This window comes from Apium graveolens, chromosome 9 (genome assembly GCF_009905375.1).
Source record: "Apium graveolens cultivar Ventura chromosome 9, ASM990537v1, whole genome shotgun sequence".
Lineage (NCBI taxonomy): Eukaryota > Viridiplantae > Streptophyta > Magnoliopsida > Apiales > Apiaceae > Apium > Apium graveolens.
In genome coordinates this window covers 50061487-50133575 of record NC_133655.1, presented here as the reverse complement: position 1 = coordinate 50133575, position 72089 = coordinate 50061487, and the positions used below count along the sequence as shown (strand labels likewise).

Sequence of the window (72089 nt, the reverse complement as noted above, 5' to 3'; positions counted from 1 at the left end):
GAAACGACCCGGGTTTGATCCCCTCAACCCTGAAACCATTTCCAGATTTTTGTTTCTGGATTTTCTATTATTTAATTTATATTTTATAAATCAGAAAATCATTTTATTAATTCTAATAATTAATTAAAAATTAGTTTTATATTCTGAAAAATAGTATTTATAATTTTTAAATTATTTTATTAAATTATAAATTCGAATTTATTTATTTAATTAATTATTTAATAATTTATCTAATTATTTATTAATTATCTAATTAATTAATAATTGGGTAATTAATTAATAATTAGGTAATTAATTAATAAATAAGAATTAGAAATAATTAAGTGATATGATTAATAATCTAATAATTAGTTAATAATGCGAATAGTAATTCGATAATTAGAATTAGTATTCGAGCGATAGTTATTCGAATAATATTGCGGTAATTATTTATAGCGTATAATTAAATATCGGTAACTAATTGATTAGCGAATCGTACGAATTTCAATAATAATCTAATAGATCGATAATTATGCGGGAGTGGCGAGTGGCTCGTGCATATACGAGTGATTAATCGTTAAGTGGTCTATAATTCGAGTAATTCTTAGTTATTCGATAAATAGCGTATCGGTTAATTAAGTTGATTGATTATTTGTAAATAATCGATCCAATCGAATAAATATCGATAAGTTATAAATATTATAATAAATTGTGATTAATCCTGATAATTAGAGATTTATTATTTTAGATTATTAAATAAGCAATTATTAATTATTTATTAGTTATTTATTTATTCAATATTTAAAAAGTGATTAATTATTTCGATAATTAATCACATAATTTTCAATAAATCGTAACTTCTTCATTTTAACTCCAAAAATTATAAAAAAATTATTTTTGACTTTGATTTTTATTAAATAATTATGTAAAAAAATTATTTTAGGATTTAAAAGGTTGTAATAATTATTTATAATGAATAATAAATTAAATCATCCGTATTTACTTCATAACAATTCAACCGTTAGTCTGATTTGAGTGAAACGAAGACCTCTAGACTCAGAAAAATGAGACGAATCCAATAAAAATGGTTGTAAGTTATAATTTCTTCTGAAAAAGAGTGGTTTGGTGATAATTGATAGTTCGTAGGTCCTAGTAGGGATATAATTGAGCCGAATAAATCCCGAAAAATTATAATAAAATCAGATACGACTAGTAATGCAGGTATAAGCCCAGAATTGATTCTAAAAATAATTATAAATCTAGAAATTAATTAGGTGCTTTACGTGCTACGTGCTTTATGTGATTATGTGAATAGATGTGCTGTATAAATGTATGTATATATATATATATATATGCGAGTCAGATAGAAACGCATGGGTAGACTGATAAGGTTGCGTGATATCAATTCAAGATACACGTATGTAGTAAATTATCTAAACACCTATCTTTCCATGATTTGTTCAGTGTTAGCAAGGCAGAGCAAGCTAGGGTCAGAAGGCAGTGAGTTAAACCAGGTTAAGTACGCGCAAGGCAAGTTTTTCCCCTATTCTAAATTCAGAATAGTGATTTATATTTCCTTTTTATCGTATCGATTCTCTTTGATAATCATTGTTCATATACACTGTTACCTACTTATTATCACTTGTTCCATTTCATTTCAATTCTTGATTTACCCAATTTATTGAATTCCCTATTCATATTTCAATTCTTTTACCCTACATATATTCTGGTATATCCTGGTGTTGGGATATATCAATAGCATACCGATTGTTCCGGATGCTCAGCCTTGGACTGGATGGTTACTATAAAGGCTGGGTTTTTCCCAGACCATTAATGAATAGGCCATAGTTGCCTGAGTACTCCTTATGTTGGTTGGGTCTATGCAGTTGGGTATAGATCCGCACTATATTCTGACTGATCAGCAGGTTATAGTGCATATGTTGGTTCTTGTTTCCAGTCTTGTTCATTTGGCACTCGCCATCATTGGCAAATTACTATTCGATGCAGATTCAGATGGTTGTTACAACCAGCAGCTTATTATTTCTCTCATTTCTCATTCTCTATACTATATATATATATATTTGCAGGCTTGTTGAGCAATTTTGGCTCATCCCTTTTTATTGTTACTCCTATTGTTTTACAGTTAAAGTAGAGAATGAAACCCATCAGGACCCGCATAGTCAAGAAGCGAGTCAAGCAGCGGGACCCTCTTATACCAAGAGTGTTCCTTCCTATTCCCGAAGAGAGCTTTGAATTGCCAGATCAGGTGTAGCAGGATAAGTAGTAATGTTGGGTTGAATAAAAGTTTTGTGTAGTTTGAATAAAAGATTGCGTAGTGAAACTGTAGATAGAATAAAGTTTTGTAATAAAGAGAGTTCTTGAGACAGGTTTTATTTAGTTGGGTTTGTAATAAAGTGTAGTGCATGATTCTTGTTTCCAAACTCAAACCTTAAAAGATCCTGAGTAGTGATAGTTCGGGGTAATTATTATATTTATATTCCGCTTATGCAGGTATAGTTGGTAATTGTTGTTAATAATGCCCCAAATCTATACCCCGGATTTGGAGGGTGTTATAGTTGGCATCAGAGCTTAGGATTGACCTTGGAAAACAAGAATGTTAGGATTAAGATAAGATAGGATGAAAGTAAGAGTGTTAGGACTGTTTGTCTATGTGATTAGAAGTTATGAGTTTAGGATTGTGATTTGATTGTTTTGTGTTATTATTTTTATGTATATTAGATGGCTTCTTTATCATCATCTACGGAGAGGACCGAGACAGATCCAGTGGATGCACAGGTAGTAGCCCCAGTGTCAGGGCAGATCTTACCTCCATTGCCACCTGAGCCAGCACCAGAGATACCACTTCCCCCGGAGGTACCAGGTTTTGTAGATTATTTTCCATACGTTGAGCCAGAAATACCAGATATTCCACCATTAGAGTTTCCGATGTTTGATATTCCTGATATGGGTGATCTTCCGCAGTGGGAGGATGTAGAGCCTCAGATTCATATGCCACCAGTCGAGATTCCAGAGATGCCACCGATGGAGCCAGAGGCAGAGCCGCCCGTGTATGCGCCTATGGAGCAGCCTGTCTTATTTCCTGCCCTATTAGCTATTTATGCACCTGTTCCAGGAGTTTATCAGTTTCCTCAGCCAGAGTTTATGGATGAGATCGTGGTGGATGGACCATTACCTTCTCGAGGGTCCAGCACTGATCTTCATGAGCATCATACCGTGACTTACCAGCGTTTTCAGGCAGAGAGGGAGGAGAGGATTAGATGGCAGAACCAGTGTAGGGAGATCCTTGGGTTGTATGAGACACAGACGGATGGTCCTGTCAGAGCATTACGACCGGATTATATACTGAGAGAGAGACTACATCATATTCACCGGGTTAGTTCGCAGCAGCTTACCAATTTGAGACAGCAGGATCTTAGTGTGGAGACAGCATATCGCAGAGCATTGGGACTTACCGAGGCAGTGCTAGAGGCAGTACAGGAGGAGTTGAGCCATGTACCACCAGGATTTTGAGATCAGCAGATCGATGAGTGCTGTATTATGTATATTTTGTAGATAGAGGCAGTATAGTATTGTATGAGTGTAGCTACTGACTCTGACTGATAGTAGTAGAAGTACGACTGTTATATCATAGGTTTTTGTATCAAGCACTGACACCTGTAGCTGGTGTTCTACCTATATATATATATATGAGATAATCTTTTGCACGTTTTCTTTATTTTATTTCCAGTCATTTAAGCATTTACATTTATTTCAGTACCATTGCATATTTACAAATGTAGTTTTATTCACGATCATGTTGTAAAAAAAAAAAAAAATTTAAAACATATCATACTGTTTTATCTATTCAGTTATTTAATAAGTTATTTTATTTCTCGAATCGACTATTTTAATATATGTTTAATATACTGTTATTAAATAAGATCCATTATTTATTTACCAGAAAAATGGCACCTAAGAGAAAAGCGCAGCCCGACTCATCGAATGGAAACACCGATGGCCAAAACAATAATAAACAGATGGATCAGATGTTTAATCTCATGCAACAGCAGATGTTGATGATGCAACAATAAATGCAGCAGCAGCAACAGCAGTTACAGCAACAGATGTTACAGCAAGCCGCTCATCCAGGACATCAAATACCACCAGCAGCACCTACGACTACTTTCAAGCAATTTCAGTCGGTGAAGCCACCGGAATTTATGGGTTCCACAGATCCTACAAAAGCGAGAGCTTGGCTGAAAGAGATGGAAAAGGCTTTTTCGTTGGTAAAGGTTGAAGAAGAGCAGAAGACAGATTTCGCTAGCTATTTTCTAAAAGGCGAAGCTAATTACTGGTGGGAATCAAAGAAAGCTTTGGAAGAAGGTGTGGTGACCTGGAACAGATTCACTGATCTTTTCTTGGAGAAATATTTTCCTCGTTTTATGAAGAACCAGATGGAGATCAAGTTCCTGGAGCTGAAACAAGACAACTTATCGGTTGCGGATTATGAAACCAAGTTTACTGAATTGGCAAGGTTTGTTCCAGAGCAGGTGGATACGGACGAGAAGCGGGCCAAGAGATTTCAGCAAGGATTGAAACCATGGATTCGTAGCAGGGTAGCTGTGTTTGAATTGACAACTTATATGGCTGTTGTTCAGAAGGCTATGATTATTGAAGGAGAAAGCGAAGCAGCTCAGAAAGAGAAAGGACCAGGAAATTTTCAGAATCGTTTCAACAAAAGGCCGGGATTTCAAGCTCGGGGAAAAGTAAATTTCAAAAAGCCAGAGCAGAACAATCAGAGGATGGGAAATCGTCTTCCAGCCCCAATTCAGCAGAGACTTATCCGACCGCTTATACCTGATTGCAGAACGTGTGGTAGAAAGCATACAGGAGTTTGCAACAAGCTAAATGTCACGTGTTTCAAGTGCAAGCAAAGGGGACACTATTCTGGAGAATGTCCAATGGGAAAGGTAGAAGTTACTTGTTTCCAATGTGGGAGAAAAGGACATATCGCCAAAGACTGCAGAGGAATTGCAATGGCTGCCAGTATTCCAAGAATTTTAGCATTACGTCCACCTCCACTACCACAGCAAAATCAGCCCAGAGCAAGGACTTTCAACATGTCAATGAAGGAAGCGGTACAGAATCCGAATGTGGTTGCAGGTACACTCCCTGTAAATTCCGTAAATGCTTTGGTATTGATTGATTCAGGAGCTACTAGATCTTTTATTTCTGAAGCTTTTATCTCTAAGATAGATTGTGAGATTCAGTGGTTGGATGAAGTGTTAGTCATAAAATTAGCGAATAATGATCAGGTTGTAGTAGATCGAGTATGTCCGAGCTGTGATATTGAGATAGGGAGATGTCATTTTTCAGTTGATTTGATACCTTTTAGGTTAGGGGAGTTTGATATTATTTTAGGAATGGATTGGCTGTCTAGTAATAATGCTCAAATTGATTGTTCGAATAAGAGAGTGAAATTGCAAACTGAAGAAAATGAAACGGTAATATTTAAAGGTGAGAAGCAAAAGCAGAAATTCCTATCAATAATGCAGACGAGAAGATTGCTACGTCAAGGATGTCAAGCTTATTTAGCCTATGTACGGGATGTTGATAAGGGAAATTTGAAGATTGAAGATATTCCTGTAGTTTGTGAATTTCTTGATGTTTTTCCGGACGAATTACCAGGACTTCCACCAGATCGAGAAATCGAGTTCACTATTGACTTGACGCCAGGGACTGAACCAATTTCGAAAACTCCATATCGAATGGCACCTGTTGAAATGAGGGAATTAGCAAAGCAGTTGCAAGAACTTCTTGACAAAGGAATTATAAGGCCAAGTGTATCCCCATGGGGTGCGCCAGTATTGTTCGTGAAAAAGAAGGATGGTAGTATGCGACTGTGTATTGATTATCGTGAGCTGAACAAGTTAACTATCAAGAATAAATATCCTTTACCTCGCATTGATGATTTATTTGATCAACTAAAAGGAGCAGCATGGTTTTCGAAAATCGACTTATGATCAGGCTATCATCAGTTAAAGATCAAGGCCGAAGATATTCCAAAGACAGCGTTTAGAACAAGGTACGGACACTATGAATTTCTTGTAATGGCTTTTGGATTGACGAATGCACCTGCAGCGTTTATGGATTTGATGAATCGAATATTCAAGAAGTATTTGGATAAGTTTATCATTATATTTATTGATGACATCTTGATCTATTCAAAGACGGAAGAAGAGCATGCAGCTCATTTAAGAACGACATTGGAGATATTACGGAAGGAGCAGCTTTATGCAAAATTTTCCAAATGCGAATTTTGGTTGAAAGAAGTGCAGTTTCTAGGGCACATCATCAGCAGAGAAGGCATTCAAGTTGATCCAACAAAGATTGAAGCTGTGTTGAATTGGGAAAGACCAAAGACGCCGACAGAGGTTCGAAGTTTCTTAGGTTTGGCAGGATATTATCGAAGATTTGTTAAAGATTTTGCGAAAATAGCTACACCGCTGACCAAGTTAACTCGACAAAGTGAAAAGTTCGAATGGAATAGTAAGTGTGAAGAAAGTTTTCAAGAGTTGAAGAATCGGTTGGTGACGGCACCAGTATTAGTACTGCCAGACGAGCAAGGAAATTTTGTTATTTACAGTGACGCTTCATATCGTGGTTTAGGATGTGTGTTGATGCAACATGGTAATGTCATTGCATATGCGTCGAGACAACTTAAACCTCATGAGCAGAAATATCCTACGCATGATCTGGAATTGGCAGCAATTGTATTTGCATTGAAGCTGTGGAGACATTATCTGTACGGTGAGAAATGTGAAATCTACACGGATCATAAAAGTCTGAAGTATATCTTCACGCAAAAGGAACTAAACATGCGACAACGTCGATGGATGGAATTGATTAAAGATTACGATATTACAATCAGTTATCATCCAGGAAAAGCAAATGTTGTAGCAGATGCGCTAAGCGGAAAAGAAATATTGAATCGGTTAACTTCATGCGAAGAATTGGCCAAGGAATTCGACAAATTGGAAATCGAAATTCGTATTCCCAATGAATCTGCAGAAACTATCTACGCTATGACTTTCCAACCAGAATTGCTGGAAAAGATTCGCCGTTGTCAAGAAGAAGTGATGAGTCAAGACGATAACTTAACAGGAGAAGAGATTACAACTCAAAAAGATAATGAAGGAATTTTACGTTTTGCGTCAAGAATCTGGATCCCTAACGTGGTAGAATTAAAAGAAGAAATTATGCGAGATGCGCACAATTCGAAGTATTCCATTCATCCAGGAAGCACGAAAATGTATCGCGATTTGAAGGAAAACTTTTGGTGGCCGAATATGAAGAAGGAGATAGCAGAATGGGTGAGTAAATGCTACACATGCCAGCGAGTTAAAGCAGAACACCAACGTCCGAGTGGGTTATTGCAACCATTAGACATTCCAGTATGGAAATGGGAACATCTAGCGATGGATTTTGTGGTAGGACTACCGAGGACTAGGGCAAATCATGATGCGATATGGGTAATCATTGACAGACTTACGAAGTCGGCACATTTTCTACCAATTAATGAAAGATTTTCGCTCGACAAATTAGTGCACATGTACCTCAAAGAAATTGTGATGCGTCATGGAGTACCAGTATCAATTGTATCGGATCGAGATCCTCGTTTCAATTCAAGATTTTGGAGACAATTCCAAGAATGTCTAGGAACGAAGTTGAATATGAGTACAGCTTATCATCCGCAAACTGACGGCCAAAGTGAAAGGACAATTCAAACGATTGAAGACATGCTACGAGTTTGTGCGATCGATTTTGAAGGCAGTTGGGATGAACATTTACCCCTAGTGGAATTTTCTTATAATAATAGCTATCACGCCAGTATTGGAATGCCACCGTATGAAGCATTATATGGGAGGAAATGCAGATCACCCGTGCATTGGGATGAAGTTGGAGAACGCAAGATTTTGGGTCCAGAATTAATTCAGCAGACAAAAGAAAAGATTAATCTTATTCGAAAACGAATCGAGGCAGCACAAAACAGACAAAGTAGATATGCAAACCAAGCCAGGAAGGATATGGACTATCAGGAAGGAGAACACGTATTGCTCAAAATATCGCCATGGAAAGGATTGACCAGATTTGGCAATAAAGGGAAATTGAAGCCACGATACGTTGGACCATTTGAGATTTTGAAGAAAATTGGGAAGGTTGCGTACGAGTTAGCTCTACCACCCCATATGCAGCACATTCACAACGTATTTCATGTATCTATGCTTAAGAGGTATAATCCTGATATAAGGCATGTAATAGAGTATGAACCAGTAGAACTTCAGGCAGATTTGTCATATGTAGAACAGCCAATAAGAATTCTAGATAGGCAAGAGAGGGTATTAAGAAATAAGTCTGTGTCATTAGTGAGAGTTTTATGGAGAAACCCAGTGGTTGAAGAATCAACATGGGAGCTTGAAAGTGAAATGCTAGAAAAGTATCCTCAGTTATTTGCATAATTAGATTCTGAGGACAGAATCTTGTTAAGGGGGGGAGAATGTAACGACCGAGGAATTACGCTTGTATTATATTATAATAATAATAAATTATGAGTATTATTATGTGATTAAATGTGTTAAGTCGTTGAACCCTAACTGTTATGTGTTATGTGTTGGTTGTTTTGATCCAAACGTGTTTTGGATATTTATTGAGCGTTCTATCGTCAGTTATATATATTATATCAAAACCTGTACAGCTCAAAACTATGTTTTAAAAGCCCGTATTTCAAACAAAATCATTGGCCCTATTTTGCCAAAAATGCCCTATACCGTATCGCTATTCTGAACCCCTAGACGTTTTACAAATTGACCTTTTTCGCGAAAAACGACTTTTTCGGACCCCTTCGGGTACCAAAAACCCCACAAAAATCACATTTTTATTTTTATATGATTATAAAATTATCATATATCATTTTTCTTTGTATTTTTGTACTTTTCACAATTTTTGGGAATTTTTAGTATTTATTTTGTATTTATTGGATATTTAAAAATTCATTATTAATACCCAAAAATTATAAAAATTGGGGCCAAATATTTTTATTAGGAGTGTAATTAGACCCTTAATTTTATTTAGGGGTATTATTTTCATAAATATAAATACCTGAATTATCATTAATTAAATCAGTTAATTATAATTAAAAATCAGAAAAAATAAAAAGAAAAAGGGGGATTAGGGTTTGGTGAAGAACAGAGCAGCATAATCAAAGTTGATTTTGAAGGTGATTCCGGAGTCCAAATCGTTCATGTAAGTAGTCAAATTGAAGCCCAAGAATCGTAGTTTCTGATTATGTACATGATTTTGTTGTTAGACTACTTGAATTTAATTTTGTTATTTTCGGGTTTATTTCTCAAATTCGGGTTTTGATTTTGGTTAGTTGTTAGAAGATTTTGATGCTGTAGTTGTGTAGATCGTCGTTTTAGCAATCGAACGGCACCGGTTTCGCGTTCGTTGGCTTCGGTTTTGTGCTCGCCGGAGTTTAGACGCCGCCGCCGTGTTCTTCGCTTTGCCGGCCGCGTTTCGACGAGAGGAGGACGAGGGAAGGAGGAGGAAGGTGCTGGGGGCGTTGTAGATTGAAACCCCAGAAGAATCGTGCCTGAAAAACGGAGTTTCGTCGTGGATTGGCTCGCCGGAAAAATCCCCGCCGGCGTCGGGTTCTGGGTTGCAGGCCTGTTCTTAGCGACCCGAGTCGACCCGGTTTGCAACCCGGAAACGACCCGGGTTTGATCCCCTCAACCCTGAAACCATTTCCAGATTTTTGTTTCTGGATTTTCTATTATTTAATTTATATTTTATAAATCAGAAAATCATTTTATTAATTCTAATAATTAATTAAAAATTAGTTTTATATTCTGAAAAATAGTATTTATAATTTTTAAATTATTTTATTAAATTATAAATTCGAATTTATTTATTTAATTAATTATTTAATAATTTATCTAATTATTTATTAATTATCTAATTAATTAATAATTGGGTAATTAATTAATAATTAGGTAATTAATTAATAAATAAGAATTAGAAATAATTAAGTGATATGATTAATAATCTAATAATTAGTTAATAATGCGAATAGTAATTCGATAATTAGAATTAGTATTCGAGCGATAGTTATTCGAATAATATTGCGGTAATTATTTATAGCGTATAATTAAATATCGGTAACTAATTGATTAGCGAATCGTACGAATTTCAATAATAATCTAATAGATCGATAATTATGCGGGAGTGGCGAGTGGCTCGTGCATATACGAGTGATTAATCGTTAAGTGGTCTATAATTCGAGTAATTCTTAGTTATTCGATAAATAGCGTATCGGTTAATTAAGTTGATTGATTATTTGTAAATAATCGATCCAATCGAATAAATATCGATAAGTTATAAATATTATAATAAATTGTGATTAATCCTGATAATTAGAGATTTATTATTTTAGATTATTAAATAAGCAATTATTAATTATTTATTAGTTATTTATTTATTCAATATTTAAAAACAGATTAATTATTTCGATAATTAATCACATAATTTTCAATAAATCGTAACTTCTTCATTTTAACTCCAAAAATTATAAAAAAATTATTTTTGACTTTGATTTTTCTTAAATAATTATGTAAAAAAATTATTTTAGGATTTAAAAGGTTGTAATAATTATTTATAATGAATAATAAATTAAATCATCCGTATTTACTTCATAACAATTCAACCGTTAGTCCGATTTGAGTGAAACGAAGACCTCTAGACTCAGAAAAATGAGACGAATCCAATAAAAATGGTTGTAAGTTATAATTTCTTCTGAAAAAGAGTGGTTTGGTGATAATTGATAGTTCGTAGGTCCTAGTAGGGATATAATTGAGCCGAATAAATCCCGAAAAATTATAATAAAATCAGATACGACTAGTAATGCAGGTATAAGCCCAGAATTGATTCTAAAAATAATTATAAATCTAGAAATTAATTAGGTGCTTTACGTGCTACGTGCTTTATGTGATTATGTGAATAGATGTGCTGTATAAATGTATGTATATATATATATATGCGAGTCAGATAGAAACGCATGGGTAGACTGATAAGGTTGCGTGATATCAATTCAAGATACACGTATGTAGTAAATTATCTAAACACCTATCTTTCCATGATTTGTTCAGTGTTAGCAAGGCAGAGCAAGCTAGGGTCAGAAGGCAGTGAGTTAAACCAGGTTAAGTACGCGCAAGGCAAGTTTTTCCCCTATTCTAAATTCAGAATAGTGATTTATATTTCCTTTTTATCGTATCGATTCTCTTTGATAATCATTGTTCATATACACTGTTACCTACTTATTATCACTTGTTCCATTTCATTTCAATTCTTGATTTACCCAATTTATTGAATTCCCTGTTCATATTTCAATTCTTTTACCCTACATATATTCTGGTATATCCTGGTGTTGGGATATATCAATAGCATACCGATTGTTCCGGATGCTCAGCCTTGGACTGGATGGTTACTATAAAGGCTGGGTTTTTCCCAGACCATTAATAAATAGGCCATAGTTGCCTGAGTACTCCTTATGTTGGTTGTGTCTATGCAGTTGGGTATAGATCCGCACTATATTCTGACTGATCAGCAGGTTATAGTGCATATGTTGGTTCTTGTTTCCAGTCTTGTTCATTTGGCACTCGCCATCATTGGCAAATTACTATTCGATGCAGATACAGATGGTTGTTACAACCAGCAGCTTATTATTTCTCTCATTTCTCGTTCTCTATACTATATATATATATATATATATATTTTTGCAGGCTTGTTGAGCAATTTTGGCTCATCCCTTTTTATTGTTACTCCTATTGTTTTACAGTTAAAGTAGAGAATGAAACCCATCAGGACCCGCATAGTCAATAAGCGAGTCAAGCAGCGGGACCCTCTTATACCAAGAGTGTTCCTTCCTATTCCCGAAGAGAGCTTTGAATTGCCAGATCAGGTGTAGCAGGATAAGTAGTAATGTTGGGTTGAATAAAAGTTTTGTGTAGTTTGAATAAAAGATTGCGTAGTGAAACTGTAGATAGAATAAAGTTTTGTAATAAAGAGAGTTCTTGAGACAGGTTTTATTTAGTTGGGTTTGTAATAAAGTGTAGTGCATGATTCTTGTTTCCAAACTCAAACCTTAAAAGATCCTGAGTAGTGATAGTTCGGGGTAATTATTATATTTATATTCCGCTTGTGCAGGTATAGTTGGTAATTGTTGTTAATAATGCCCCAAATCTATACCCCGGATTTGGAGGGTGTTATATCAAGGGCTGATCCAAGTGATCTTATGCCCCTAAGAGATCCTGATGATCAAAACCCACCATTCACTGATGAGATAATGAATGCCCGTATCTCAAGGAAGTTCAAGATTCCCATCATCAAAGCTTACAATGGTATTGACGACCCTGTTAATCATGTCAGGATGTTCTCTAACGCCTTGTTGTTACAGCCCGTGAATGACTCTATTAAGTATCGGGCCTTTCCTCAAACCTTAACGGGTATGGCTCATAGGTGGTACAACCATTTGCCCCCAACTTCTATTGGATCTTTCAAGGAATTGAGCCAAGCTTTTATCAAGCAATTTATAAGTGGAAGAGTACACGAGAAGAGTTCGGCCTCTCTCATGGGCATAGTCCAAGGAGCAAAGAAGTCCCTGAGAGAATATCTGAATTGATTTATGAAGGAGGCTTTGAAGGTCCCTGATCTTCATGATAAGGTAGTTATGATAGCCCTACAACAAGGGACTAGAGACGAGTTCTTTAAGACGTCCTTGGCTAAGAGCCCTTCTGAAAGCATGTTGCAGCTTCAGGATAGGGCCGGAAATTATATCAAGGAGGAGGAAAGTATGAAGAAGACAGTTATGAGAAATGAACCCGCTGGGAACATGAAGCGGAAGAAGGATCAGGAGTACGATGCCAAAAAAGTATCCTTGAATTAGCAAAAGCTTTGAATCCTCCTCTTCTAAAAAGAATCAGCAACCAAGGTTCATTGAATATGCAAGGTTGAACACTCCAAGGAGCCAGATCCTTATTGAAATTGAGTAGGACAAAGAGTTCAAATGGCCGAAGTCACTAAGGGGAGACCCTGAGAAAAGAGACAATAGTCGATACTGCAGGTTCCAAAAATATGTTGGTCATGTTACCGACGATTGTAGGAAACTTAAGGATGAGATTGAGTATTTGATCCGAAGGGAGAAATTTGGACGTTTCACCAAGGGTGAAGAGGCTGAAGGAAAAAAAAGAGACAATGACCGAAGAGATAAAGATCGAAGGGATAACGATGGAGATCGCAACCCACAGCCCCGAGGGCCAGTAATCAATATGATCTCAGGAGATCCTACAACAGCTGGTACTATGAGGAACTCTCTAAAAACTTATGTGAGAGAGGTGATGAGCATAATTAGAGAACCATCTAAGCGTTCTAAGTCAGAGATGACGCTTGAATTTGGTGACCAAGAGCTTGAAGGTTTGAAATTTCCTCAGGATGATCTCTGGTTGTCACTTCGGTAATTGGAAATAGTCCTGTTATGAGGGTCTTAGTGGACAATGGAGATTTTGTGGATATTCTTTTCCATGACTGTTATGGATAAAAAACCAAGGTTATTACTTGCTGTATTTAATACTAAGATTCGGGAGCTCAAGGCCTTTAATGGCTTCTCTCGTGTTTCGTGACTCAATCTGCCTTTACGAGATGCCTACGTATCTCTGTGAATTAGAGAATCAAGCCAAAAAACATAGTTCTGATTGGTGGGGGTGAGACCCCTTATATAGATGTTGGGAGTCCTTGAATTGGACTTGGTATAGGAGACTTGGTGGGCAAGTCTCATAATTAGAATGGACTTTGGAGTCCTAGATAGTAGGAAACTGATTCCTTATCCTTTTAGGTCCCCTTGAGGCTAATCTCCAAGGATTTATATCCTTATCGGGACTCTTTTCAACATCTAATTTGTCCCTTATTAATTAATTACGAAATTAATTAATAATCAGGGCTTTTGGGCCTTTTTTATTCCATCAGGCCTGATCTGGTCCATCAGGCTTAACCTTTCTGGTATGAGTATCATATATCTTTTTATTGGGCCTGGCAGCCCACAGTTTGTACAATTAATGCAGTATTTAATTATACAAACATAATTTATTTATCCCTATCATTTGCCCCCCAACTTTTGGGAAACATTGATCAGGTTTCGCAGAAGTTAAGTCTATTTGTTCCCTTACAGGGTTTCGTTTTTTCATAAAGTGTGGAGTGACCTACACATTTACAATGAATTTTTCCTTTTATTCAGGAATTATCTTAATTTCCAGGAATTTTTCCCTTATTTCCGGGATTTTTCCCTTATTTCTGGGATTTTTCCCTAATTTTCTGGGATTTTCCCTAATTTTCTGGGATTTTTCCCTAATTTTCTGGGATTTTTTCCTTATTTTCTGGAATTTTCCCTAATTTTCTGGGATTTTTCCTAATTTTCTGGGATTTTCCCTAATTTTCTGGGATTTTCCCTAATTTTCTGGGATTTTTCTGGGATTTTTTCCTTATTTTCTGGAATTTTCCCTAATTTCTGGATTTTTCAAATTTCCAGCCCTTTTTTCGACCAGGATCCTAGTCGAAATTTCGACCTGGATCCTAGTCGAAAATAGGGGCCAGCCTTGTCATCCTGGTCGAAAGAATTCGACTAGGATCCACGACCTGGAATTCGACCAGAATCCTAGTCGAATTTTCGACCTGGATCTAGGACCTGGAATTCGACCAGGATCCTAGTCGAAAATTCGACCTGGATCGAGGTCAAAAATTCCAGCCCCGTTTTTTTTTAGCTTTTTGTCATGCCTATCGACTAGGATTTCGACTAGGATTCTAGTCGATATTTCGACCTGAATCCTGTTCGAAAATTCCTTGATTTTCTTGTTTCCTGGTCGAAGGATTTCGACTAGGATCCACGACCTGGAATTCGACCAGGATCCTAGTCGAACTTCGATCTGGGTTTTTAATCCCCATTTTTTTGAAAGATGCTTGGTTTATTCGACCTCATTCCTGGTCGAAGCTTCGACCTCAATTCAGTCCCGTTATTCCAGCTATTTTCGGGTGTCTGCTCGAAAGATTTCGGGCAGGATTCACGACCTGGAATTCGACCTGGATTCTGGTCTTTTTTACCCGCTATTTTCGGGTGTCTGCTCGAAAGATTTCGGGCAGGATTCACGACCTGAATTTCGACCTGGATTCTGGTCTTTATTACCCGCTATTTTCGGGTGTCTGCTCGAAAGATTTCGGGCAGGATTCACGACCTGGATTTCGACCTGGTTCCTGGTCTTCCACTAGCCTTCTTTATTTAGCTTTAATTTAGGGTATTGTATTTTCCAAATCCTAATTGGATTTGGGCCTAGCCTTTTTTGTTGGGCCTTATTAAATTTTTCTGAGCCTCTATTATTGGGCTTTTTCAAATCTTATTGGGCCTCTTTTATTGGGCCTTTTCAAATCTTATTGGGCCTCTTTTATTGGGCCTTTTCAAAGCTTATTGGGCCTCTTTTATTGATCTGGGCTTAATACACCCTGTTAAGAATGCTCTAGAATTTCTTGGAATATTCTGGAATATTCTTTTTTCTGGGCTTTTTCTTATGGGCTTTTGTCCTCAATGGGCTTTTCGTCCCTTCAACTTCCTTTTCCTCTTATATAAAGGAATGAGGAAAGGCTATTACTCCTCACTTTCTCATTTCTTAGTTTTCTTCTTTATCCTCCTGCTAAGATTCTCAGAGCAATAACAGCAAGTCGGAGCTCAAAGCCTTTTTCAGGAGTGCTTCTTTAGGTAAGATTCTTCCCTTTGCTTTTCGTTTCTATTTTTCCATTGTGTGCCATTTTAAGATAGCCTATTTACGTGCCTCATTCTTTTTTCAGATGGCTGACAAAAGAATGACTCGTTTGGCCAAGATGAACGTGGCTAGAAAGTCCAATGATTTTCCTATTCGATCGAGGTATACTTCCTTAATCGACATGATCAACACTCGAGGGGACGAGTATCCGTCTGATGCGCATCTGGACGCGCACGATCATATCAGTGCTTTACGGGATCCCAAGGAGCTGGAAAAGTTGAGCAGCTGCTTCAAAATTAAGGAGCCTTTTAAGCTGGTTCTTGCGGGTCCGGCCGACAGGGCCTGTCAGTGGAAGAAGGACGCGCTATGCGTCTATAGGGATACTTTGAGGGCAGGTATTAGACTCCTTTTTCATCCATTCATTCCTTTGCTACTGGCTGATGTAGGCATCAGCCCTTGCCAACTTCCCCCTAATTCCTGGAGGTTGATTCTGTGCTATCTGTCGCAATGCGCCAAGCACAACGTCCCCACATCTGTTGCTGTCTTCAGGAAGATTTTTCAGTTCAAAAACAGCCCTGATAAAAGTCCGGGTTGGGTTTCTATCAACCAGCGCCCCACTATCCCCCATATCGTGAATGGGAAGTCCATCCCTGATAACAACTTGGGGTGGAAGAAAGATTTTTTGTTTGTTATTTGGGAAGGTGGAGATTGGGGCTCCCTGTTTCGATCATCCTTTGGGCTGGCCGTAGACGGGAGCCCGAATGACATAACTTTGTCTGAGGAGGAGGCTAGAGGTTTCAACCTCCTTACGCAAGACAACGGCACTTCCCATTGTTGGGACCTTATCCGGGAGACCGTCCTGGTAGAACGCGGCCTTTCGCCCGTTAATAAGAAAAGTAAGTTCCCTTTCTTATCTCCTTTATTTCCTGCACTTTTATTTCATTGATTTTCAACTGACTTTGTTTGTTGCAGTGGCCGAGAAGATTGAGGAGGCTACCAAGCCGAAGGACCTGGAGACAACCAGGATGAAGAGGGCCGGGAAGATCTTTAGGGACCCTCGACTGGGTGACCGCTTCCCGAAGTTCCTTCTTCAGGCGACGGAGCCAGATGAGGAAGGCCCCAGCCAAGTTCTGCGCACCAAGCAGAGGCCAGGTGCCTACTTTCAACCTGCTTGGGGGATCCGGGGCAAGGACTCAATTGTGGGTAGCACGGCCCTGTCCAAGGAATGGTCTAAGCATTCCATTTCCCCGGTGGATTATCAAGATTTTGTCCTTCAACAGGACTTGGAGGGGAATGAGCTGTTTGGAGCCCAAGCTCTGGCGATGGTACGTACTTTACTTATGCTTTTTACAATTCTCTTTTCTTTCTTTTCTAAACCTTTGCTGTTTTCTCCTGCAGGTTAACGCCCATTTTCAAGGGGCAATTCACCAAGCCAAGGCCTGGAAGGTTGGCCTGGAAGATGCCAACAAGAAGTTGGAGGAGGCCAATCAAAAAATTGAGGCCCTTGAAGCTCAATTGGCCTCTTCCACTTCTGACCTGGAGACGGCCCGGGCTGAAAATGTCATCTTGAAGGCGCAGAAGGAAAAAGCCTTTGATGGCTGGATGGACACTCAAGAATTCAAAGACTTGATGGTGGAGCATGACGCCCTTCTTCATCCTGTTAGCTATAAGGAAGGCTGGGACGCTGCTGTGGAGGCCATCCAGGATGAGTTTCCCGAGGTCCTTGAGCAGTTGCCCTTTCCTTGCCCAGTGCGGGTTCCAGAGCTTGGAGGTGTTACTGAAAAGCTTGCTGGTATGATCAAGGATGGAGAGGAGGAAGATTCCCCCGAGGAGGAATTCGAGCCTGTTGCTAAGAAGGCCAGGGTGGAAGAATCTCCCAAAGCAGCGCCTCAACAGCCATCATCTCCTGCCGAGGGAACTTCTACAGGGACTTCGGAGGGGACGACCGAGACGTCCGAAGAAACGACTGAAACTTCTGAAGAGACTTCGGATAGTGGTTCTGAGGAATCTCAGCCTTCCAAGGCCTAGCTTTTTGTATATCTTCCTTTTGAACTTTATTTATATTAGAACTTGTTACCCTTCGGGGTTATGTTTTATACGTTGCTTTTCTTGCCTTTTTCTGTTTTATCTTTACAATCTTAATATGCATTTGAACCTTAAACATTCTTAGATAGAAATAATTTCAAACTCTTTAATATGAAGTCTGGTTTTCCAAAACCTTACATAGCATGGGTTCGACCCTAATCAACATTAACTAGACAATGTAAATTCTACTGGAATATAAAATCCTATGCAAGCAAAGCTTCAAGGTGCTTTTAAACCTACTTGTCAATGACAAGTGAGAATCGTACTTCTCCTATCTTACACATAGTAAACCTTCAGGTTTTGTGCGTGCCAGGTCCTCGGGACTTCAAAACCTTCCATAGTTTCCAGCTTGTAGGTTCCTCTACCCTGAACGCTCTTGACTCTATACGGCCCTTCCCAATTCGGGGCAAGCTTTCCTTTCTGTCCAACACCAGAAGCCTCTATTTTTCTCAAGACTAGATCTCCTTGTTTAAAAAATCTCTCTTTAACCCTTAGGTTGTAATAAAATGAAGCCTTTTTCTGATATTCTACTATCTTTGCATGTGCCTCATCTCGAACTTCATCAATTAGATCCAGGGCTAACCTCTGCCCTTCCTCATTTTCTACAGCATTGAAAGTCTGAATCCTTGGAGAGGAATGAGATATCTCCACGGGAACTACTGCTTCTGCCCCATATGCCAACATGAAAGGAGTTGCTCCTGTCGTGACTCTACAGGTAGTCCTATAGGCCCATAATATTGGAAGTATCTCATCCACCCAATTATTTCTTGACTTCTCGATCCTCTTTTTTAGTCCATCCAGGATTATCCGATTTGCTACCTCTACTTGCCCATTGGCTTGCGGGTGAGCCACAGAGGTGAATCGTAACTCAATTTCATTTTCTTCACAATACTTCTTGAATTCCTCATTGTTGAATTGTGTTCCATTGTCAGTGACGAGGATACGGGGAATTCCATATCGGCACATAATGTTTTCCCACAGGAATTGTGCAACCTGCTTAGTTGTGATTTTGGCCAAGGGTTTGGCTTCGATCCACTTGGTGAAATAATCAATGGCTACAATCAGAAATTTCCTTTGTGCCGCGGCCATAGGAAAAGGCCCTAGAATATCCATCCCCCACATGGCAAAGGGAATAGGCGAGTTGATAGAGGTCAGCATCTCGGGGGGTTGTCTAATAACTGGTGCATGCTTCTGACAGCGATCACACTTCTTCACATATTCTTTGGCATCATCCATCATTTCTGGCCAATAGAAGCCTAAACGGGTTATTTTATGAGCCAAGGCCCTGCCCCCCAGGTGTTGTCCACAAATACCTTCATGCACTTCTTCAAGAGCCAAGCGTGCCTCATCGGGCCTGAGACACCTCAGGTAAGGAACCACGAAAGATCTTTTATATAGAATCCCATCTATCAAAGAGTACCTTAGTGCTCGAACAGTTAACTTCCGTGCCTCAATTGCATTGCTTGGCAACCAACCGGTCTGAATGTGAGCCTTGATGGGATCAATCCATGATGTCCCCAAGCCTACGGGAGCCACAAGCTTAACATCTATGCTTCGTGTCTTCAAAACACGGAAGTACACACTTCCTGAACTTTCTTCAATCTCAGATGAAGCAAACTTTGATAGCGCATCTGCTTTAGCATTTTCTTCCCTTGGAATGTGTTCAACATGGCATTCATTAAATTGGGTCATCACAGCCCTTACTAGGCGAACATACTTAGCCATCGTATCATCCCTTGCCTCAAATTCTCCCTTTACCTGGGATATGATCAGCTTTGAGTCTCCACGGACCTTTAAGTTTTTGACTCTAAGTGTCCCAGCTAGACCAAGGCCAGCAATCAGGGCTTCATACTCTGCCTCATTGTTTGTTGTTGGGAAGTCTAGCTTCATGGCATACTCAATTAAGAATCCATCAGGGCTTTGCAAAACCAACCCTGCTCCACTGGAATTTGTTTTTGATGCTCCATCAAAATAGAGAACCCAATATTCTTTCTCCTTGTCCCCATTGTCGACTCCCTTGTCTTGAGGTATGGTATCTTCCTGCCCCCCGACTTCTTGGTTGGGTATGGTACATTCCACCAGGAAGTCAGCTAGTGCCTGGGCTTTTATGGCCGTACGTGGCTTATACTTGAGATCGAACTCTCCCAACTCTATTGCCCACTTAATCAGTCTCCCACTTGCCTTGGGACTGTGAATGATATTTCTCAGTGGCTGATTTGTTAGCACTTCAATTTGGTGAGCTTGAAAATAAGGACGCAGCTTTCTTAAAGCCATTACCAAGGCTAAAGCGAATTTCTCAATGGCTGAATAATTCAACTCAGCACCATGCAAAATTTTGCTGACATAGTATACGGGTTTCTGGACTTTCAGTTCCTCCTTAACCAACACGGCGCTCAAGGCGCTCTCTGAAACAGCCAAGTACAAAAATAAAACTTCATTCAGAACTGGCTTGGCCAATAACGGGGCCTGGCCCATATACTTCTTTAACTCTTCAAATGCCTTCTGATTTTCCTCACTCCATACAAAGTCTTTGATGTTCTTCAGTGACTTGAAAAATGACAAGCACTTGTCTCTAGACTTGGAGATGAATCGTCCTAACGCAGCAACCCTTCCTGTGAGCTTCTGAACATCCTTGACAGTTTTGGGGGGTTCCATGTCCAGGATCGCCTTTATTTTATCGGGATTTGCCTCAATTCCCCTCTTCGAGACCATCAATCCCAAGAATTTTCCAGATCCTACTCCGAAAGCACACTTCGTCGGATTCAACATCATCTTGTGGTACCTCAGGACCTCAAAAGCTTCCCTTAAATGGGCTATATGATCAGTCTTTACTAGACTCTTGACTAACATGTCATCAACATAGACTTCCATAGTCTTACCAATAAGATCCTTAAAAATTCTATTCACCAACCTTTGATAGGTGGCTCCTGCATTCTTGAGACCAAATGCCATAACAAGATAACAATAAACACCAAAGTCAGTGATAAATGATACCTTTGGAATGTCCAGTGGGCTCATTACTTACTACGGTCTTCCTCATACTTTCTTCAACCTTGATATACTTCCCTGCCCTCTCTTGGAGCTGCAACATGCTCTCAGGGGGTCGTTTGGCCAAAGACATCTTGAAAAACTCATCCCTAGTTCCTTGTTGCAGTGCTATCATGGCTACCTTATCATCAAGGTCTGGGACTTTTAAAGCCTCCTTTGTAAAACGATTCAGGTAATCTCTTAAGGATTCCTTAGCTCCCTGCACAAGACTCATAAGAGATGCTGAACTTTTCTCATGGACTCTTCCACTGATGAATTGCTTAATAAAAGCCTGACTTAATTCTCTGAATGATCCAATAGAATTTGGGGGTAGGCGACTGTACCATCTTTGAGCCATACCCGACAGGGTTTGAGGGAAGGCCCGACATTTTATAGCATCATCGGGTTGCAGCAGCAGTGCATTAGAGAATGTCCTAACATGATTAGCGGGGTCTCCCGTGCCATCATAGGCTTTGATAGTGGGCATCTTGAATTTCCTTGAGATATGGGCATTCATTATTTCTTCTGTGAAGGGTGGAGTTGGATCATCAGGATCTCCAAGGGGAAGGAGATTGCTTGGATCAGTTCTTGGGACAGCAGCCCTTCTTCTTACCGGACCATCCAGGTCTATGATAGGAGGAGGATTTCTCCCCCTAGGAGGTATGTGGGGTCTGGTGGCTTGGTGAGCCTCCAAATCACGCCTCAGCCTTTGGATTTCAGCCTCATGAGCCCTGATCTTTTCCTGCACTTCTTGGGGATTCGCCCCTGGGGTGCTTTGGGGGCGTTGCCTTCCATCGGCCATTGGCTCTTTTCCAGGACGCCTCCTTCTCGGGGCCACTTCATCATCCGAAGATTCGGAGTCTCTCTCAGTGTATGGACCAGAAAATTCCTGATCCTCAGGGATAGGATCCAAACCTCGTATATAGGGGGGCGACCGCCCTCGTGCGCTTCGCCCAGCATATCCGCTTCCTCCAACCTCAGGATGAAGGGGCATCCCATAAGGGGGGTTAGTAGTAACAATAGTTGAATATTCATACCCGACGGGTCGAGAATTCACAGGTATATGTATTTGTTGAACTTGAGGATTCGTACCTTGAATAGTCGGGGGAGTTGTCCCTTGTGGCTGAGGATGAGTTGCCCCTGTCTGGGCTTCCCCCTGAGTAGATGCATAAGTTGAATGGGGAGGAACCTCCACGGTTGATGAAATCACCTGGGTTGCCTCTAATGGTGTTCCTTCCTCTAGAGCTCCAATTGTTCTCCGTGTTCTCGCCATAGTTGTTGTTGTGTTTCCCACAGACGGCGCCAAATGTTATGGATAAAAAACCAAGGTTATTACTTGCTGTATTTAATACTAAGATTCGGGAGCTCAAGGCCTTTAATGGCTGCTCTCGTGTTTCGTGACTCAATCTGCCTTTACGAGATGCCTACGTATCTCTGTGAATTAGAGAATCAAGCCAAAAAACGTAGTTCTGATTGGTGGGGGTGAGACCCCTTATATAGATGTTGGGAGTCCTTGAATTGGACTTGGTATAGGAGACTTGGTGGGCAAGTCTCATAATTAGAATGGACTTTGGAGTCCTAGATAGTAGGAAACTGATTCCTTATCCTTTTAGGTCCCCTTGAGGCTAATCTCCAAGGATTTATATCCTTATCAGGACTCTTTTCAACATCTGATTTGTCCCTTATTAATTAATTACGAAATTAATTAATAATCAGGGCTTTTGGGCCTTTTTTATTCCATCAGGCCTGATCTGGTCCATCAGGCTTAACCTTTCTGGTATGAGTATCATATATCTTTTTATTGGGCCTGGCAGCCCACAGTTTGTACAATTAATGCAGTATTTAATTATACAAACATAATTTATTTATCCCTATCAATGACACATTCATAAGAATGGGATACAATGATTCTTAGCTGACTTCATCCAACGCACCCATCTACGGGTTTAACCATGTGGAATGCAAAGTTGAAAGAGAAATACAACTTCCCGTGATTATCAGGAAAGAGCCCAGGGAATCCACGTAGATGTTGAACTTTTAGGTTGTTAAGGAAGCCTCTACTTAAAATGCTATCATGGGTAGAACAGGGATCCATGTGTTTAAAGCTGTTCCATCAACCTACCACATGGTACCGAAGTTCCAAACTAGGAATGGTGTTGTAGAAGCGAAAGGAGATCAGAAGATGGACCGCAGTTGCTATGTTGCTACACTTAGGCCCGATGGAACTAGGGGGCAGGTCCTCCCCATAGAAGACATAGATGTCCGAGAGAATGACGAACTGTGAAGGAGGCCAACAGATGACTTAGTCACAATTCTTTTAGACTCCTTAAACTCAGAGAAGGTCACGTTTGCTGGAACATCTCTATATAAGCCCTTGAAAGGCCAATTGACAACTTTTCTATAGAAGAACAGTGATGTGTTTGCTTGGACAGCAGCTGATATGCCTGGGATTAACCCGAACCTTATAACTCATAGGTTAAACATCGATCCAACTCGGAAGGCTGTAAAGCAGAAGAAGAGAAATTATGCCCCTGATAGGCTGGAAGCCATTAAATAGGAGGTCAAGAAGCTCTTAGAAGCCGGATTCATTGAGGAAGTACAATTCCTTAAATGGTTGGCCAACCCCGTAATGGTTAAGAAGGCCAATGGGAAGTGGAGGATGTGCATCGACTTCACTAACTTGAATGAGTCTTGTCCCAAGGACTGCTATCGCCTACCAAGGATTGATACCCTAATCGACGCCACTGTTGGACACGAGATACTAAGCTTAATGGAAGGCTTCAGTGGTTACAATCAGATTAAAATGCATAAGGATGACACCCCCAAGGTATCTTTTATAACTGACTTTGGTGTCTTTTGTTACCTTGTTATGGCTTTTGGACTTAAGAATACAAGAGCTACTTACTAAAGATTGATAAATAAGATAATTTCCCATCTAATTGGGAAGACTATAGAGGTCTATGTTGATGTTATGTTAGTCAAAAGCCTAATCATGGTCGATCATATTAGTCACCTCGGAAGGGCATTTGAAGTGCTGAGGCACCACAAGATGATGTTGAACCCCACCAAGTGTGCTTTTGGTGTTGGGTCTAGAAATATTTTGGGTCAGATGGTCTTTAAGAGGGGAATAGAGGCCAACCCCGACAAGATCAAAGTAATATTGAACATGGAGCCACCACGCTCCATCAAGGACGTTCAGAAGCTGACAGGTTGAATCGTTGCTCTAGGGAGGTTCTTCTCCAAGCCTGGAGACAAATGCTTGCCCTTTTTCAGGACCCTTAAGAAGGTGAAGAATTTCGAATGGACAGCTGAGAGCAAAGGGGCCTTTGAACGGCTAAAGAAGTACATGACTGAAGCCCCATTATTGGCCAAAACAAGTCTGGAGGACATCCTTTATCTGTACCTGGCGGTATCTGAGCAAGCCGTGAGTTCAGTCCTCATAAAAGAAGAACAGAAACTCCAGAAGCCTGTATATTATATAAGCAAGGTGCTCCATGGAGCAGAGCTGAATCACTCCACCATGGAGAAGTTCGCGCTTGCTCTCATTACAGCCTCGAGGAAATTGAGACCATATTTCTAGGCTCACAACATCAAATTCTTGACGGACCAACCTCTGAGGAACATTCTGTTGGGTTCCGAGGCATAAAACGCAGCGGATAAACGTAAATAAAAAAAAAAAAAAATTCAAAACGCAAAAACAGGATCCATGTATAATTGTGGGCAGATTATGGAGATAACGAATCATACCTTTCAAGAGCTTAACTTTCACGAACTCAACGGAGATCCTAACTATCACGCTTTGTGTCTACCTCTCGGAGAAACACCTCTATGGTATCCACACGAGCACCTCCAAGAACGTCTCACGAACTTGGCTACGGAATGGATGTACTAGCCTCCTTCTTGACGATCCAAATTGCCTCTGCCTCTCTTTGCTGCTAGGGTTTTCTCCAAAAACGTACCCCCTCTTTAACCTATCATTATCTATTTATAATGGCTGATTAAAAAGGCCCATAACAGCAAAGCCCAACCCTAGTAGGTATTGGATTAAATAATAAAAACGAATTTCTATTATTTAATTAATAACTAAGTCATACTTAATTATTATGGGCAAAAACATTCCTTTTAATTCGAATTTATATTATCTCAATTAAGTCTTACTTAATTATAATAAAATTCGAATAATCATCAATTAATTTAAATCCATAATTTAAATTAACTATTCCATTAAGTGCTCTATTTGTGCGACCCTATAGGCTATTATTTAATTGGCAATAATTTTATTCTCTAATAAAATTATAAATAATGAGCGGTATCTAGTAATACATCATTGTTACCCAATTAAACAATAATTAAATTGTGATTAGATAAAACCTTTTGTGATTAATGTTTTTAGTGTAATATAATCCCTTTAACCATACATATTATAGATTAAACTCGAAGCATGTTTTTAGTCATCCTCTTCAACATTTAATCCGGGTTTACTTGATCCATGAGTAGACTATCAAGACAAATCATTATTTGAGCATGGCCATGCTTTTATAATCTCACTCAATCAAGAGGCCAATAATATCTCTCCTAATTATAGGAGGGTTAAATCCTTTATCTATCATTCATATTTCGCATACGACTCATGATATACCCGATGTCCACTTTTATCATCACCCTATCAAAAGTAACTTTTAATGTAGTCAAAGTATATTAATCCTCGTATAGAAATATAATGATTTCAAGTCAAAGGATCATTACACCATTATCATTGTGAGTCTTTCTTATGACTTTATTAAACATGAAGAATCACACTGTGGGTCTGTCCAGTACCATGTACTCTCACATGTACCTATGTATTGACTTTAATATCCCCATACTTATAACCAATGAGATGTGGTTATCTTGTCAAATAATATACTAGTCTATCTATGTATTATTATTGTCCTATATAATAATACTCGACTAGGGACCTTTAAGAATATGATATATTATATAATCTCAAGTTCAAGTCATGTACTTAAACTATACAATGTGTATCATGATTCTAAGGACATTTATTATACTAACAAAATATCACAGTAATTAAGGTCATAATAAATACATTTATTGAATTATCAACTGACACTAACAATGTATTACCTCTAGGGCACCTACACTAACAATCTCCCACTTGCACTAGAGCCAACCACCCATATATCTAATACCCATGGAACTAGTGTGACCATCGTGCTTCTGCTGCGACAAGCCTTTGGTCAGTGGGTCTGCAATGTTATCATTTGTGTGCACTTTACATATGTGTATATCACCCATTTCATTAATCTCTCGAATAAGGTGAAATCTCCTGAGTATATGTTTGGCCCGGGAGTGTGATCTAGGTTCTTTAGCCTGTGCAATGGCTCCATTATTATCGCAGTATAGATCAATGGGATCTGCGATCGATGGAACCACTCCCAAATCAAAAATGAACTTTCGAATCTAAACGGCCTCCTTAGCTGCTTCACAAGCTGCAATGTACTCAGCCTCCATTGTAGAATCAGCTACTGTTTCTTGCTTTGAACTCTTCCAGCTTACAGCACCTCCATTTAGACAAAATACAAAACTAGACTGTGATACATATTCATCTCTGTCTGTTTGGAAACTTGTATCGGTGTAACCTTTTACAACGAGTTTCTCTTCTCCTCCATACACCAAGAATGAATCTTTAGTTCTTTTCAGGTACTTAAGAATATTCTTGACTGTCGTCCAGTAACCTTCACCCGGATTAGACTGGTATCTGCTCGTCATGCTCAAGGCATATGAGACATCTGGGCGAGTACATACCATTGCATACATGATAGATCCAATTGCTGAAGCATATGGAACTTTATTCATGTGGTCCTTCTCATCCAATGATTTCGGACACTGGTCCTTAGAGATCGTTATCCCTTGAGACACTGGGACATATCCCCTTTTTGCATTTTACATTCCAAAACGATGCAAAACCTTATCAATGTATGTGCTCTGACTTAGACCGATCATCCTTCCAGATCTTTCTCTATAGATCCTCATTCCTAGAATGTAGGATGCCTCTCCTAAGTCTTTCATGGAGAAATTGCTCCCTAACCAAGTCTTAACAGCCTTTAGAGAAGGTATGTCATTCCCCATTAGTAGTATATCATCAATATATAGTACTATGAATGCCACATAGCTCCCACTAACCTTCTTGTAAACACACGGTTCATCTTCGTTTTGAACAAAGCCATACTTTGTGACTATTTCATCAAAATGGATATTCCATCTCCTAGAGGATTGCTTCAATCCATAAATGGATCGACGTAATTTACATACCTTGCCAGCATTCCTTGGATCGACAAAACCCTCAGGTTGTGTCATGTACACATCCTCCTCAAGGCTTCCATTAAGGAAGGTTGTTTTGACATCCATTTGCCAGATTTCATAATCATGGAATGCTGCAATGGCAAGTAAAATCCTTATAGAATTGACCATAGCCACTGGTGAGAAAGTTTCATCATAGTCAATACCATGAATTTGTTTGAAACCTTTTACAACCAGCCTAGCTTTATAGGTCTGGACATTTCCATCCATGCCCTTTTTCTTCTTAAAAACCCATTTGCACCCTATGGGTTTTACCCCTTAAGGTGGATCAACCAAAGTCCATACTTGGTTTTCGTACATGGAATCTATCTCGGATTTCATGGCTTCAAGCCATCTCTTAGAATCTGGACTGTTCATAGCATCTTGGTATGTGAGAGGCTCATCTTCATCTATGAGCATCAAATCACCACACTGAGTCATGAGAAATCCATATCTCTTTGGCTCATGGCGAATTCTACCAGATCTACGAACAACCTGTGTTTGTTGAGCATTATTATTATTCTGCTCTTGTTCCACTTCAGGTTCAATGCTATTTTGTGGTTCTCGATCTTCATCGAGATCTATAGTTCTCCCACTGTTTCTTTTGGAAACAAAATCTCTCTCCATGAAGACAGCATCTCGAGCAATAAACACTTTCTGCTCAGAAGGACTATAAAAATAATACGCCTTTGTTTCATTAGGGTATCCCACAAAAATGCACTCTTCGGATTTAGGTCCAAGCTTGTCAGATTCTTGACGTTTCACAAACGCCTTACATCCCCAAACTTTCATAAAGTTCATGCCTAACCGTTTCTCCTTCCATATCTCATATGGAGTCTTTTGAACCTTCTTAGTAGGAACACGGTTAAGTGTGAAAGCCGTTGTTTCTAGAGCGTAACCCCAGAAACTAATTGGAAGATCTGCATGACTCATCATCGATCGCACCATGTCCAACAAGGTGCGATTTCTCCTCTCTGAAACTCCATTCCATTGAGGTGTTCCTGGCGGAGTGAGTTGTGATACAATACCACACTCTTTCAAATACTCTCTAAATTCGGTGCTTAAGTATTCACCTCCACGATCGGATCGTAAGATCTTAATACTTGCATCTCCGCCAATTTGCTTCTCTACTTCAACCTTGTATTCTTTAAATTTTTCAAAAGAATCGGATTTGTTCTTCATAATATATACATATCCATATCTACTGAAATCATCAGTAAATGTTATGAAGTAGTAGTAGCCTCCTCTAGCCATTACACGCATTGAGCCACATACATCACTATGTATTAGCTCCAGACGTTTAGTGGCCCTTTGACCCTTACCAGTGAAAGGGGCTTTAGTCATCTTACCAAGCAAACAAGATTCGCATTCTTGGTATGATTCAAAATCAAACTTATCCAAGTATCCATCCTTATGTAATTTGGATATGCGTTTCTCATTTATGTGGCCTAGATGACAATGCCAGAGGTATGTTTGATTTGAGTCATTCATTTTAAGTCGTTTGTTTTCTATATTACAGACATGATTATCTAAATCAAGAACATATAAACCATTAAATAAATGCCCAACACCATAGGTTAAATCATTCAAAGCAAAAGAGCAACTGTTGTTCTTTATTGTAAACGAAAAACCTTTCTTATCCAAAAAAGAAATAGAAATAATGTTTCTGCGAATCACATGCACGTAAAAACAGTCTTCTAGTTCTAAAACAAGCCCAGAGGGCATAGATAAATAATAAGTCCCTACAGCTAAAGCAGCAACTTTTGCTCCATTGCCTACTCTTAGGTCCACTTCTCCCTTAGCCAAAGTTCTACTTCTCTGCAGGCCCTGCACATTTATACAAATGTGAGAAGCATATCCGGTATCAAATACCCAAGATGTAGAAATAGACAAATTGACTTCTAGAACATAAATACATGATCCAGAAATCTGAACTGCTTTCTTTTTCTTCAGATCCTCCAAGTAAATTGGACAGTTTCTCTTCCAGTGACCATATTTCTTACAGTAGTGACATTCACCATTGGCCACACCACCTTTAGGCTTTAAAGCCTGTTTGGGACCTGCCTTTGGCTTGGGTGTAGAATCAGATCCAATCTTCTTCTTACCCTTCCACTTGCCCTTCCCTTTGGCCTTACCTTTATTTACCATCAATATGGGAGCAGGTTTAGCTGTCTTCATGTTGGTCTCATATGTTCTCAACATATGCAACAATTCAGTAGGTGTTTTGTCAAATTCATTAATATTGTAGTTCACAACAAACTGAGTGAATTTGTTATTCAAAGAATACATGATTAGGTCAATACCAGTTTTCAGACCAATCGGGAAACCCAAAGTTTCAAGGTACTCAATGTAACCGGTCATCTTCAGAACATGTGGGCCAACTGCTTCACTTGCCCCTTGTTTGCAATTAAAAATTGACTTACTCATGTTGAACCTTTCTTGACGAGTTTGGCTTGCAAACATGCTTTGCAAGTGCTCATTGATAGTATATGCATCCATATGCACATGCTGTCTTTGAAGCTCAGCACTCATAGTTGCCAACATAAGACATGCAACATCATTTGCATCATTCTCATCCCTTGTGTGTGTTGCTCGTTCATCAGCAGTAGCACCCTCGGGAAGGGGGCCTGGAGGAGGAATATTAATGACATGAAGCTTGCGCTCCTTCCTGAGGACAATCCTCAAATTCCTCTGCCAGTCTAGGAAGTTGTTTCCTCCTGTCAGCTTGTCCTTCTCAAGGACTGGACGTACGGATAGTGTGTTTGTGTTGTTTGCCATTACTCAGTATCTACAATAATAAAAGTGCAAAATAAACATTAGATTGTCTGAGTTAAAATTTTATGTTCATATGATTATGATATATTCATAATATATCTCCCACTATTTTTTATCAAATTAATAGCCCTAACTATTAATTCGGAAAGTATATCCCATAAATCTTTCTAGTGAGCCAAGATCCATAATTCGTCATGTCCTAAGTCAACCACTGGTATCCTTAAAACATGATTATTTAGGTAGACAACAGTTGTCAATTATATCATATATAATTCTTGGATAATTTGGTGAACAACAATTGATCTTATCTATCTAATAGATGTTTAACCAAACTCTATGATTCTAAGTTCATAATAGTTGAATATAACCGTTTATATTCACCTTATTATGATGATTCAGTTAAGTTAGACCCAATGATACAACGTCCGAATATAACCGTTTATATTCGTCACATTTCACCATGATAGATAGGAGTCCCCTGCCACTGACATCCCTTCCCCTTATCGATCTAGGATTCAAAGTGTTCATTCATTGGAAAGCATCTGATTAAAACTTAATATTTTTACTTAGGGATTTTTAATTTAGAACGATCATGATCCCATCATAAAGAGATTTCCAATTTTTCCTTGAATAAAATACTTCAAATCAATACTCGTCAATGGTTTGGTTTCCAGGTAGTGGAGGAGTCACATCGGTCTCACTTAAAACCCACAGCCTTACAAGTTCTATGAACCCGTTGTTGACAAAATCGCCCCATGTCAGAAATAAAGAAAATTTGTATTTTATTCCGTGTTTCATAAACACGAGAATCTCATGATCGTTTGTTAATTTTAAATCTTGAGTCGTTACAGATTTTATCTTGTTTAAAGGCATGGCATGAGTGATGTATCTAATACATACATGCATCATTAATCTAATTAAAACATACATTTTCTACTCTACACATACTATTTATACATCATATGAAAAGTGCGTAAAGTAAATGTGCAATAGTTATGGCCCAATCCTATGTAATCTTTTCAGGCTAATGAAAAGCTCAAGGTCAATCTATGGTGTAAAAATAACTATTACATATGTCTTCTCTATTGCTTCCATTGTCTCCTTGGCCTCCATAGGATGCCTCCTTGTTCCCTTGTCCTTCTTGGATGTTACTTTAAGAATTATACTAATGAACTTACAAAAGAATTCAAGTTACATTTGAGATAAAACAACTACAAATAGAAAATGACATGCAAGTCGTATTTATTACAAACCAAAAGAATAAACCATTACAACTATGGTCTTAAGGCCATAACTATGCACCATGCTCAAATAACCATTAAAGAACATGATAGATCATATAAAGATGACATACTATTTATCACTTATCATGATCCAATCAAGAATAATAAATAAGTAAAGCATATGTCATAAGCACAAATTAAAACGAAACCCTAAACACGCGGATCGACCTCCGCGGTGAGGTCGCTGGGGGGGTTCGAGGGGGGCAGCGAGCCCCCCGATGGCAGAAATTTTTGCAAAATCAAGTATCAGAATACTAGCAAAACATGTATAGAATACTATTCCAGAAGCATGTATCAGTATACACACGATCCATATCCCAGTTACCAAAAACATGTATCAGTATACATATTTTAAGAGATCGCATACATATGAGTTATGGCAGATCTTAAACATACTAGTATCATCATATAGATCATTAACAGATTCATCATATCATCCATATAACATAACTGTTATCATGGCAGACTCATATAACATAACTGTTATCATGGCAGACTCATCACACATGCATACTTGTAAAAATACAGTAAACACGTAACCAAATTAGCCCCTTATACACGTAGCTCTGATGCCATTGTTAGGTTCCGAGGCATAAAACGCAGCGGATAAATGTAAATAAAACAAAAAAAAAATTTGAAACCCAGAAACAGGATCCATGTATAATTGTGGGCAGATTATGGAGATAACGAATCATAACTTTCAAGAGCTTAACTTTCACGAACTCAACGGAGATCCTAGCTATCACGCTTTGTGTCTACCTCTCGGAGAAACACCTCTATGGTATCCACACGAGCACCTCCAAGAACGTCTCACGAACTTGGCTACGGAATGGATGTACTAGCCTCCTTCTTGACGATCCAAATTGCCTCTGCCTCTCTTTGCTGCTAGGGTTTTCTCCAAAAATGTACCCCCTCTTTAACCTATCATTATCAATTTATAATGGCTGATTAAAAAGGCCCATAACAGCAAAGCCCAACCCTAGTAGGTATTGGATTAAATAATAAAAACAAATTTCTATTATTTAATTAATAACTAAGTCATACTTAATTATTATGGGCAAAAACATTCCTTTTAATTCGAATTTATATTATCTCAATTAAGTCTTACTTAATTATAATAAAATTTGAATAACCATCAATTAATTTAAATCCATAATTTAAATTAACTATTCCATTAAGTGCTCTATTTGTGCGACCCTATAGGCTATTATTTAATTGGCAATAATTTTATTCTCTAATAAAATTATAAATAATGAGCGGTATCTTTCGTGATTAATGTTTTTTGTGTAATATAATCCCTTTAACCATACATATTATAGATTAAACTCGAGGCATATTTTTAGTCATCCTCTTCAACATTTAATCCGGGTTTACTTGATCCATGAGTAGACTATCAAGACATATCATTATTTGAGCATGGCCATGCTTTTATAATCTCACTCAATCAAGAGGCCAATAATATCTCTCCTAATTATAGGAGGGTTAAATCCTTTATCTATCATTCATATTTCTCATACGACTCATGATATACCCGATGTTCACTTTTATCATCACCCGATCAAAAGTAACTTTTAATGTAGTCAAAGTATATTAATCCTCGTATAGAAATATAATGATTTCAAGTCAAAGGATCATTACACCATTATCACTGTGAGTCTTTCTTATGACTTTATTAAACAAGAAGAATCTCACTGTGGGTTTGTCCAGTACCATGTACTCTCACATGTACCTATGTATTGACTTTAGTATCCTCATACTTATAACCAATGAGATGTTAATATCTTGTCAAATAACATACTAGTCTATCTATGTATTATTATTGTCATATATAATAATACTCGACTAGGGACCTTTAAGAATATGATATATTATATAATCTCAAGTTCAAGTCATGTACTTAAACTATACAATGTGTATCATGATTCTAAGGACATTTATTATGCTAACAAAATATCACAGTAATTAAGGTCATAATAAATACATTTATTGAATTATCAACTGACATAAAGATTTAAAAGAATAATGTATTGCCTCTAGGGCACCTATACTAACACATTCTACATAGCTCGAAGGCCAACACAAGGCTCATTAAGTGGGCAATTGAGTTAGGAGAATTTGACATCAAGTACAAGCCTCGAACAACCATCAAAGCTCAGGCCTTAGCAGACTTCATGGTCGGATGTACCATTAAAAACTAAGAAGTTAGGGGGCAAGAGATAGTAATCCCAGAAGGGGGAGAGAAAGAGAAGGATGAAGAAACGATCATAAAAGAGTATTCGTTTCTCCATTTTGACGGAACATCCAAAACAAAATCTAGTGGTGTAGGCCTACTCTTACAAAGCTCTAATGGGTTTATGATTGAGTATGCTTTGAAGTTGGACTTTCCAACTATGAACAACGAAGCCGAATATGAAGCATTGATAGCCGAATTAGGCTTGGCCAAAGCCGTGAGGGCCAAAAACCTGAAGGTATGTGGAGACTCAAGACTTGTAATTGCTCAAATTAATAGAAAGTTTGAGGCCAAAGATGATACTATGGCCAAATACTTGAGAGTCGTAAAGGGGATACTGACTCAATTTGATGAATGGTACGCAGAACATGTTCCGAGAGAGGAGAACACTACGACGGATGTCTTGTCCCAGTTCACCCCATCTGAAATCGAGAACTATCCGAGAAGTATCTACTTCCAGGTCTTGAAGACCCCTACTATTCATGTCATAAATCTGATAGCACCGGTTGGTCTGACAAGCTGTTGGATAGATCCAATCAAGACCCACTTAAAGACTGGGTGGCTCCCCGATGATGCCCAGGAGGCACACAAGCAATCGGTTAGAACATTGAGATATTCTTTGATTGAAGGCCTTCTCTACAAAAGGTTCTTTGATATTCCGTACCTGAAGTGTTTGAGACCTCTTGAAGCAAAAGAGGCACTTAAACAAACCCATGATGAGATTTGTTAACAACACTTGGGGTGCAGGGCCCTCGCTCATAAGATAACTCGATTAGGATTCTACTGGCAAACTATGCTAGCCGATGTAAAGGCTTATGTGAAGAAATGCGATAGATGCCAAAGGCACGCTCTAATAGTGTGACAGCCCCTAGAGAGGCTTACATCTATCAGCATACCTATCCCTTTTGCAATGTGGGGAATGGATATACTTGGACAATTTCCTGTAGCATCGGGACAGAGGAAGTTCATTATGGTAGCCATAGACTACTTCAAAAAGTGGATAGAGGCTAAGGCACTAGCCAAGATAACCACCAGCAAATTGCCCAATTCTTCTGGGAGAATGTGATATGCCGATTTGGGATCCCACGCATCCTTGTCATGGATAATGGGTGACAATTTGATAATGGGGAATTCAGAAAGTACTGCGATGATAACAGTATAGAGCTTTGCTTCACCTCGGTTGCTCACCCACAAGTAAACGGGCATGTGGAAGTTGCTAACAGAATCATCCTAGATGGACTTAAGAAAAGTGTTGAACACTTAGAGAACACTAGGGCAGATGAGTTGCTGCCAATACTATGGGCATACCGTACCACCTGTAAAGTGACGACTGAAGCTACCCCATTTATGTTGGCTTACGGAGCCGAGGTCATGGTGCCCCTCGAGATCACTCATGGATCCCCTAGGATCGAAGCTTATGAGCCGGAGACCAACAAAGAAGGCATGAGGCTCGATCTTGATCTCATTGACGAGGTCAGAGATGAAGCCAATTAACGTAATGTAGAGCATCAACGAAGAGCCTCCCTCCATTATAATAGAACGGTTAATGAAAGATTTTTTCAGCAGGGAGATTTGGTTCTAAGGAGGATTGAAGCATCGGGAGTAGGGGAGAGAGGAAAGCTATCCATAACTGGAAAGGACCTTATAAGGTTGAAAAGACATTAGGACGAGGATCCTACAAGTTGGAGACCCTGAACGGTGATGAAGTGGCCCGCACTTGGCACACTTCAAACCTGAAGGTTTATTATGTTTATGAAATTTGTGATGTGTTCCTATTACTTAGTATTAAGTTTATAAATAAGGTCGACGAAACCATCTTATGTAAGGGTTGAACCCATTTCTCAGAGATATTATCTATTTATGCAAGTTTATTTCTATCATCTTGTCTACCAATTTATTTAAGTACGAGCATCTAAAGAATACAAGTCCTGAAGGACCAAGTGCCGAAATTAAAAGAAATGTATGAAATGAAATCGAACGAAATGCATAAATAAAGGTCCCTAAAAAATCACGAGTTAAGTCCTGAAGGACCAATAGGTTACAAACCAATATAGTTCGAATAAACAAGTTCTAAAAATAAGGCCACATGAGGCAATCAAAGCCATGCAAGGCCATACCAGTCACTCATCTGAAGAGCCCTCCTCTTCCTCAACATTCCCCACTCCTTGGACATCTTCCTCCTCGCCCTCCTCTTCCATGTCCGAACTAGCCTCGGAAGATGAGTTGCTGCTCCTTGTAATAGGCTCCCTGATCTTCCCATAAAGGGTTGCTAGGGCCATACCGTTAGAAAGGGAACCCCCATGACTAGATCTAGACTGAGACCGCATATGGGGGGTCTCGGGCAAAGACCTGGAGGCCTGACCGGAAGGGTCCATAACAGCTAGTGACCAAGGGAAAGATAGGAGACTCGGGTCCACGACGTCTGGATACATTCCATAAGCATCATTCACTCACCTCTTCCAATATATGGCCAGGTTAACGGGGTGCATCTCATCATCATGTTCATCCATCATCTTAGTGAACGACGAGGATCTGTGGTATGAGTCCACGAGGTCTCTGCATTCCTTCTTCCTCTTCTCCTCCATCTTGGCGCACTTCCTCTCCAGGGCAGCAATCTTTCCCTCTGCTTCATGGGCTTTGAACTTCCACTCCTCCGAGGATATCTTCATTTTGTTCATAGAGGTTTGCAGCGCTGCATAGTCACTCCTCATCTTGATGCTCTGGGTGGAGGATATAGCAAAGTAAGTATTAGCCTGACAAGGAGAACATTAAAAGGAGTTATAAAAAATCAGAAGGGATAAATCCCCAAACATAAGGCCTAGGCCGACCAGCCTTCGTCTACTAGCATAAAATAAGGCCTTTTAGCCAAGCAGAGCCTCCTGTGAAGGTGTTTCTTATGAAATTTATACAGGTTCCAAAAAAGGTGCTCAAACGAAAAGTTTATACAAGTTAAAGTATGCCTGATACAAGGTGTGAACCCTTAGCATCTCGGCCTAAAGAAGTTTCTCTCCAGAAGGGACATGAATAAGGTTGGGAGGAGTAACATAATTCCTCGACCACTCGAGTGTAATTCCGAACTTCCGAACACTGAGTCATTGTTGGAGATTCCCCAACCAGGTTCCCAGGGGGACCTTGCACTCCCGTCAAAGTCTTTGGTCCTCTTCTGCCCAGATCCGGTTGTTTCAAGGAAAGCGGGAATCTTAGGGACTTGGTTGGCCTGCTTGGCTGTGTCCCGGGCCATTCTTCCCGTAATCGTATCGCTTTTGTTAACCTTTGCGTCAATAGCCTCAGCAGCTGAAACAAGATAAAAGGAGACGGATATAAGAATAAACTTGGGCAAAGTTAAAATAGAATGAAAATAAATACCCTCTATAGAGAGGCCGCTAATGCTAGCCTCAACGAGCTTGGTTTCTGTTATGAACTCCCAATAAAGGGTACTCCAGTCATCATCAATAAGAAGATCGTGAACATGAAGTTCAACATCGAAAAGGTTGAGAATGTAGTGAGAACTATCAACTGAGGAACTGAAGTCACGACTTAAGAATGCTCCTCAGTCTCCACCCTTCGATTCTAAGACCACAAAATTCTTATTCTATTTGTGGTTTGAGTCATGGAGAGAGCTCGTGTTCACTATATGAGAAACATGAGATCTATGCTATATGATGACCCAATCAGGTTTGTTCAGGGGAGAAGCTTTCATCATGAATATACTTTGGAACATCGTTATGCTCAGCGGGATGCCCAGGTCATGGCAACTCGCTATGAAGAGAATGATAAAAGCCCACTTATTAGGGTACAGTTGGCAGGGATGAATTTTGACCTCCGCCAGAAGTCTTGGAATGAAGGGATACGGGGAAACCTTAGCCCTGATTTCAAGGCCACCTTGTGCACAAATAGCCTTTCAGGGCTAAGACTATAGACCCTCTCATTAGGCTTAGCCTTTTGAATCTCTAAGCACTCGGGCCAAGAGTAACTCGACTGAATCTCTTCGACATCCTTTTCACAGAGCATGCTCCTGTGATGAAACACATCAAAATAGACGATACTTGGGTACTCGTCCGCCTTCTCATCCAACATGCTCTTCAGGCTGTTAGAACAACATTTAATGGAGAAAGGAGAAATGAGAGTTATACCTTGTAGAGTGCGAAGAGTAGCCCTCTTGTGCATAGCTTCCTTGGTAGAGAAAGAGGACTTGGTAGGACCCTGGCCTTGAGACATCTTCAGAAAGCTTGAGAAGGATTGAGAGCTTGTGAAGAGTTTGAGAATTTGAGAAGTTGAGAAATGGAAGTGTGAATGATAATGAACACTTCTCATCTTCTTTTATAGGAAAAGTGCGACATACTGCAATAGGTCATAACTCTGCCTGGTTCGCGTTAGCAGGTACCTCTCGAAAGAACACCGAAAATGGTGGATAAAAATGATCGAAAAGTGGGAAATGATGACTTAAAAAATGAATAAAGTGATGCAGGACACCATTTACCATATCAGTCTTCCGGAATTGGCCTGGCTGAGACTAAACATAAGTCATTAACCTTAGCTAAGGTCTGATTATGTTAATCACCATGATTAGAAAAACTTATAAAAGTTAAAAAAGGATTAGCTTTTCAGCTAAATAAGTTCTGTGAAGGCCAGAGTGCTCACGAGCACTGGAATAGAACGTTCTCCTCATGACGGATCAGACTACCCTGCTGGAGACTCCCAAGGTCCATCAAGAGTATCCCTGACTGACCAGGATATAAAAGAAGTCCATGTGGCCGACCAGGAGCATCTGTAGGATAGCCTGGAAGGCGTCAATGTCCATTAAGACTAGTCCTGGCCGACCAACTAACAAATAGGGGCCTACTGGCCGACCAGGAGCTGTCAAAAGACACCCGGGAGGGCCCCAGGCTTTATTAAGAGTAGTCCTAGCCGACCAGGCTACAAAATGAAGCCTTGAGGCCAATCATGAGCCTCTGTAGGAGAGCCTTGAGGCCTTCCAAAGTTGTTCTGGTGGCTCCCTTGAGAAATTTTGTGCGAATTCGTAAAAAGGGGTTGACCTCCAACGGAAACAAGTTTCGTGAAGACTATAATGTCCACGAGAACGAATTCCATGAAGATCAAAATGAAAGCAAGAACAAGTTTCGTGAAGACTAGAGGATTCACGAAAATAAGTATCATGAAGAGTAAAGCGTTCACCATGACGAATTCAGAAAACTTTTCCCCCCGGCCGATCAGACCTCCTTGAGAGTGGCCACAAGGACTATCAAGACCAAGCCTGGACGACCAGGCTACAGTTGGGGCTTTAGGGCCGACCAAAAGCTCCTAAAAGAGAGCCCCGAGGCCTTCTGAAGTTGTTCTCGAGACCATCCTAAGAAGTCTCTTGAAGATTTCTTGAAAAGATTAACTCCCAGTGGAGCTACGTTTTGTGAAGACTAGAACATCTATGAGAATGAGTCCGTTGGAGTAGAGAACATCCAATAAAACAAGTTTGGACAAGTTCAATGAAGTATAAGACTTCCTAAAGAACAAGTTCAATAGAACACAGAATGTTAGGTAAGAATGAGTACAAAACGTTCGATAGAAAGAGTACGGAACGTTCACTGAAGCAAGCGTAGCAGAACCCTGAGGAACTCTAGGGAAACCATGAGATTAATTCCATAGATAATTAAGAGTAAGAATAGCCTAGCAAAGAGCACAAAAAGCTTGAGTCTGAGTAGGAGATTCCTAAAAAAATGGAGCCCTGGTCAGCAAGGAGCAGGAGGACCTTCCCCTGGCCGACCAGGAGGTGGCCGATCATATGAGGCCGATTAGACCACAATTGAGGGCATGTGGTCGAGCAGAGCCTCCTGCAGCAGGAGGTCCTACTCGGCCCCGGCGATCCCCTGCGAAAATTTTCAATTTTTTTGTAAAAGTGGAAATAATCAGAAAAAATTCGATTTTTTTTAAATATTCACGATTTTAGGATTAAGCCCCAGGTAGGGACGATTAGTGAAAATTAGCCCAGATTAGGGCTGGTTAGTGTATAGTAAGCGTAATTAACCTGAATCAGGGGGAATTAGTGATTCTTGTGATGAAATTAACCCAGATTAGGGCCGTTGAACCTATTTACTCTCGTGATTAGTGTGAATTAAGGATAATTAGTGTCTTATGCATGTTGATTAGTCCTGATTAGCGTTGTTTAGGGTAGATTAGCCTCAATTAAGGTCAATTAATGCTTTCTAGCTTAAAATTAGGCTCTTTTAAGCTTAGTTAGCAGCTTGTACATGGAAATTAGCCTCGATTAGGGCCGATTAGCCCCGATTAGGTCCACTTAGCAGCTTTCAGCCTATAATTGTTAGGGTTTATACTGAACTATTCGTTTGAAGTATATACTATTATAATAATCATTTGAGAATCTTGAATGCATGTTTTCACATTGTCTCTATATTATATATTATAGACAATCTAGTATCAAATGGGATAGCACAAGATTAGATTATTAAACTCCTCATATAATATAATAAAGGTTCATAGTCTAAGTGGTGTTAGACAAACCACTAGAACGGCTGTAGTATTATTTATATTAGTTTGTCTTGACTATTAAATAATACTAATATACTTTGTGTATATTGAGCAGGATCAAATTTAGAATTATTCACTTATACTGATTAACAAAGTGAATTAAGATTCTTTGTTATTAATATTGCTTAGGTTCTTAATCCAGATATAGTGATTGACACGTGTATATTATTTACAGTCTTTGATTTATATATGAGATAATTGTTTTGAATTAAATCATTCTATTTTGGGTAATGGAATAATATACATGGTGAATATTTCATGTTGAAGGAATCCATGTCCTGATATTATTCGAGTTAATGATGTCCCCTTGAGAGCTCAAAAAGATTTAATTATGTGAAACCCAACATGTGGATTTATTCCAATATAATTAAATAAAGGTTGAGGGGATGATCAAAGATAAAAAAAATTAAATAAATAAATTATCAGTGATTCATTTAATTAATGGACATGTGTTATTTTAAACATGGGGAATTTAATAAGCAAATACTAAAGGAGCCGAATTAATTAAATAAATAAATTACCGGAGTTAGGTGGGTAGTGCAATATTAATTATTTAGTGGAATTAATTAATATTAATGATATTGGGCTTGGCCCATGATATCATTAGAAGGCCCGACCTAATTTTCTCCTTGATCCCTATTGTAGCCTATAAATACTCATTATGCCTCCATGGAGAAGGGTTCTAAAAAATCCAGGGTTCATGGAGGCTCAACCTTGAAGGATCGAAGGCCACACTTCATTCAAGTGAGTATAGGTATACAATAGAAGATTTTGGATTAGAACCGCTTGCGCCGTAGCGATTAAGGTTAATTCTCTTTTCAAACTCGAATATTTTCATATCATATAACGTAATACCATGATTCGATTGTCCCAATAATTGGCATCATGATCTAGGTTATAGATTTAGTGTTATATGATATGATGTCCATGTTGTAATTATATTTGCTTGTATATAGTGGGAGGCTTGTATTGTTTCTGTGATGTACGTTGTTATTTAATATTATGGCCATGGTTTTAATTATGTGTTTGGATCCCACATGGTTTATTGTGGTTGTATATTAAAATCATGAGGGTTGATCATGATAGTTTTTAATTTTGATTTCTGTTTTGATTGTAATATTGTAATTTGAATAGAATAGATTTTTCTGTTGTATTTATCGTATGTAATTGTTTGATCAACGAAGATGCGAGAAACATAGTTCTTTCGCTGCTACATGTTGTTTTCTTTGCTGCTTCATTGTTTAGACTACAGATTTTGCATACGATATCCGATTGGGGCGACTAATACCTTTTCAGAAACGGCAGAACGAGACCTACAGGCTGAGATGGAGACCATCTCCCATTTTTAAAGACCACCCTGAGTTCGTTTAGGTAGTCAAACAGGCGCCTGAAGATTTTTAAAATTTTTCAACGGATGAATTTGAAGTTTTTCTTCGGGGCCATAATAATGGATGTATATTATTATGTTTTACATAATTTTTACTTATCTTTATTATTGCTACTATGTGTTCTGTGTTTGTGTAGTTATGTCATGTGATACTAACTCTTAACATGCTAGAACGACATGGATATAAGGCTATTTTATTGTGCTTTAATTATGATGAGTATACTGTTAAGTTATGTGTTATATGTATTGTTATTATGATACATGCGGAATGCGGAAAATTGACAAAGGACGATGCTTCTAGATAAAATCCTTAAAGTAAATACTAAGTGAGAGAGGAAATTAATATGAAATTAAATCCCATGGTCTCCATTATTGTTTTTATGTAATTTAACATAAAGACAAATATAAATTATATATACGTCACCCATCTTGGCATGTAATTTATGGTGTCTAAAATGGTAAAGAAATTGCTAGAACAAACTTCTTAAATTAATAACGAATATTGGAAGGTATGCATGACACCCATCGTGGCATACCAAGTTTCATAGATTTCGAATAATTATAGGATACCCTTTTGATATTAAATATGGCGAATTCTGGCTAGGAATCGGGTAGCTGTGAATTCTTCGAGACCTGCTAATTAACCATATTTAAGATATCAAATGGTGGCATCTGGTATAATTATGGTTAATTTTAGATTTGATGATGGTATATACTTAGCTATGAAAAATAATATAGACCACCCCAACGTGGCGTATTATTTAGTAATAGGACCGAAATAACATTTAAACAAATTTAGGTGGTATACATGTCACATATCGTGGCGTACCAGAAGCTTATGGTGTTTAAATGTTAACGCATTAATTTTAATAATTGTTTGAGGAACCAATAGATCTTAATATTTAATGCACCCTTTATTTTTGTGTTATGTGATTTTTTTTATATGCATGATTCTCAGGATACAATGGGCTTTAATCCACTGTTCCCCATACTTAAGGATAACAAACTTACCAGACCTAACTATATTGAATGAAACAAAATTTGGACATTGTGTTGACTGCCGAGGAGTACAAGTTTGCACTTATGAACCCAAGCCAGATCATCAATCTGCTAATGCTCCTGAAGTTGAGAAAGAGTATTATAAGCGGTGGATTAAGGTTAATGAGATGTTGCAATGTTATATTCTGGCAGCAATGTCAGGTGTTTTGCATCATCAGCATCAGTCTATGGCCACTGTTGGGGATATGCTCTTTAATCTCAAAGAACTTTTTGAAGATCAAATAGGGCTTCTAGGCAAGTAGCCATGAAGGATTTAATGAACACTCGGATGGCTAAAGGAACGCCTGTAAGGGATCATGTTCTCAAGATGATGTCACATCTGAATGAGATAAAGATCCTTGGTGCTGAGCTTGACGGGGAAACCTAGACTGACATTATCCTTATGAGCTTGTCAAAGAGTTTTGAGCAGTTTTGCTTGAATCACAACATAAACAAGAGGTTGTATAGTCTTGCGGAACTTCTGACAGAACTTCAGGCAGCTGAAGGATTATTTCGGCAGAGTGTTCAAGTGAATGTGGCTGAGAAAGTTTCTTCCTCTAAGCAGAAAGGTATGAAGAGGAAGAAAAAGGCTTAGACACAGAAAGCTGTGAAGGCAGTGGGAGTTCAAGATGGTGTGAAAAAGCCTAAGGGAAAGTGCTTCAGGTGCAAGCAGTCAGGTCACTGGAAACATGATTGTCCTCTTCCTAAGAAGATAAATAATACTGGAATGTCTCTTTCTCTAGTTACAAAAATATATATAGTGGCTATATTTACGAGCACTTGGTGTGTAGATACAGGAACCACTGATCATGTTTGTAATTTTATCTAGGGGTTCCAACTAACTAGAATGCTTAGAGATGGTGAGATATACGTGTTCATGGGAGATGTTACGAAAGTAGCAGTAGTTGCAGTAGGAGTTATTCATTTATCTTTTGAATCTGATAGGATTTTGGTTTTGAACAATTGTCTTTATATACCTTCTTTTAGAAGGAATCTAATTTCAGTTTCTAAGCTTGTTATGGATGGTTATAATGTTTGTTTGGATCTTAGTGTTTCAATTATGATGAATAAACAAATTATATGTTCTGGTACATTGCAAGACAATTTGTATATAAATAATTCTAGTCAACCTGCACTGCAACTACAATATAGGAAATTGAACAACACATCTTTTACCTCTACTAAAAGAAAGGAACCTTTTAATTTGAACCAAACATATCTGTGGCACTTGAGATTGGGTCATTAACTTGAGGAGGATTCAAAGACTGGTAGTAGACGGGCCTTTAAGCTCATTGGCAGTGGAGCCATTTCCAGTTTTTGAATCCTGCTTGGAAGGTAAAATGACTAATAGGCCTTTCAAGGCAAAGGGGAATAGAGCCAAAGAAATGTTAGAATTGGTTCACACTGATTTATGTGGACCCAAGAATATCCAATCAAGAGGTGGTTATGAGTATTTTGTCACATTCATTAACGATTATTCTAGATATGTAAGCTTAAAAGGTCTATTTATGGACTTAAACAAGCTTCTAGATATTGGAACATTCATTTTGATCAGGAAGTCCAGTCGTATGGTTTTGATCAAAGTCCAAGCGAAGCATGCCTATATAAAAGATGTGAGGGAAATGCAGTGGCTTTTCTAGTGCTATAAGTTGATGACATTTTACTCATTGGAAACAATGTTAAGATGTTGTCTTCAATAAAAGCATGGTTGTTCAAATAATTTGAAATGAAGGACTTAGGTGAAGCAGCATACATCTTTGGGATCAAAGTTATAAGGGATCGCAAGAAAAGGATGCTGGCTTTATCTCAGGAGCCTTATATAGATGACGTATTAGCTCATTTTAACATGCAGGACTCCAAGAAGGGTAATTTACCTTTCAGAAATGGAGTTTCTCTATCAAAGAGTCAGTGCCCTTCGACACCTAATGAGATAGAGAACATGAAGGCAGTTCATTATGCTTCGGCATCTGGAAGCCTAATGTATGCTATATTATGTACGAGGCCTGATATCTATTTTTCCGTGGGCATGGTTAGCTGATACCAGTCAAACCCAGGATAGGAACATTAGAGTACAGTAAAAAAAATACTCAAGTACCTGCGTAGGACTAGGGAGTATATGTTAGTTTACAAGTCCTCAGATTTGTTGCCTCTGGGATATACCGATTTAGATTTCCAGACAGATAAGGATAAAAGAAAGTCCACCTTAGGATGTGTTTTTACTTTGGGAGGTGGAGCCATAATATGGAGGAGTATGAAGCAGAAATACATTGCAGACTCAACCATGGAAGCCTAGTATATGGCAGCCTCTGAGGCAGCCAAAGAGGCTATATGGTTCCGAAAATTCATGCTGGATTTGGTTGTAAATCCTAATTTGCCATGACAAATCACAATTTATTGTAATAATACTGGTAATGTGGCGAATACCAAGGAGCCACGGGCCCATAAGGTAGAAAAACACATAGAGCATAAGTATCACCTAATACGACAGTTTGTTAAGCGATGAGATAATATTGTGGCTGATATAACATCAAAGGATAACCAGGCAGATCCTTTCACGAAGAGCTTACCAGCTAAGGCTTTTCAGGAGCACGTGGAAGCGATAGGAGTCAGATACTTGGTCACATAGTTATATAGTTGGTAGTGGATTGCTTTTAATAAACACCGATATACTCAAAGAATAGCTTGAGTATAAGTGGGAGATTATTAGGGTTTATACTGAACTATTCGTTTAAAGTATATACTATTATAATAATCTTTGAGAATCTTGAATGCATGTTTTCACATTGTCTTTATATTATATAATGTAGACAATCTAGTATCAAATGGGATAGCAGAAGATTAGATTGTTAAACTCCTTATATAATATAATAAAGGTTTACAGTCTAAGTGGTCATAGACAAACCAATGGAACGGCTGTAGCATTATTTATATTAGTTTGTCTTGACTATTAAATAATACTAATATACTTTATGTATATTGAGCATGATCAAATTTAGAATTATTCACTTATACTGATTAACAAAGTGAATTAAGATTCTATATTATTATTATTGCTTAGGTTCTTAATCCGGATATAGTGGTTGACACGTGTATATTGTTTATATGCTTTGATTTATATATGAGATAATTCTTTTGAATTAAATCATTGTATTTTGGGTAATGGAATAATATACATCGTGATATTGACTGTTGAAGGAATCCATGTCCTGATATTATTCGGGTTAATGATGTCCCCTTGAAAGCCTAAAAAGATTTAATTATGTGAAACCCTGCAGGTGGATTTATTCCAGCATAATAAAATAAATTAATTAAATAAATTATCATTGATTCATTTAATTAATGAACATGCGCTATTTTAAACATGGGGAATTTAATAAGCAAATACTAAAGGAGCCTTGATTAATTAAATAAATAAATTACCGGAATTAGGTGGGTAGTGCAGTATTAATTATTTAGTGGAATTAAATAATATTAATGATATCGGGCTTGGCCCATGATATCATTAGAAGGCCCGACCTAATTTTCTCCTTGATCCTTATTGTAGCCTATAAATACTCATTATGCCTCCATGGAGAAGGGTTCTAAAAATTCCAGGGTTCATGGAGGCTCAACCTTGAAGGATCGAAGGCCACACTTCGTTCAAGGGAGTATAGGAATACAATAGAAGATTGTAGAATCGCTTGCGCCGTAGTGATTAAGGTTAACTCTCTTTTCAAACTCGAATATTTTCATATCATATAACGCAACACCATGATTCGATTATCCCAACAATAATTAACCTTGACGAAGGTTCAGGGGGTGATAAATACTCACTTTTTAGTCCCTATTAGGACCATTTAGTGTTAAACACTATCCAAATAGCCTGTGCAAAGGCCTCAAGTGTGTATACTCGCACTCTGTAAGTCGTTATAAACGTGTAGGTCGCTCCACACTTTACGATAAAACACTGATACCCATGAATGGTCAATACCCATGAATGGTCAATACCCATGAAGGACCGATATCCATGAAGGGCCGATACCCATGAAGGGCCGATACCCGAGAACGGCCAAAATACCCCAAGTCGCGAAAAGACCAATATAACTTCCACGAAAACTCGAGCAGTATTCCCGGAAATTGTGGGGAAAATGATATGGACAGAAAATATATCATAAAGACACATTAAATTTCATCTTAGTTACACTTGGGCTTCCTTTCTGAAGTCCAGTACAGACCAGTCTGGTCCGAACTCGTAGGAGACTCATGAATGCCCATGTAGACAAGGCCCACTAGCAGAGGTCGTCAAGGTCCACGAACACAAGTTGTTCATGGACTAGGACCAATACGGATGGAAGAGCAGAGACATGTGTCCCATATGGACTCAAAGTCCAACGCAGAAGGTTCTGGAGTTCCTACCCTTAAAGGACTCCTAATCGCCATCTAAGTTGGAGACTTGTCCATCAAGTCTCCCAAGACAAGTGTAACCCTAGACTCACCTATATATAAAGGGCTCTACCACTCAACCTAGAACTACGTTTTTGGCTTGATTCTTTACCACACAGAGATATGTAGGCATCTTGCAAGGACCGATAGTCTCAAACGCAAGAGCAACCATTAAAGCTCGAAACTCACAAACCCTAGCATTAAATACTAACGCACCCTAGTTTTTGTTCCACAATAAATAAGATTTTGTTATTAAAAAAAACTTATTATAGAAATAATTAATACAATTTGTTACATTCATACCAGTGCCATGAAATTCCAAACCTCAGCCTAACCTTCATTAATATAATTCTAGATGCTCGAGTATTAGTGATTGAAACAATGTCTGAAATTAAAAACAATACATTTAACATAAGTTAGGCATAGTGTAAAGTTTTAATTACATTTTTATCTAAATATCATGAATGAAATCTAAGGGCTTACATCTATCCATCATAACTTTTGCACTTGACAGAATAACTATGACCCACGTGTCTAAAACATCTTCGTATCAAGGTGTTATACTTTCAGTTAATATAACCACTATATTCATTTTAATAGAGTACCTTGTAACAATTAAGTTATTGTATAATTAGTTAATTTATCATATTTATAACTTATTGATTAGAACCTGCCATGATAAAATTAGAATCTTATAAGAGGTTTGAGTCAAAATATCCGGTTCATGTTAATCATTGGTTGTAGATGTTCAACTATTCCAATAACATTTGAAAAATGACATGTTGAAATATAAAAAAAACAATATATTTGATATGATTTCTGTATAAGATAAGTGTCGAGAAATATAATCATATCAATGACGAATTACGGATTAAAAGCATATTCAACCAGATTTATGGCCAAAGTAGAACTTGCACAAATTTGAAAGTGTATGTTGGTAAGTTGGCATCTTCGTGATTTTCATGAATTAAATGGATCATGGTTGAATTTGAAAAAAACGATTTTTACGGTAGATGGAACAGGTCAGAAATTTCCAGTCACATGCGTAGTAAAGAAATTAGATATTTCATATTATTGTCCCTCAACAATTTTAATTCCCAAAGCATTCCATAAGTCTGCCCTAACAAAAGCCTGCATACGAGAATGTTGACAAACAGGGAAAATAAATTGCTAGAAATGTTTATTTTTACTATGAATGTTTATGAAAATAATATTAAAATATGCATATTACGTGATTTACTCAATCGTCCAAAGGAATTATATTACAACCAATGAAAACTCCTTATTTAGTCTTGAAAGGCCACGAAATGGTAACATAGACTCGTACTCTAAAATTGGTGTTGTACATATCGAGTGAAGAGATCGAATGAAAGGTATTCGGCTCTTTAAGAAAATTGGTTTGTGAAAAATAGACGTGACACTAAACATAACTATGCAAGAACTAATATTAACTAAAAGCCGATTACTAACTCATAATTCTTTGAGAATCGCCTGGACAACGTATCTTTAGAAGCTCTGAGTTACAATATATTACAACATGGCAATTTAAATATAAAAATGCTACAAATTTAAAAGTTTATTTCACATCTAAAAATTTAATTTTGAGATATGAAAATACTTTTTTTAATTAGTTATCTTTATATAAATAGGTGGAATGTAGTTTTTGATTAATTGGCGAATTCTTAAATTAAACATAAAATTGTTATAGTCATAGTATATTACAAAAAAGATTATTACATTATTAATCACGAAGATACAAATTGTAGTAATTTGGTAAAAATTTTCAAGAAATTTCATGTAAAATTAACATGAATTTTTTTGCTTTTATTTTATATCAATTTACACAACAATCACGAAAATACTAATTGTTAAATTTTAAAAAAATTAGTTTAGGAATGAAGTGTGGAACACACATCTAATATTCAGCTTGAATTATATATATTTGTCAATTAGTTATCTTTATAAAAGTTGGTGAGAATTAATTGTCAGTTTTCACTTGAGTTCATAAATACATGTATAAGTTGTTGTAGTCATATCAATATAAAAAAATATTATTACATCATTCATCATCAAGATAGTAATTGCACAAATTTCCTAAAATTAGTTAAGGAGTGAAGTGTAGAAGATATATGAAAAACTTTGTTTTTATTTTATATCAATTTACACATTAATCACCAAGATACTAATTGCGTAGATTTTTAAAAAACTAATTTAGCAATGAAGTGCTGAAAACACATGTAATCTCTTACTTTAATTTTGTATATTACTTAACGGGTTACTATTATAAAAATATATGAGATGTAGTTGTCTCTTTTCTCTTGATTTGATAAATTTTTATAAAATAGGTGAGTTGTAGAATTAAGCATAAAATTGTTATAGTCATAGTATTTTTGAAAAGAGTATTACATTTTTAATCACCATATACTAATTGAACTAAGTTTCTAAAGTTAATTAAGGAAACTGACATGTATTGAGTGGTTGTCCAATTAATTTAATTGTAGTCTGACATATGATATACTATATTGTGATGAAATATGTGCAAGATGTGTTTGAATCAGTACTTACGTCATCGTCGAGGAAGATGAGATTTGGGCCTTTAAACCCACCCGTTGTGATGTTGAATCCAGGTCACATCCTAATCAAGCGTACTTTGATTCTCCAACTTGTCTTATTTTTTTAAAAGAAACAATACGACTAAAGTGGGAACTTGCATTATGCATATGATGAACAAAAGTGTTTGTTATTGAGATAAGTTTTTTTAATATGAGTTGAAAATATGTGTAGAGTTCTTTATATAGGATAAATATAATTGCCAGCATTAATTCCATGCATATATTACGTTGATTAGATGATGCAATAATTACATTTTTGAAGATTCTCTTTATTTCTTATTGGTTAAATTTGTTTTATGTCAAATATCATAAGATTACATAAATCGGTTGTCAGTGGTTAGAACTCAAAAATCACTCAAATATCAAATTAATGTGAGTTGATTGAGTAGAATAATTTATTTATAAATAAAAAATAGTTGTCAACATTAATCACACACAATATTTACGTTAATCGTATAGTTGTCAAAAATATGAGCTAACACATTAATTAAATGAAAAGATACATTCAAATCCGAAGATTGAATAAATCATGCACTTGATTTATGATTAGTTAAATTTGAATTTTTGTTTATGACTTGTTGGAAATCAAAAAAATAATGCCATGATTAATTACATGCAAGATTTAAGTTAACACACATTATTCCATAATTATAGGTAACACATTAATTATACGAAAATATACAGTTAAATATGAATATTACGTAAATCATGCGCGTGATTTATGTTAATCGTATAGTTATCAGAAATGATCGTCAACACATTAATTAAAAGAAAAGATATAGTCAAATATGAAGATTGAATCTGACAAAATAATAAAATAAATAAATTTGAAGATTGAATAAATCATGCGGTGATTTATGATTTATTAAATTTGAATTTTTTGTTGTGATTGGTTGGAAATCAAAATATATAATTATTGGGATTAATTATATACAAGATTTAAGTTAATGCGCATTATACCATAATCGTAACTAACACATTAATTATATGAAAAGATAGAGTTAAATATGAAGATTAAGTGAATCATGCGCGTAATTTATGATTAGTTGAATTTTAATTTTTTGTTTGTGTTTGGTTGAAAATCAATCGAATATCACATAACTATAATACATGAATTCAGATTTGTTTCAATATTACACAAAAAATTTATATAAAAAAAGAATTGATTGAAATGTTACCATATATTACAACATGAATATTTAAATATAAAAATGCTACAAATTTAAAAGTTTATTTCACATCTAAAAATTTAATTTTGAGAAATGAAAATACTTTTTTTAATTATTTATCTTTATATAAATGGGTGAAATGTAGTTGTTGATTAATTGGTGAATTCTTAAATTAAACATAAAGTTGTTATAGTCATAGTATAATATAAAAAAAATTATTACATTATTAATCACGAAGATACAAATTGTAGTAATTTGGTAAAAGTTTTCAAGAAATTTCATGTAAAATTAACATAAAATTTTTTCTTTTATTTTATATCAATTTACACAGCAATCACAAAAATACTAATTGTTAAATTTTAAAAAATTAGTTTAGGAAAGAAGTGTGGAACACACATCTAATATTCAAATTGAATTTTGTATATTTATCAATTAGTTATCTTTATAAAAGTACATGAGAATTAATTGTCAATTTTCTCTGGAGTTCATAAATACATGTATAAGTTGTTGTAGTCATATCAATATAAAAAAGATTATTACATCATTAATCATCAAGATAGTAATTGCACAAATTTCCTAAAATTAGTTAAGGAGTGAATTATAGAAGATATATGAAAAACTTTGTTTTTATTTTATATCAATTTACACAGTAATCACCAAGATACTAATTGCGTAGATTTTTAAAAAATTAATTTAGCAATGAAGCGCTGAAAAACATGTAATCTCTTACTTTAATTTTGTATATTACTTAACGGGTTACTATTATAAAAATATGTGAGATGTAGTTGTCTCTTTTCTCTTGATTTAATAATTTTTTTTATAAAATAGGTGAGTTGTAGAATTAAGCATAAAATTGTTATAGTCATAGTATTTTAGAAAAGATTATTACATTTTTAATCACCATATGCTAATTGAACTAAGTTTCTAAAATTAATTAAGTAATGCAGTGTAGAACTTGACATGTACTGAGTGGTCGTCCAATTAATTTAATTGTAGTGTGACATATGATATACTATATTGTGATGAAATATGTGCAAAATGTGTTTGAATCAGTACTTGCGTCATCGTCGAGGAAGATGAGATTTGGGCCTTTAAACCCACCCGTTGTGCTGTTGAATCCACGTCACATGAACTTTGATTCTCCAAATTGTTTTATTTTTTTAAAAAATAATATGACTGAAGTGGGAACTTGCATTATGCATATGATGAGCAAAAGTGTTTGTTATTGAGATAAGTTTTTTAATATGAGGTGAAAATATGTGTAGAGTTCTTTATATAGGATAAATATAGTTGCCATCATTAATTACATGCATAAATTACGTTGATTAGATGATGCAATAATTATATTTTTGAAGATTTTTTTCATTTCTTATTGGCTAAATTTGTTTTATGTCAAATATCATAAGATTACATAAATTGGTTGTCAGTGGTCAAAAATCACTCAATAATCAAATTAATGTGAATTGATTATGGAGTAAAATTATTTATTTATACATAAAAAATAGTTGTCAAAATTAATTACACACAAGATTTACGTTAATCGTATAGTTGTCAGAAATGAGAGCTAACACATTAATTAAACGAAAAGATACATTCAAATCTGAAGATTGAATAAATCATGGACGTGATTTATGATTAGTTAAATTTGAATTTTTTGTTTGTGACTGGTTGGAAATCGAAAAAGATAATTGGAAGAATTAGTTACATGCAAGATTTAAGTTAGCACACATTATGCCATAATCATAGCTAACACAATAATTATATGAAAATATACAATTAAATATGAATATTACGTAAATCATGCGCGTGATTTATGTTAATTGTATAGTTATCAAAAATGATCACCAACACATTAATTAAAAGAAAAGATATAATCAAATATGAAGATTGAATATGACAATAAAATAAAATAAATAAATTTGAAGGATGACAAAATCATGCGGTGATTTATGATTGGTTAAATTTGAATTTTTTTTTTGTGATTGGTTGGAAATCAAAAAATTTAATTATCGGGATTAATTATATGCAAGATTTAAGTTAATGCACATTGTACCATAATCGTAACTAACACATTAATTATATAAAAAGATAAAGTTAAATATGAAGATTAAATGAATCATGCGCGTAATTTATGATTAGTTGAATTTGAATTCTTTGTTTGTGTTTGGTTGGAAATCAATCGAATATCACATTACTATAATACATGAATTTAGATTTGTTTCAATATTACATAAAAAATTGATATAATAAAAAGAATTGATTGATATGTTACAAAATTTTAACAAAACATAAGATAATATTTCAAATGTCACATTTTTGTATCATTTTAAATTATAAATACATGTTTATTCCGGAGATATGATTTTAATCTACATAATAAAATATAGAGATTTGATTGGTAAATTATAGAGATTAAAAAAAATGGTGAAATCCAAAATTGTTGATTTATGAATTATAGATTTTTTTGCCAGAAAAATAGAATACTTTCATTAATTAAAATCATTCTCAAGAACATGAACAATTTCAGGAGGGACTTTATGAGCCATCCAGATACGATCACGATCAGCTACAGAATAACTACAACCTATAAAGGCATGGGCTAAGTTATTCACTGACCGCTTAATAAACTTAAGGATAACACCTTCATCTTTAAGATCATTCAAGGGCTCTCTGCACTCGTGAACTACAGCTCCCAAATATGAAGACATGACTGCACTACCTCGAATAGCTTGAATAACAGCGAGGCAATTAGACTCAACTTTGACATCACTTAATTGCTTCATTTTGATCCAACTCAATGCCTCCCTAATTCCCATTTTTTAGCATATTCTGGTGATGGATAGCCTTCCTTGCACCTTGAACAAGCTTTAATAAACTCTCCCTTGTCATTCCTTACAGCAAACGCATAGGTATATCCGTTGGAAGTTTCATTAACCACTGCGTCAGTATTAATCTTAGTCTTGTTTTCTGTCGGAGGCGTCCATAGCTCATCACCATCGTCTAGGTTTACTAGACCCCTTGAACGATCAAGGAATTTACCCTGAGCTTCTTTCCATTGACTAAGTACCACTCTAGCTGAGTTTACGGCTTCTGATACTTCCATACATTTCTGATTCCAAACAAAGTCGTTTCTGCATTTCCAAATTATCCAGCATATCATAGCTCCCAGTTGACATTTCTCGCTACTCCACTAATTAAAAATTCCCAAAGCCCATTCACCAAAAGACTCATGTTCATTGCTATTGGTATCAACTCCCATCGTATTCCAACATAACCTTGCAAAAGAACATTTCAGAAACACGTGTGTCACACTCTTAGCTACACAGTTACACCGAAGACACTCTTCTGTTACGTTTACATTCTTGACTCGAAGTACGTCCTTTGTTGGGAGACATCCTGTTATGGCTCACCACATAAAGGTTTTTATTCTTGGTGGAACTTGTAGATTCCACATACGCTTCCAGAAGCCAGTGTTACCAAATAAACTTTCCTGTGGCTTTGATTCTTGCATAAAGATATATGATGACTTTACTGAGTATTGTTCATACCTTTCCTTTCTCTAATACCAGTTGTCTTCGACACTGCTTGATATAGGAATAGATAAAATATCAGAAGCATCTCGTTCAGTAAAAATATCTTTTATAAGATCTTCATCCCATCTTCTTTCACCTGGAACCATCAATGCTGAGACTGTTTGACTTTTTATAGCCTCATTTTCCGTCATAACATACGGGTTTGTAATGTTTGACAACCATGGTTCATTCATAATTTGCACCGTACTTCAATCTCCTACCCTTCTCCCCAGACCTTGTCGTATAATGTGCTGTGCCGCTAAAATACTGCGCCATACAAAGCTCGGGCTTGCACCCAACTTAGCTCCAAGAAAACTTTCAGTGGGGTAGTATTTAGCTTTAAACATCCTTGCCACCAAAGAATGTGGCTTTGTAACCAACTTCCACCCCTGTTTTCCTAATAAAGAAACATTGAATACGTGAAGGTGTCTGAAACCAAGCCTCCCATATAATTTTGATACACACATCTGCTCCCAACTCATCCAATGTATACTCTTTTCTTTCTTCCCCAATTTCCACAAGAATTTACGCATCAACTTTTCCATATTCTTGAACATTTCAAGAGGCAATAAGAAGACATACATTGCATATGTAGGAATAGATTGTTTTACTGTCATAAGAAGAATCTCCTTGCCTTTAACAAACTACCATCCCAGCTCTGAATTTCGCTCCGCACACGATCTTTCAAATATCCCAGCACTGTCATTTTATTTCTGCTTATACAGTTTGGTAAGCCAAGATACTGACAGTTCGAGTCAGCCTCATGGAAACCTAGAATTTCCAGAACTGTCTCCTTTGTTTCTTACTGCACATTTCGACTGAAAAACATGTTAGACTTGCTTGTGTTTATTTTATGCCCAAATGCTTGCTCAAAGATGGCTAGAGTCTCCATTACTTTCCTAGCTTCGTCCTTAGTGGCGTGACAGTATATGTAACTATCATCCGCAAAGAACATATGAGGCACCGATGGTGCACCTCTTGCTACTTTGATTCCCTTTATTAAACCACATCGTTCATATGATTTAATAAGGGTAGACAAACCTTCCACACATATTAAAAACAAATTTGAGGATAGGGGATCACCTTGATGCAATCCCCTTTGAGGTACCAAACTCTCTACCATAATGAGTAATTTTGTAACGGGCTATCGTGACACACTGCATGAATAAATCTGAAATTTCATCAGCAAAACCCAACTTGCTTAACATAGCTCTGACATAACTCCACTCTACCCTATCGTATACTTTGCGTATGTCGAGCTTCAAAGCCATCCAACCCTTTTTACCCCTTGTCTTACGTCTTATGTAAAGCATAATTCAAATGAAATTAAAATGTTGTCTGAAATTAAACATCCTGGAAGGACAACACTTTGTTCCTCGGAAATAATGTCATCAATGACCAGTTTCAGCTGATTTTCTAGCACCTTAGAAGCTATCTTGTACATGACATTGCACAAAGATATTGGTCTAAGATCAGTCATATGTTGAGGATTTTTCTTCTTTGGAATAAGAACAATATTTGTGTCAGTATATTGCTCTTCAAACCTGCCAGTCACAAAGAAACGTGTCACCATCTGTATTACATCTCCTCCCACCGTTTTCCAGTATTTGTGATAGAACCCTGGGCTCATCCCATCAGGCCCCGAAGACTTTTCAGAATGCATATGAAAGATAGCCTACTTAACCTCCTGATCTTCAATAGGCTTCATTAAGGCTACGTTCTGGCTGTTTAGGATCTTATTGTCAATGCAATTAATCACTGCTTGGCAACACGACGCAGTTGAACCAAACAAGCTGTTGAAATAATCTAGCATCAAGTTTTGAAGGCATCCCTCCCAATCCACCTGTTCACCTCTCTCATTTAACAAGAATTTTATCTGATTGTTTTTTCTTCTCGCTCTAGCTGGGACGTGAAAGAATTTACTATTTTTATCCCCCTCCTTCGACCAAAAATTCTTCGATTTTTGTTTCCAAAAGATCTCTTTCGAATGAGATTTTTTGTCAGCTCGTTGTTTGCTCGTTGGTTTCTTTGAATGGCCTCCCTGTCCATTCTTCCCTTAGTTGCCCTGATTTCCCTCTTACAATTACTTATTATTTTTTTGAATCCAATAAAGTCCTATCCCCAAGCTGATACCTCCTCCATACACTTGCTCAACTTCACTGACAGAGTTTTGTTTTGATTTTTATGCCATGAATCCTCCACAATAGTCTTGCAAACCGGTTCTCTCAACCATGCATTCTCAAATTTTAGCTTTCTATTTCTCACAGTGCTGCTAGAGTGTGTTGCATTCCTGTAAAATCAAAAATCCCTTATGTCAGGAACTTTCCAACCAAATACAGTTTTGGATCTCCTATGGATTGATGTTCCGTGGGCGTATCATCTTCAGTTTCGCCTAAAGCTATGCCTCATTCCTCCTCTTCGTCCAAACTTATTTCATACATTGCTTGTGTAATATTCTCCATGGGATTTATATTGAACAAATCTTGTATATGATTTACGTATGATTATAGATAGGATAAAACCAGAAACTCACCAAGATGAATTACTGACAAACTCTAACCATGACATATGCCGAGACTTACTACTCAATATACACGTTTAGGCAGCAAGAAATGGACTCAAATATTGTGATACTATTATAGATTTGTTAATAATGAGAAAAATCAAAATTGTAGATTTGTAAATTAGATATTTGTCAGTAATGGTAAAATTTTTAAAAAGGAAATGATTTTGTAAAGTTGTAAGTAATGTTTAAATGTCAAAAGGGAAATGTATATAGTTGTTAGCTAACATATTAATTAAAAGAAAAGGTACAGTCAAATCTGAATATTGAATAAATCATGCGCGTGGTTTATGATTGGTTAAATTTAATTTTTTTGTTTGTTATTGGTTAAAAATCGAAAAAACTATTGTTGGGATCAATTACATCCAATATTTAAATTAATGCGCATTATGCCATAATCATAGCTGATACAATTAAATATGCATATTAAGTAAATCATGGGCGTGATTTGTGATTGGTTAAATTTGATTTCTTTATTTGTGTTTGGTTGGAAATCAGTTGAATCTCACATTACTACATTACATTAATTCTGATTTGTTCGAATAGTACACAAAAAAGTGATATTATCAAAAAATTGATTGATATGTTACAAAACTTTAACAAAACAAAAGACGATGTTACGAATATCACATTTTTTTAATATTATAAATAATAAATATAAGTTTATTCTATTGACATTATTTTAATCTACATAAAAAAATATAGAGATTTGACTTGCAAATCATAGAGATTTATAAAAAAATTGGTGAAATCTGAAATTGTTGATTTATAAATTATAAATTTGTTAGTAATGAGAAAATCTGAAATTATAGATTTGTAAATTAAATATTTGTTAGTAATGGTAAAAAGATCAAAAATAAATTATTTTGTTAAATTTGTAAGTAATGTTAAGTTAAAAAGGAAAATATTTTTGAATTTGAATTTGAATTTGAATTAATGATAAATATATATACATTAATTAGAAATAATACAAATAATATATTTTTATTGTAATTATGTTAAAAAATTTAGTTCTAACAATTGACGTGAATTTTTATTAATAAACTCATCGAATGATAGTGAAGTAAATAATAAATGGGACATTAGATGACAATAAAATTTGCAAAGATGACATATCTCTTATTTTAATCCTTCTACTTTAGAAGATAAATTATTGAACTCATTAAATGATTAAGTGAAATAAATTTTAGACAAAAGATCACATTAAAAAATTTAAAAGCTAATGCTCATAATTAAATTTGGGTTTTATGTTCTCAAAAAAGGAGCGAGTTTAATATTTCAAATAATGACATTAAAATACTACAACTTAGTTAAATTGTAATAAACTTTTTCGTACATAGTACTTTTTACTCTATATTTCTTTTTAGTATTTCTGTTGCCTAAGAGGATATGGAGACCAGCCGGTGAAGTGACACATGAGAGAGCAACATAAAGATGACCATGATAGAAAGTAGGACCGGGAAGATACACACCATCCTTTTCCAAAGACTGACCATGACTTTTTTTAATCATCATTGCAAAACAAACTTGCAACGAAAACGGTCTCCCTTAAATATGAAATGCCACTTAGAGTTGCTTTCATTTGATGTTGTGGTAAACCTCTGAATAATATGCGTAGCTCCTGCATGACTTCCGGTAATTATCTCACATTCAATAAATTCAATGGTTTGTACGATTCAATGGTTTCTTCGAATATAACTCCAATAAATTCAGATTCATCAATTGCGTTGTGTACAAGTGAAAACTTTCGACGTAGATCATGGACAGCTTCATAGTCTAAATCTATATAGTATTTTGAGGATCCAAATAAACTGATTTGCATTATACCTTTTTATAAATATACCAAAGATAAAAAAAATTGAATCGTTGTTGATAAGTTGTTAATAGGATATATAGTGATAAATATAAATGTAGATGCATGTTTCTTACTGTTGTAGGTTGTGATTTTACAGCCGGTAATAATTATTATATGAGCATGACCTTGTAGACTTTCTACATTAGCACGTTCCCACGCCGTGACCCTAGCTCGCAAGCTAAAAAATTAATTAAAAATCATAAGTGAAAAAATTGTCGATGTTCGAAAATCATATTTAATCTTATATTTACTTGTCGTCAACAATGTCAAACATGAAGATATTCTTTATTCCATTGTGGGTGTGGTGCGAAGATGTTGTACCCGGACCCTAAAAAACGCCAATAACATCTGGTTTGAAGAAAGATGAGATGTTCAATTATAATAATATAAAATGAAACTTAGATAATTTATTTACTAAAAAAAATACTTGCAAGAATTCTCGATTCACCGACTCGTGTGTGTAAACATCCAAGAGAGACTAATTCAAACTTGTGACGGGGAATCATCTCATCCTCTTTTGTTATCTGCTCTATCTTTGTATATTATTGGAAAAATATACAATTTTTATTACTAGCTGGGGAATGGTTGAGCCTAGATTCTACAATAGTAAAATTGGAAAGCGAGTAAAGATGTCCTTCCGTAGGTTCCGCATCTTGACCGTTACAAAAATCTGGACCAGCATAACCATGAATGTGAGTTCTCTGCATGTGACAGAAACAATTAATTAAATTGTTGTACGACATATGGATATAGTATATTGTGATAATTTATGTGCACAATATGTGGGTATCAGTACTTACATCGTCATCGAGGAAGATGAGATTCAGGCCTTTGAAGTCACCCGTTGTGCTTTTGAATCCAGGCCACATCCTAGTCAAGCATACTTTGATTCTCCAACTTGTCTTATCGGTTGTCAAAGAAACAATACGACTAAATATTTGTTATTGGGAGAATTTTTTAAATGTGAGTTGAAAATATGTGTAGAGCTCTTTATATAGGAAAAATATAGTGGTCAGCATTAATTACATGCATAAATTACGTTGAGTAGATTATGAAATAATTATTTTGAATATAGTATTTATTTCTGATTGGCTAAATTTGTTTTATGTCAAATATCGTAGGATTACATTAATCGGCTGTAAGTGGTCAGAAATCAGAAGTCTCTCAAATATCAAATTAATTTGAGTTGATTATGGCGAAGCATTATTTGTTTACAAATAAAAATTAGTGGTCAACATTAATTACACGCAAAGATACAATCAAATCTGAAAACTATATCGACTTTAATTACACGCAAGATTGACGTTAATTGTATAATTGTATTTAGTTATACCTAACACTCTAAATAAAGGAAAAGATACAGTCAAATCTGGAGATTGAATAAATAATGCACGTGATTATTTATACATGCATGATTAAAGTTAATGCATATTATGCCATAATCATAGCTAACTCGTTAACTATATTAAATGATATAGTTAAATATAAAGATTAAGTAAATCATGTACGTGATTTATGACATATCAATTTTGAATACTTTGTTTGTATTGGTTAAAAATCAACGGAGTGCCACATTATTACATTAAATAAACTTAGAATGTCACATTTTTATATTATTATAATTTATAAATTATAAATACTTGTTTATTACGGAGATATAATTTTAATCTGTCTTATAAAATATAGAGATTTAAAAAAATTGGTGAAATCCGAAATAGTTGGTTTATAGATTATAGATTTGTTAGTAATGAGAAAATCCGAAATTGTAGAATTATAAATTAGAGATTTGTTAGTAATGGTAAAAAGTTCAAAAAGGAAATGATTTTGTTAAATTTGTAAGTAATGTTTACTGTAACACCATTTTTTTGTAATTAAGCAACACTAGCATATGTAATGTAACAATATATGTATAATATATATTACACTAGAATAAGCAAAGGTAACATTTAATTTTAAATTTTTTGAAATGTATGCAGCTTAAAGAACAATCCCATAATCAACAAAACATCAACCAAAGTTGCATACATAAGAGTCTCAGCTCTCCAAACCAAACTACTAGATAATATAGTCAATTCTCCAAACCATACTATTAATAAGAGTATGGTTTGACATAACTTCCGCATTACAAGGATTAATGCATAAACCAACTTCTTCATAATGGTGTAGCGAGTCTCAGCATCATGTAACCTCTTACTCACATAGTACACTGGTGACTGCTGTCCATTTTCTTCCCTTACCAACACGAAGCTGATTTGAATACTCAGAAACCGCGAAGTACAAAATTAAAGTTTCTCCAGCCACCGACTTTGATAACATGGGAGGATTTCCCATCTGTTTCTTTATCCTCTTAAATGCCTCCTAACACTATGTTGCCCATGCAAAGTCTTTCCTCGCTCCTTTGATTGCTTTGAAGAATTCTTTGCATATGTCAGATGATTTGGACACAAAGCAATTTAATGCAACAATCCTTTTAGTCAAGCTTTGCACTTGTTACACATTCGCGGGAGATTTTGTGTCGAGCCAAACTTTGATCTTTGCGGGATTAGGTTCAATTCCCTATGATTGATAATGAATCTAAGGAACTTGCCCAATTCAACACCAAACACACACTTTTGCGGGTTCAACTTCATGCGGTATCTCCTCAAGATGTCGAACTGTTAGTGTATACTGAAAATATATATTTGAAGTATGTACATTTATTTCTGGCCAGTTTATTTGAGAATTATTTGAATGTTTACATGTTGTCTAATATTATATATTGTGAACAATCTAGTATCAAATGGGATACAGAATATTAGATTGTTAAATACGGTTATATAATATAATAAGGTTCACAGCACAGGTGGTGTTGGACAATCCACTGGTATGGCTGTAGTATTATTTAGATTAGTTTATATTGACTAATAAATAATACTAGTATACTTTGTGTATATTGAACAGAATCAAATTTAGAATTGTTCCCTTAATACTGATTAAGAAGGAGAACTAAGATTCTATGTTATTATTAATGCTTAGGTTCTTAATCCAGAAATAGTAATTGACACGTGTATATTATTTACATGCTTTGATTTATATATGAAATAATTCTTTTGAATTATATCATTATATTTTGGGTGATGAAATTATATACATGGTGGATATTATTTATTGAAGGAATCCATGTCCTGATAATATTCGGGTTAATGATGTCCCCTTGAAAGCTCAAAAAGATTTAATTATGTGAAACCTTGCAGGTGGAATTTATTCTGGCATAATTAAATAAAGGTTGAGTGGATGATCAAGGATAAAAGATATTAATTAAATAAATTATCAGTAATTTATTTAATTAATGGATATATGATATTTTAAACATGGGGAATTTAATAAGCAAATAATATTGGAACCGAATTAATTAAATTACGGTATTAGGAAAGGTAGTGCAAATATTAATTCTTTAGTGGATTGAATTAATATTTAATTACATTGGGCTAGGCTCAAGATGTAATTAGAAGGCCCAACCTAATTATCCATGGTCCCTATTGTAGCCTATATATATTCTTATTCTCTTCTTGCATGGGATTGTGTGAAAACATATTGTAGCCACCAAGGAGCAAGAAAAGGGGATAACTTGAGATGACGGAGGCCACACTTCGCTCAAGGGAATTTGGGAATACAATAGAAGAGCGTGGAATCAACCATTAACAAGGTAATCCTCTTTTCGTAATCTTTATCATAAAACGTAGTAACACCCTAAGTCCGTGGTTCCCAACAATTGGTATCAGAGCCTGGTAATGGGTTCTACGTTTTATGATATAATGTCCATGTCGTAATTATATATGCGTGTATATAGTGTTTTGCTTGTATTGGTTTTGATGCAGGTTGTTAATCCACTATTATGGCCATGTATATTTTAATTATGTGTTTGGATCCCACGTGGTTTAATCGTGGTTAATTTCTATTTTGGTTTCCACGTGGTTTAATCGTGGTTGTAATTTACAAGAGGGTTGATCGTGTTAGAATAGATTTTACAAAATTAGTTTTGTATTAGATCTATTTTTTTTGTAATAGTTATGTGTGATCGGAAATCAATTCCGGTAGTTTTTTTCCCGCTGTGCGATTGCTGGGGCTGCTGGGGCTGCTGGGGCTACTGGGCAGCTGGGGTTGCTGGGGCTGCTGGGGCTGTTGAGGCTGCTGGGGGCATCGGGGCGCGCTTGGGGCATATTTTTTTTGAGAGCTGGATGTTTTTCAAGGGCCATAATAGTGGAAAATTTATTTTAATTTTTTCCATTAAATTTTAATTATTGCTTTAATTTATTGATTATGTGTGTCGTTAATTATGTGTGTAATTCTTTTAAAATTGCATGTTTAACTTAATTAGGACGACATGGACATAAAATTTATTTATTGCTTTAATTAAATGTTATATGTGTTGGGAACCACGGACTTAGGGTGTTACTACGTTTTACGATAAAGATTACGAAAAGAGGATTACTTTGTTAATGGTTGATTCCACGTTCTTCTATTGTATTCTCAAATTCCCTTGAGCGAAGTGTGGTCTCCGTCTTCTCAAGTTATCCTCTCTTCTTGCTCCTTGGTGGCTACAATATGTTTTCACACAATTGCCAAGCAAGAAGAGAATAAGAATATATATAGGCTACAATAGGGACCATGGATAATTAGGTTGGGTCTTCTAATTACACCTTGAGCCTAGCCCAATGTAATTAAATATTAATTCAATCCACTAAAGAATTAATATTTGCACTACCATTCCTAATACCGTAATTTAATTAATTCGGTTCCAATATTATTTGCTTATTAAATTCCCCATGTTTAAAATATCATATGTCCATTAATTAAATAAATTACTGATAATTTATTTAATTAATATCTTTTATCATTGATCATCCACTCAACCTTTATTTAATTATGCCAGAATAAATTCCACCTGCAGGGTTTCACATAATTAAATCTTTTTGAGCTTTCAAAGGGACATCATTAACCCGAATATTATCAGGACATGGATTTCTTCAATAAATAATATCCACCATGTATATAATTCCATCACCCAAAATATAATGATATAATTCAAAAGAATTATTTCATATATAAATCAAAGCATGTAAATAATATACACGTGTCAATTACTATTTCCGGATTAAGAACCTAAGCATTAATAATAACATAGAATCTTAGTTCTCCTTCTTAATCAGTATTAAGGGAACAATTCTAAATTTGATCCTGTTCAATATACACAAAGTATACTAGTATTATTTATTAGTCAATATAAACTAATCTAGATAATACTACAGCCATACCAGTGGATTGTCCAATACCACCTGTGCTGTGAACCTTATTATATTATATAACCGTATTTAACAATCTAATATTCTGTATCCCATTTGATACTAGATTGTTCACAATATATAATATTAGACAACATGTAAACATTCAAATGATTCTCAAATAAACTGGCCAGAAATAAATGTACATACTTCAAATAAATATTTTCAGTATACACTAACAATCTCCCACTTATACTCAAAATATTCTATGTGTACATCAGTGTTTATTTAATCCACTATTACATAAAAATCTATGTGTCCATCCATCTGACTCCTATCGCTTCCACATGCTTGTCAAAAACCTTGGTTGGCAAGCTCTTTGTGAAAGGATCTGCTCGGTTGTATTCTGATGATATGTGAGCCATAACTATATCCCCTCGCTTTACGATTCCTGGTATGAGATGATACTTACGTTCAATATGTTTAGCTGCTTTGTGGTCTCGCGGTTCCTTTGAATTTGCCACAGCACCAGTGTTATCACAATACACCGTCAAGCTCCTAGGCAAATTAGGTACCACATCTAAGTCCAAAAGGAAGTTCCTGAACCATACAGCCTACTTGGCAGCCTTAGAGGCCGCCACGTATTCGGCCTCCATGGTGGAGTCTGCAATGCATTTCTGCTTTACACTCCTCCATATAACGACTCCACCTCCCAAAGTAAAAACATATCCCGAGGTTGATTTCCTCTTATCCCTATCTGATTGGAAATCTGAATCAGTATATCCCAAAAGAAATAGATCTGAGGCCTTTTAAATTAACATATACTCCTTAGTCCTTCTCAGGTACTTGAGTATAGTTTTTACTGCACTCCAATGTTCCTGACCTGGGTTCGAATGATATCTACTAACCATGCCTACAGCAAAGCAGATGTCAGGCCTCGTACATAACATAGCATACATTAAGCTTCCACATGCTGAAGCATAAGGAACTGCTTTCATGCTCTCTATATCCTTAGGTGTCGAAGGACACTGCTTCTTAGATAGAGCAACTCCATGCTTAAAAGGTAAAAAACCTTTCTTGGAGTTCTGCATGTTAAAATGAGCTAATACTTCATCAATGTAGGGCTCTTGAGATAAAGCCAACATCCTTTTCTTGCGATCCCTTATAACTTTGATCCCAAGGATGTATGCCGCTTCACCTAAGTCCTTCATGTCAAATTTTTTGAACAACCATGCCTTTACTGATGACAACATCTCAACATTGTTTCCAATGAGTAAAATATCATCTACATATAGTACTAGAAAAACCACTGCATTACCTTCACTTCTCTTATACACGCACGATTCACTTGGACTTTGATCAAATCCATATGACTGGACTGCCTGATCAAAACGAATATTCCAATCTCTAGAAGCTTGTTTAAGTCCATAAATAGACCTCTTAAGCTTACATACCAGATGCTCTTGGCCTTCCTTAATGAATCCTTTTGGTTGCTGCATATAGATGGTTTCTTCAAGACTTCCATTAAGAAAAGCTGTCTTGACATCCATTTTTTCAAATCTTATAATCGAGATGAGCTGCTATAGATAAAAGAATACGGATTGACTTAAGTATGACTACCGGTGAAAAGGTTTCCTCATAATCGATACCTTCTTTCTGAGTATACCCTTTCGCAACAAGTCTTACTTTCCAGGCTTTCACCTTTTTATCTAATCCCCTCTTTTTCTTGTAGATCCACTTACATCCAATAGGTTTTATACCTTTGGGTGGTTCCACGAGCTCCCAGACCTGATTAGAATACATTGATTCTATCTCAGATTCCATCGCCTTTTGCCAAAGATCTGCATCTTTGTCTTGTACTGCCTCTTCGTATGTACGGGGATCATCATCATGTTCACCAGGGACCAAGTCTGAAGACTCTCCCAAAAACATGAATCTATCAGGCTATTGAACAACCCTCCCACTACGACGAGGCACTGGTGCGGTATTAGTGATAGGTTGTACATTATGTTGTGGTTGTTCTACTTGTACTACAGCTTCATGGGTATTATTTGTCCCTCCCACTAGTTCCTCTAAAACGACACTACTCATGGGTTTGTGATTCATTATATATTCCTCCTCCAAGAATCTTGCATTGGTGCTAACAATGACATCCCGATTCTTTGGACTATAAAATAAATATCCTTTCGTTCCCATGGGGTAGCCTACAAACAACCTTACTTCTGTATGAGATTCTAAATTAGTCGCGTTCTTGTTCAGCACATGTGCTGGACAACCCCATATTTGAATATGTCTTAGACTCGGTTTATCCCCGGTCCACAATTCTAAGGGGGTTTTAGGAACCGACTTAGAAGGTACTAAGTTCAGAAGATAAGCTGCTGTCTCTAAGGCATGTCCCCAAAACGACTTGGGTAAATCCGAATAACTCATCATCGATCTAACACTCTCTAAAAGAGTCCGGTTCCTTCTCTCTGCTACACCGTTCTGCTGGGGTGTGCCTGGTGCAGTTAACTGGGATTCTATCCCATTTTATGATAAATATTCCCTAAATTCTCCAAGCAAGTATTCGCCACCACGATCTGATCGTAGTGACTTGATACTTTTATTAAGTCGCTTCTCCGTTTTAGCTTTGTACTCTTTGAACTTATCAAAGCACTCAGACTTACGGTGCAACAAATAAACGTACCCATATCTAGAATAATCATCAATGAAAGTGACGAAATATTCATAACCACCTCTTGCTTGGATATTCATGGGTCCACATAAATCAGAGTGAACCAATTCTAACAGTTGTTTGGCTCTATTCCCTTTTGCCTTGAAAGGCCTATTAGTCATTTTACCTTCCAAGCAGGATTCACAAACTGGAAATGGCTCCACTGCCAATGAGTTTAAAGACCCATCTACTACCAGTCTTTGAATTCTCCTCAAGTTAATATGACCTAATCTCAAGTGCCAAAGATATGTTTGGTTCAAACTAGAAGGTTCCTTTCTTTTAGTAGAGTTAGAAGATGTGTTGTTAAATTCCCTAAATTGCAGTTGCAGTGCTGGTTGACTAGGATTAATTATATACAAATTGTCTTGCAATGTACCAGAACATATAATTCATTTATTCATCATAATAGAAACATTACGATCCAAACAGACATTATAACCATCCAAAGCAAGTTTAGAAACCGAAATTAAATTCCTTCTAAAAGAAGGTACATAAAGACAATTGTTCAAAACCAAAATCCTATCAGAACCAAAAGATAAATGAATAACTCCTACTGCAACTACTGCTACTTTCGTAGCATCTCCCATGAACACGTATATCTCACCATCTCTAAGCATTCTGGATAGTTGGAACCTCTGCATAGAATTACAAACATGATCAGCGGCTCCTGTATCTACACACCAAGTGCTCGTAGATATAACCGCTATAAATGTTTCTATAACTAGAGAAAGAGACATACCATCATTGTTTATCTTCTTAGGAAGAGGACAATCATGTTTCTAGTGACCTGACTGTTTGCATCTGAAGCACTTTCCCTTAGGATTTTTCACACCACCCTGAACACCCACTGCCTTCACAGCTTTCTGTGTCTGAGCCTTTTTCTTCTTCTTAATACCTTTCGGCTTAGAGGAAGAACCTTTCTCAGCCACATTCACTTGAACACTCTGCCGAAATAGTCCTTCAGCTGCGTGAAGTTCTGTCAGCAATTCCACGAGACTATACTGCCTCTTGTTCATGTTGTAATTCAAGCGGAACTGCTCAAAACTCTTGGACAAGCTCATAAGGATAATGTCAATCTGGGTTTCCCCGTTAAGTTCAGCACCAAGGATCTCTATCTCATTCAGATGAGACATCATCTTGAGAACATGATCCCTTACAGGTGTGCCTTCAGCCATCTGAGTGTTCATTAAAGCCTTCATGGCTACTTGCCTAGTAGCCCTATTCTGATCTCCAAAAAGTTCCTTGAGATTAAAGAGCATATCCGAAGCAGTGGCCATAGACTAATGCTGATGCTGCAAAACACCCGACATTGCTGCCAGAATGTAACATCGCGACATTTCATCAGCCTTAATCCACCGTTTATAATACTCTTTCTCATCTTCAGGAGCATCAACAGCAGGCTGTTCAGGCTTGGGTTCATAAGTGCAAAACTTGCACTCCTCAGCAGTCAACACAATGTCCAAATTTCGTTTCCATTCAATATAGTTAGGTCCGGTAAGTTTGTTATCCTTAAGTATGGTGAATATTGGATTAAAACCCATTTTATCCTGAGAATCATGCATAAAAACATCACATAAATAAGGGTGCATTAATTATTAAGATCTATTGATTCCTCTAACAATTATTAAAATTTAATGCACTAACATATAAACACCATAAGCTTCTGGTACGCCACGATGTGTGACATGTATACCACCTAATTTTGTTTAAATGTTACTTCGGTCCTATTACTAAACAATATGCCACGTTGGGGTGGACTATATTATTTTTCATAGCTAAGTGTATACCATCATCAAATCTTAAATTATTTGAAATCTATGGAACTTGGTACGCCACGATGGGTGGCGTGTATACCTTCCAATTATTCATAATTTTGCCTTGAATAGAATACTTCAATTCAATATTCATCAATGGTTTGATTTCCAGGTAGTGGAGGAGTCACATCGGTCTCGCTTAAAACCCATAGCCTTACAAGTTCGATGAACCCGTTTTTGACAAAATCGCCCCAAATCAGAAATAAAGAAAATCCGTATTTATTCCTTTCAAAATTTATTAATTTACGAAGTTTGTTCTACTAATTTCTATAACATTCTAGACACCATAAATTACATGCCACGATGGGTGACGTATATATAATTTATATTCGTCTTTATATTAAATTACCTACAACCAATAATGGAGACCATGGGATTTAATTTCATATTAATTCCCTCTCCCACTTAGAATTTTTTTTATTAAAATTGAGGAATTTTAAAATTAAATGGGGCCCTATGTTGTTATAATTATGTCTAATCATGCATTCAAAATATACACATAATTTTAGCAACATATAACATTTAATTAAAGCAATAAATAAAATTTATGTCCATGTCGTCCTAATTAAGTTAAATATGCAATTTTAAGAGAATTACACACATAATTAACGACACACATAATCAATAAATTAAAGCAATAATTAAAATTTAATGGAAAAAATTAAAATAAATTTTCGACTATTATGGCCCTTGAAAAAAAATCCAGCTCTCAAAAAAAAATCTGCCCCAAGCGCGACCCGACGCCCCCAGCAGCCCCAGCAGCCCCAGCAGCCCCACCAGCCCCAGCAGCCCCAGCTGCCGCAGCAGCCCCAGCAGCCCCAGCTGCCGCAGCAGCCCCAGCAGTCCCAGCTGCCACAGCAGCCCTAGCAGCCCCAGCTGCCGCAGCGGCCGCAACGCGCGCGCCTGTTGCTTTTCTGTGAGTTTTGTTTTGATTTTGTTCGATCCAAACATCAACAGCAGCCCCTTGTAATCGCACAGCGGAACAAAAAACTACCAGAATTGATTTCCGATCGCACATAACTATTACAAAATACCCGGAACAATTACAAAAAAATAGATCTAATACAAAACTAATTTTGTAAAATCTATTCTAACACGATCAACCCTCGTGTAAATTACAACCACGATTAAACCACGTGGAAACCAAAACAAAAATTAACCACGATTAAACCACGTGGGATCCAAACACATAATTAAAATATACATGGCCATAATAGTGGATTAACAACCTGCATCAAAACCAATACAAACAAAACACTATATACACGCATATATAATTACGACATGGACATTATATCATAAAACATAGAACCCATTACCAGGCTCTGATACCAATTGTTGGGAACCACAGACTTAGGGTGTTACTACGTTTTACGATAAAGATTACGAAAAGAGGATTACCTTGTTAATGGTTAATTCCAAGCTCTTCTATTGTGTTCCCAAATTCCCTTGAGCGAAGTGTGGCCTCCGTCTTCTCAAGTTATCCTCTCTTCTTGCTCCTTGGTGGCTATAATATGTTTTCACACAATTGCCAAGCAAGAAGAGAATAAGAATATATATAGGCTACAATAGGGACCATGGATAATTAGGTTGGGCCTTCTAATTACATCTTGAGCCTAGCCCAATGTAATTAAATATTAATTCAATCCACTAAAGAATTAATATTTGCACTACCTTTCCTAATACCGTAATTTAATTAATTCGGTTCCAATATTATTTGCTTATTAAATTCCCCATATTTAAAATATCATATGTCCATTAATTAAATAAATTACTGATAATTTATTTAATTAATATCTTTTATCCTTGATCATCCACTCAACCTTTATTTAATTATGCCAGAATAAATCCTACCTGCAGGGTTTCACATAATTAAATCTTTTTGAGCTTTCAAGGGGACATCATTAACCCGAATATTATCAGGACATGGATTCCTTCAATAAATAATATCCACCATGTATATAATTCCATCACCCAAAATATAATGATATAATTCAAAAGAATTATTTCATATATAAATCAAAGCATGTAAATAATATACACGTGTCAATTACTATTTCCGGATTAAGAACCTAAGCATTAATAATAACATAGAATCTTAGTTCTCCTTTTTAATCAGTATTAAGGGAACAATTCTAAATTTGATCATGTTCAATATACACAAAGTATACTAGTATTATTTATTAGTCAATATAAACTAATCTAAATAATACTACAGCCATACCAGTGGATTATCCAACACCACCTGTGCTGTGAACCTTATTATATTATATAACCATATTTAACAATCTAATATTCTGTATCCCATTTGATACTAGATTGTTCACAATATATAATATTAGACAACATGTAAACATTCAAATGATTCTCAAATAAACTGGCCAGAAATAAATGTACATACTTCAAATAAATATTTTCAGTATACACTAACAATATGTTGCTAAAATTTATGTGTGTATTTTGAATGCATGATTAGACATAATTATAACAACATAGGGCCCCATTTAATTTTAAAATTCCTCAATTTTAATAATAAAAAATTCTAAGTGGGAGAGGGAATTAATATGAAATCCCATGGTCTCCATTATTGGTTGTAGGTAATTTAACATAAAGACGAATATAAATTATATATACGTCACCCATCGTGGCATGTAATTTATGGTGTCTAGAATGTTATAGAAATTACTAGAACAAATTTCTTAAATTAATTTTAAAAGGAATAAAATACAGATTTTCTTTATTTCTGATTTGGGGCGATTTTGTCAAAAATGAGTTCATCGAACTTGTAAGGCTGTGGGTTTTAAGCGAGACCGATGTGACTCCTCCACTACCTGGAAATCAAACCATTGATGAATATTGAATTGAAGTATTCTATTCAAGGAAAAATTACGAATATTGGAAGGTATACACGCCACCCATCGTGGCATACCAAGTTCCATAGATTTTGAATAATTTAAGATTTGATGATGGTATACACTTAGCTATGAAAAATAATATAGTCCACCCCAACATGGCATATTATTTAGTAATAGGACCGAAGCAACATTTAAACAAAATTAGGTGGTATACATGTCACACATCGTGGCGTACCAGAAGCTTATGGTGTTTAGATGTTAGTGCATTAAATTTTAATAATTTAGATCTTAATAATTAATGCACCCTTATTTATGTGATGTTTTTATGCATGATTCTCAGGATAAAATGGGCTTTAATCCACTATTCACCATACTTAAGGTTAACAAACTTACCGGACCTAACTATATTGAGTGGAAACGAAATTTGGACATTGTGTTGACTGCTGAGGAGTACAAGTTTTGCACTTATGAACCCAAGCCTGAACAGCCTGATGCTGATGCTCCTGAAGATGAGAAAGAGTATTATAAACGGTGGATTAAGGCTGATGAGATGTCGCGATGTTACATTCTGGCAGCAATGTCGGGTGTTTTGCAGCATCAGCATCAGTCTATGGCCACTGCTTCAGATATGCTCTTTAATCTCAAGAAACTTTTTGGAGATCAGAATAGGGCTGCTAGGCAAGTAGCCATGAAGGCTTTAATGAACACTC

General features: G+C 36.4%; 2 protein-coding genes across 2 annotated transcripts; both read left to right on the top strand.

Annotated features, from left to right (window-relative positions):
* The first annotated feature begins 33702 nt into the window (after positions 1-33702).
* LOC141685255 (uncharacterized) lies at positions 33703-34308 on the top strand. The gene has a single exon (XM_074490367.1). The coding sequence runs from the start codon at positions 33703-33705 to the stop codon at positions 34306-34308; it is 606 nt and encodes a 201-aa protein (XP_074346468.1).
* A 180-nt stretch (positions 34309-34488) lies between these two features.
* On the top strand, positions 34489-35072 carry LOC141685254 (uncharacterized). The gene is made up of 2 exons (XM_074490366.1): positions 34489-34640; positions 34715-35072. The coding sequence occupies exons 1-2, from the start codon at positions 34489-34491 to the stop codon at positions 35070-35072; spliced, it is 510 nt and encodes a 169-aa protein (XP_074346467.1).
* The last annotated feature ends 37017 nt before the right edge of the window (positions 35073-72089 follow it).

Bases quoted from the DNA above. Each gene is read 5' to 3' on its own strand.
- LOC141685255 (XM_074490367.1), top strand. From the start codon at position 33,703: ATGATTGAGTATGCTTTGAAGTTGGACTTTCCAACTATGAACAACGAA.
- LOC141685254 (XM_074490366.1), top strand. From the start codon at position 34,489: ATGTGGGGAATGGATATACTTGGACAATTTCCTGTAGCATCGGGACAG. The intron at 34,641-34,714 runs GTGATATGCCGA...TGGGGAATTCAG, and splicing joins CCCAATTCTTCTGGGAGAAT to AAAGTACTGCGATGATAACA.